The 71,173-nt window shown below is 52.6% G+C and overlaps 1 protein-coding gene across 1 annotated transcript; it reads left to right on the top strand.

The window, feature by feature from the left end:
• The first annotated feature begins 37,542 nt into the window (after positions 1–37,542).
• TNS4 (tensin 4) lies at positions 37,543–58,765 on the top strand. Its single transcript, XM_056128061.1, has 12 exons — positions 37,543–37,981; positions 47,368–47,791; positions 49,817–50,241; positions 52,927–53,013; positions 53,313–53,438; positions 55,170–55,262; positions 55,390–55,467; positions 56,581–56,652; positions 57,490–57,658; positions 57,807–57,875; positions 58,056–58,082; positions 58,610–58,765. Exons 1-12 carry the CDS (start codon positions 37,543–37,545, stop codon positions 58,749–58,751), a joined length of 2,151 nt encoding a protein of 716 aa, XP_055984036.1. The 3' UTR covers positions 58,752–58,765.
• The last annotated feature ends 12,408 nt before the right edge of the window (positions 58,766–71,173 follow it).

Raw genomic sequence — 71,173 nt, 5'->3', positions numbered from 1 at the left:
GAGCGGTAGCACAGTGGGTAGGGAGTTTGCCTTGCACGTGGCAGACCCAGGTTCTATTCCCAGAATCCCATATGGTGCCCTGAGCACTGCCAGGGGTAATTCCTGAGTACAGAGCCAGGAGTAACCCTTGCACATCACCGGGTGAGACCCAAAAAGAAAAAAAAAGTGTTCTCATTGAAAGGGGGGGGGAAATTAAAGCAAGATGCTTTTATATGACAAGAAAACATGCTACAATTCTCTTCTTGATCTTAAAAGAGAACTCCATGGGCCGGCCTGAGCAATAGGACAGCAGGTACAGAGCTTGCCTTGCACATGGAGGACCCGACTTTGATCCCCAGCATGCCAGATGGTCTCCCAAGACCTGAGCCCCACCAGGAGCAATCCCCAAATGCAGAGTCAGGAGGAGGCCTTGAGCTTTGCCAGGTGTGGCCCCCAAACAAAATAAAACAAAAAAGATCTCTATGTGCAGGGGTGAATGTGGAAGGTCCCACTCCTACCCTCTGAGATCCGACCTTTAAGTATGCACCTTGCTGGAAGGAGCCTTGTCTGCCACTGTCCCTGTTTCTAAGGGAGCCCGTAGGATGGAGGGAAAGATATGAGCTTTCTTCATTTATTTTTTTCACATGTCACTCAAACTGTGAGAGCAAGCATGGATTTCATTTGTCAGATGTTTGGCTTGTTTTTCATCTGAAGGCCTCTGGGAGCGTCTTTGTTATGTCTTCCTGCGCCCAGTGGTCCTGGCGGAGCCGCCTAAGAGGCCGCCACCACCGTGGGTGGCTGAGGGACCCACCACCAGGCCTGGCTGAGAACCAGCAGGAATGCAGCACATAATCCAGTCGCTCCGTTATTAAATTCTCACTGATGAAAAGAGTGGAATACGGATCATAGCACACTTGTGTGTTTATTTGACGTCTGTCTCTCCAACTGGGTTCTGAACGCCAAGCAGGTGGGGCCGTATTCCTTGGCAATATACTGTCAAGCCAGTCTATAGCAACCCCCCATTCCACTCCCCATTGCCTCCCGCACCCCACTGCATCCTGCATTGCACTGAACTCAACCCAGACCAGGTGCTCCATTGTGTTGAGTGAATGAGGAAATAGCTAAGTTTAGGATGCCCCAACGATTCAGTCTGCTGGTTTAACCCATTCATTTCACAATGGATACAATTAAAACCCCCAAAAATCCAAACACTAAGTAGACTAGTAATAGCCAAAGTCAGAAGAACCTCATCTCTCAATTCAAGCTCTGACCTTGAAAAAAATTACACATATATTATAATTAGATCAAAAATATAACCAACTGAGTAGAGATTAAGTAGAGATACATACTAATAATTTTTATTTTTTGGGGGGGTTTTTTAGGGTCACAACTGACCGTGCTTAGGGCTTACTCCTGGCTCTCAGCTCAGCAATTCCCGGGGTACCAGGGATCAAACCCAGGTCAGCCATGTGCTAGGCAAATGCCCTACCCACTGCACTATCTCTCCAGAAAAAAATCGAAACTATTCATTAATTTTCAGTTAACCATAATTTCCCCCCATAGGAGCTAAATATTAGAAAGGTAATGGATTTGATGGGTGCTGGTTAATCAACCCTCATTCCCCTAAGTTCTGACCCAACTGAAAAATAGTTACAGGAGACAACGTGTGAATTTAAAATGTGAGCTTTGGTCCAGGAGAGATCGTACAGGGACTTGCCTCGTATTTGGTCAATCCCTGGTTTGATCCCTGACACCACATGTAGTCCCCTGAGCACCACTGGGAGAAACCCCCAAGCCCAGAGCTGGGAGCAGCCTGAGTAACCTCCAGGTGTGGCTCAAAAACGAACCAAAAAAGGCAACTTTAGTGCTGGTGCAGGTGGATTGAGGACGTGACTTAGACCCAAGGCCCACACAAGTTTTTGCTATCTCGGACTTGACCTTGCCCACCTCCTCACAGCACAGCAGCAGCTGGAGTATGGAAGCCACCCAGGCAGGGGCCTGGCCTGCCGTCCACTCAGCCCCAGCGAAGGCAGGAGCACAGAGCACATTGCTGCTTGCATTAGGTCAGGCCCAGAGAGAGAGTCAGGAACGGGTCAAGCAAACACCCTGGACAGCTTCCCCCAGCTCTCCAGTCCAGAGTCACTCCTCTCTATGAAGAATCGGTGAAGGTGCCAAGGAAATAGAGAGGCTTCTTCCCCAGACTTCTCCTAGATGGATCATATTTAGCAGATTATTCATAGCAAGCAATACAAAATAAATTATTTAGGACCTGTTTTGGGGGCACGCTTGGATCGTGGTGGGAAAATTTGTAATAATGGTGGTAGGAAGGTGTAATGGTGGTGGGATTGGTGTTGGAATATTGAATGTAATAAATTATTGTGAACAAAAGAATATGGCCTCACTGATATGACATATTAGACAAGCATCAAAATATTAATTAGAGTTGATGGTTTCTGATGCAGGAATAGGCAATTCCCCAACTTCAGTAACTTTGTGAAGAATGAAGTTCGGTTGTTCATTTGTGATTATAAATGTATGCTCTTTTTTCTAAATAAGTTTCAATAAAAACTTTCTTGCTTCACATACACACACACTCACACAAACTTACTTCTTGGTTATAATGGGCCATTTACCTAAAACAATATATAGATTAAATGTGATCCCCATCAAAATTCCCATATAATTTTTCAAGGAAATATAACAAACAATTATAAAGTTTATTGGATGCATATATCTCGCAAAATAGCCAGAATAATGGATGTATATAAACATATGTATGTATTTATAAAGAAGTATTCACGAGTTAAAAAAAAAGTATACTCTTTTTTTAAAAAAAAAGTCTTCTCCAAGAGCTATTTTGTGTGTGTGTGTGTGTGTGTGTGTGTGTGGTTTGGCCATACCCAGTAGTGCTCAGACTTTATTCCTGGCTCTGTGCTCAGAAGTGACGTGCCAGGGATTTGAACCAGAGTTGTGGCTGCCGAAGCCACATGAAGGGCAAGTACCTTCCTCCCAGTACCTTCTAACACTGAGATTCCTATTTATGGGCAAATATGAGAATGGGGAGATAAAAGAAAGATCCTCCTGAAGAGCAGCCAGGCTTCAATCGATTTGATGCCCTTCCACAGACGCCCGAGCCCTCTGTGTTCCAGGAAGCAGCTCTGAGGTGAAAGCTGTGTCAATGGAAGGTAAATCTGATGCCAAACCATGAACAAACAAAACACCAGGAAATCAAACAATTGGCAACGTCAGCTAACAAGGCACCTATTTTTCTATGGAACAGGAAATCAGGGGAAGGCCAGGACGCCCCCTGTCTTCCTGTTGCGCAGGTGGCTTTTGTCCTCATGTGCTCAATGTTGCGTCTCCGTTTCTAGCTCTCTACATTGCAAGCAAGAGGAAAGGAGAAGGTCAAAGGGCCAGCTAAGTTCTGTCCTTTTTCATCAGGAAAATAATTGTTTTCTTGGATCCTCCATCAGTCCACATGTTTTTATCTCATTGGCCACAAAAGTGTCACTTGCCTCATCTCCCTGCAGGGAAGCCATGAAATTTAATTTTTAACTTGGCACTACTAGATTCTTTCAAATTAAGGATGAATAAGAATAAATATATGGGGTCAGGGAGACGGTTAGAGCACATGCTTTGCATACAGGAGCCCCAAATCCCATCCCCAACACCCGTGGATCCCCAGTACCACCAAGAGGAACCCCTGACCACAAGGTCATGCAGGGGATGGGTTAAAACCCAAAACAAAAAAAAGAAAAGGGGAGAATGAATATTGTCAAACAGAATGACCTATCACAAATATCACATAACAAGGACGAACACAAACAAAAATCATTGTCCAAAAATTTCTTTTTAAAATAGAGCTAAGAGTTTGTTTCATTTTTTTCTGGTAAATGTTCAAGAAAGAGGTTATTCCTTGCAAAAAATATTTTCAGATCACAGAAAAACAGAAAATCTGTTTCATTGTATAGAGCTACCTTGCACCTAAACCTAACACAGAGAAAACACATACTAGATAATCAAATTCATTACTTAAAACTCAATACAAGGGTCAAAGAGACAATACAAGAGTAAGGTACTTGCCTTGCATGAGCTGATCCTAGTTCTACCCCTGACACTGCATAGTCCGCAGAGCACAGATCTGAGAGTAGTCTCCAAATTCCACTAGGTCCCAAAACCCACACCCAATAAGTAATACTAAATAAAACTACACATCAAGCTAATTTTCAAGCAGACAAAAATGTGTGTGTGTCCTTATTCCTGGAGCACGTGGCTGCAACATCTTATACCCCATACCACTGATGTACCAAGAATAGCACACGTTGGATAAGATGTAAGGTAGAAGGCAACCAATCTCAACTAAAAAATATATATTAGCACCAATACCAAAAGGAAACAAAGACACCACAAGAAAAAAAAACTACAGGCCGATATCCCTGATGAACACGAATGTGAAGATTCTCAACAAAATACTAGCAAATAGAATTCAACAACTCATCAAAAAGATCATACATCACGACCAAGTGGGATTCCTCCCAGACATGCAAGGATGGTTTAATATTTGGAAATCAATCATATCAACAAAATAAAAGAAAAAACCATATGATCATATCAATAGATGCAGAGAAAGCATTTGACAAGATCCAGCACCCATTTATGATGAAAACCCTCGCCAAAATGGGCAAGAGGGCACTTTCCTCAATATAGTTAAAGCCATCTACCACAAGCCTACAGCAAGCATCATTCGCAATGGGGAAAAACTGAGAGCCTTTCCACTAAGACCAAGGATGAGAAAAGGATTCCCACTCTCTCCACTGATGTCCAATATAGTACTGGAATTACTTGCAATAGTGATTAGGCAAGAAAAAGATATTAAAGCCATCCAGGTAGGAAAGGAAGAAATCAAGCTCTCACTATTCGCAGATGATATGATACTATACTTAGAGAATCCTAAAACCTCTACCAAGAAACTCCTAGAAACAATAGACTTGTATAGTAAAGTTGCAGGCTATAAAATCAACACCCAAAAAGTCCATGGCTTTCTTATATGCAAATAGTGAGAGAGAAGAAAGTGACATAAAAAAAATCCCAGGGCTGGAGAGATAGCACAGCGGGTAGGTCGTTTGCCTTGCACGCGGCCAACCCGGATTCGATTCCCAACATCCCATACTCCTGAGCACCGCCAGGAGTAACTCCTGAGTGCAGAGCCAGGAGTAAACCCTGTGCATCACCAGATGTGACCCAAAAAGCAAAAAAAAAAAAAAAATCCTGTTCACAATTGTGCCGCAAATAATCAACTCCCTAGGAATTAGCTTAACTAAGGAAGTAAATGACCTGTACAAAGAAAACTACAAAATGCTACTTCAGGAAATAAAAGAGGACATGAGAAAATGGAAAGATATCTCCTGCTCATGGATTGAGAGAATTAACATTGTCAAAATGGCAATACTTCCCAAAGCACTGTATAAATTCAGTGTGATCCCTATAACGATACCCAGGACATTCTTCAAAGAATGGAGCAAACACTCTTGAAATTTATATGGAACAATAAGCCCCCACGAATAGCTAAAGCAATTCTTGGGAAAAAGAAAATGGGAGGAATCAACCTCCCTAACTTCAAACTATACTACAAAGCAGTAATAATTAAAACAGCATGGTACTGGAACAAAGGCAGAGCTGCAGACAATGGAACAGGGTTGAATACACTGACATCTCCCCCCAAACATATGATCATCTAATCTTTGATAAAGGAACAAGAAATGTGAAGTGGAGCAAGGAAAGTCTCTTTAACAAATTGTGCTAGCAAAACTGGACAGCTACATGCAAAAAACTGGGTTCAGATCTCTGCCTAACACCATGTACAAAAGTAAGATCAAAAAGAATTAAAGAACTCAACATCAGACCGGAATCCATAAGGTACTTTGAAGACAAAGTTGGCAAAACCCTCCATGACATTGAAGCTAATGGTATCTTCAAAGATGTCACACACCACTGGCCAAGCAAGTGAAAACAGAGATAGACAAATGGGACTATCTTAAACTAAGAAGCTTCTGCACCTCAAAAGAAACAGTGACCAAAATACTAAGACAGTCTACAAAATGGGAAAGGATATTCACCCAATATACATCTGACAAGGGGTTGATATCAAGGATATACAAAGTACTGGTTGAACTCCACAAGAAGAAAACATCCAACCCCATAAAAAATGGGGCAATGAAATGAACAGAAACTTTCTCAAAGAAGAAATCCGAATGGCTAAAAGGCACATGAGAAAATGCTCTACATCATTAATCATCAGGGAGATGCAGATCAAAACAACAATGAGATATCATTTCATACCACAGAGACTGGCCCACATCCAAAAAAACAAAAGCAACCAGTGTTGGCACGGATGTGGTGAGAAAGGAACTCTCCTTCATTGTTGGTGTGAATGCTGAATGGTTCAGCCCTTTTGGAAAACAGTATGGACGATTCTCAAAAAATTAGAAATTGAGCTCCCATTTGACTCAGCAATACCACTCCTGGAAATATATCCCAGAGAGGCAAAAAAGTATAGTCGAAGTGACATCTGCACTTGTTTGTTCATTGCAGCACTCTTTATAATAGCTAGAATCTGGAAAAACCTGAGTGCCCGAGAACAGATGACTGGTTAAAGAAACTTTGGTACATCTACACAATGGGGAACTATGTAGCTGTTAGAAAAGATGAAGTCATGAAATTTACATACAAGTGGTCACTGTCACTGTCACTGTCCTCCCATTGTTCATCAATTTGCTCGAGCGGGCCCAGTAACATCTCCATTGGAGACTTTGTTGTTCCTGTGTTTGGCATATCAAATACATCATGGGTATCTTGCTGTGCAGGCGAGATACTCTCGGTAGCTTGCCGGGCTCTCCGAGAGGGGCAGAGGAATCGAACTCGGGTCGGCCATGTTGGCTGTGTGCAAGGCAAATGCCCTACCACTGTGCTATCGCTCCACACATACAAGTGATACTACATGGAAAGTATCATGCTAAGCGAAATGAGTCAGAAAGAGAGGGACAGACATAGAAACATAGCATTCATCTGGGGAACATAAAGTAACAAAATAGGAGACTAACACCCAAGAATAGCCGAGATAAGTACCAGGAGATTTACTCCATGGCTTGGAGGCCAGCCACACACGCTGGGGGAAAAGGCAGCTCAGATAGAGAAGGGAGCACCAAATAAAGGGTGTTGGGAGGATACTCCCGGGATGGGAGAAGCATGCTAAAAGTAGACTATTGACTGAACATGATTGCCACTCAACGCCTCTTTTGGAAACCACAACACCAAAAAGGAGAGAATAAAATGGAATGCCCTGCCACAGAGGCAGAGTGGGATGGAGGGGATGGGGGGTGGGGGATACTGGGATCAGTGGTGGTGGAGAACGGGCACTGGTGGAGGGATGGATACTCAATCATTGTATAACTGAAACCCAAGCACAAAAATGTGTAAGTCTACAATTGTACCTCATGCTGGAGCAATAGCACAGTGGTAGGGCGTTTGCCTTGCACGTGGCCTGCCTGGCCAAGCAGGGTTCGATTCCTCCGCCCTGCTCAAAGAGCCCTGCAAGCTACTGAAAGTATCTCGCTCACACGGCAAGGCCTGGCAAGCTACTTGTGACGTGTTCAATATGCCAAACACAGTAACAACAAGTCTCACAATGGAGACTTTACTGGGCCCGCTCAAGCAAATTAATGAACAATGGGAGGACAGGGACAGTGACAGTGACGGTGACAACTGTACCTCATGGTGTTTCGCTAATAAAAATTTTTTAAAATATATGTATTAGCACCCAAATCTCAACCCACAACAATTTGTCAGTAATCTCTTATGCAAGGTTCAATGGCCAGTGAGATACAACAATCTTCACACACTTCCTTCTAAGGAAACCTTTTTTTATCATTTTTAGAGAATTATTCATAACAAGCAATACAAAATAAATTATTTAGGGTCTGCTATTGTTGCAGGCTTGGACGGTGGTTGGAAAAATTCAAAATAATGGTGGTAGATGAAGTATAATGGTGGTGGGATTTGTATTGGAATATTGAATGTAATAAATTATTGTAAAAAAACTTATAAAAATAAAAATAACTTAAAAATAAAAAATAAATGCATGTGTATATTTGTCAGGGCAGAAGGTGCTAGGATAAACCCAAGTCTCATGCATGCAAGGTATATATACTTTGTCACTCAGACACATCCCAGTCCCTAAAAATCCCATTTCCCCACTTTCTTATTTCTCCCTTGTTTTATTGCAGTATGTCTTCAGAGAATCTCCCCAAAACAATGCATAAGATGTACATATTTAGGTGTTGGGTATATGTATGTAAACTTTCTCAGTTCTTGTTTGTTTGTTTGTTTATTTGATTTGGGGGCTACATTCAGCTGTGCTCAGGCCTGACTCCTGGCTCTGAACTCAGGGATCACTCCTTAGAGGGGGCTCAGGGGACAATAAGGGGTGTGAGGGATTGAATACGGGTTAGCCGTGCACAAGGCACACACCCTACCCACTATATAAATCACCCCAGACCCTCTGTCTTAGCTCTTGTGTCTGTAAGCGGTGTCATTGACCCCCCCCCCTTACCAATAGACAATTTAGCTAGGTATTGATTGAACTGAAAGCCTTTTTCCTTCCTACCTTCACCCTTCTCCCCCCCACTTGTTGCTGCTGTTGCAGTGGGTGAAGTCTGCATGTTTGGTCATGGTGCTCCCCAGGCCATATGCTTTAGAAGTTCGTGCACCTGGGAGAAGTGGGACACTGATAGATCACACACCCTGTTACAACACTACCGACTGACAGCAGAGCCACTGGGGCCTTGCCCAGTGCATGCAGGTGGCACCAGGAATTAAACCCGAGGCTTCACACTTGCAAGGCAGGAGCATTTTGCCACTGGGACCCTCCCTCAAATGTTGAAGATATTGTTCCATTGCTGTTTGGCATTCAGTGGCGTGGGTCATAAAGGTGGTATGGGGCTGGAGCGATACTAAAGCAAGTAGGGAACTTGCCTTGCATGCAGTCTGCCCGGGTTCAGTCCCCAACATCACATATGGTCTCCCAAGCCTCTCCAGAAATGAATTCTGAGCAGAGCCTGGAGGATATCCTTAGCATGGCTGGCTGTGCCCTCTGCTTCCACACACCCTTGCTGCCCCCCCACAAAAAAAAAAGAAAGAGAGGAAGGAAGGAAGGAAGGAAGGAAGGAAGGAAGGAAGGAAGGAAGGAAGGAAGGAAGACCGGCGACATCGTTTGATTCTTGTGACCAGCTGTAGAAAACAAATTATTTCACAATGCCTTTTCAGCATGTCTGATTTGGGGGTGCAAACTCTAAATAATAATAGTGCATCTTTTGTCAGAACAATGAATCTAGTCAAAGTAGATAGTGTTAACTAGAATTCATCTGCCTCACATGCATTGGGAGGGTTGGGAGGGGGAGGGGCGTTTATTGGGGTTCTTCATGGTGAAAAATAAGTATTGGTAAAGGGAAATGTGTTTGATATTTGCATGACCGAGACTTAAACCTGAAAGCTTTGTAACTTTTCCCACAGGGATTCAAGAAAGAAAGAAAGAAAGAAAGAAAGAAAGAAAGAAAGAAAGAAAGAAAGAAAGAAAGAAAGAAAGAAAGAGCATCTTTATGGTTTCCTTTTCTTTGTAGGTGACTTCTTTTTCCACTTTAGGATCTTGTCAGGCTCTTCTACTCCTCGGTCTTTGGAAATAAGAAAGTCTTCTTGTCTATGCTAGAGTCATATGAACTCTGTTGGTCTGAAAATATTGTCCTTTTAATTTGAGAAATTGTGTTCAATTCTTTACTTGAATATTCTGCACTTTCTCTCTTCTCTCTGAAAATTAATCAAACACTAATGTCCTCATTGTTGCTTTTTATGCCTCTTATCTTTCGCTAATAAAATTTTAATGTTGCTTCTTTCCTCTTGTTTTCTTTGCTGAGAGGTTAACTTGACCTTAACTTTCAACACATCAGCTCGAATTTTATTTATGTTCCTTATGGCCAGGGACCTTTTCTGTCTCCTAGTGTTTTTGTTTTCATCACCCTGACCGTTTTATAGACACAGCATCTTCTTGAATTATCTTCCTACATTTTCTTCTACCTAGGAGTGGTTGGGGTTGCCTCCCAGGGCTGACTCTGAATGTTATCTCAGTCTCTGTAAAGCATGTTTCAGAGCTCCTCAGATAACTTCTGACTCCTGGTTTCCCATTCAGATTTCAGAGAGAAGCTGTGGAAAAGCTTCCTGGAAGGTCTGTGTATACAGATAAGGGAAGAATGGCAGGCTTTGTGGCCCCATGAGCTGGAGTCGTTGAAATGTCAACCTGCCTTTTGCTTTGTTTTCCGGTGCTACCATAAAACTCAGCACTCTAGTCATCCTGAGAGCCTTTCATTGCATGAAGAAGACCCTTCTGGGGCAGAGGATAATCACAGTGAGGCAGGTGTTTGCCTTGCAGGCAGCATACCAGGATTTAAAGCCAGTGATAGCACAGCGGGTAGGGTAGGGCATTTTCCTTGCACACAGCCAACCCGGGTTCGATTCCCAGCATCCCAATGTGGTCCCCTGAGCACCACCAGGAGTAATTCCTGAGTGCAGAGCCAGGAGCCAGGTGTAACCCCTGTGCATTGCCAGGTGTGACGCAAAAAAATAAATAAATAAATAAAAGACAAAAATTAAATAAAGCCCAGCACTGTATCTGGTTCCCTGAGTCCCACCAGGAGTGATCCCTGAGCACAGAGCCAAGAATAACATCTGAGCACAGATAGAAGTGGCCCAATATCTACCACCACCAATACCATCACCCCAAATCACCCCCCCCCCAAAAAAAGAAGACCCTTCACTTTAGGGAAGAGGATCAATGTGGGAGAGAGGAGCAATCAACCCCTGACCGAATCCCCCGTGGACAAGGTTTTGGAAGCTTCATCTCCTACTCATGGACTTTCCACCAAACCTCACTCCCAACTCCACACCTTCTTCCCACCCTCATCTCCAGAACACAGATAGATCCCAGCTCAAGGGCCACTTCCCCTGTCCTGTCTTCTCCCATCGACCCTCCACCCTACCCCCCCTCCAAGAATCTTGTCCACAGAGACTAGACCCTCCCCTGCCAACTCCTTTCTTCGGAAAGATGTCTCTCTGGGGGCTGGCGCAATAGCACAGTGGGTAGGGCATTTGTCTTGCACGCTGCCGACTCGGGTTCGATTCCCAGCATCCCATATGGTCCCCTGAGCACCTCCAGGAGTAATTCCTGAGTGCAGAGCCAGGAGCAACCCCTGAGCATCGCTGGGAGTGAGGCCAAAAAAAAAAGAAAAGATGTCTCTGTTTATTTGTTTGTTTGGAGGCCACACCCAACTTCTCAGGGGTCACTCCTGATGGTGCTCAGACAGGAACATATGGGATGCTGGGGACCAAACCTGGGTCAGCTGCGTGCAAAGCAAGAGTCCTGCCCCCTGTACTATCTCTTCGGCCCAAACTGCCTGCGGAGGGAGAGGAGACATTGTACTTTGACTGGGCCATCCGGAACTGAAACTGTTCCCCAGTCCCTCTTGGCAAGGCAAAGCAGGAGACCTGGGGGGGCAAGTTCTTCTCTCCAGTCCTGCGCAGAGAGACCTAAGCAGGCCGCACCGTCTTTTTAATCAATGACACATTTACAGGAAATTCAAAAATAGGCAGGGAGATGGAAAGAAAACATCTTTTTCTATTACATAACACATCTCAGCATGTTGATTTTTTAAAATGCATTTTAAATATGAAACTAAAATCAGACATGTCCCTAAAGTACCTCCTCCTTGTAATCCCAAGCGTCTCCTAGAATTTGCTTCGGGAAACCACTGGCCTAGTAAAAAAGGGCATGGAATTTGGAGTCAGACAAACCTGATTCAGATCCTGGCATGAGCCTCCGCTGCCTCCTAAAATTAATGCCACTTCAGTACCTGTGTCCTTAGATCACTGTGAGCAAGACAGAGGGTCGTTCAATGTAGGTCAGATTCCTTGCACCAAGCCTGCTGGTTAATAGGTGCTCAGTACATACTGATGTTAATCCCCAACCCCCAACCCCCCGCCCCTGTTGCACCAACCAAGTGACCAGCTCCCCCACCCCAGTTCATCTTTTGTTTATTTTGTTCAGGGGCCACAACCAAAGATGCTCAGAGCTTATTCCTGGCTCTGTGCTCAGGGATCACTCCTGGTGGGGTTCAGAGGACCATGGGGGGGGGTGCCATGGTCCAAATCCAGGTTGGCGTGTGCACAGCAAGCACCCTACCCACTGTATTATCTCTCCAGCCCTCACCCCACGCCAGTTCATACTATTTCTACACCCATCAGGAGTTCCTGGTCAATCTGCAACGTTCCTAGAGCAGACGTTTCTACAGCGTCAAAGTCCTCTGCTGGCTTCCAGAAGATGCCTTCTTGTCTCCTCCGTGTCTGCCCACACCTGTCCCCACCTGTCCTGAAACTCCAGTCTCCGCAACCGAAATGCATAAAGAGGGGCCCTCACTCCAGAGAATCCTCAAAGACAGCTCTCTGGCCTTGTTTCAAAGGCACAGTCGGTCTGCGGCTCCATTGTCGTAGGCCCACCATAAAGGGCAGGATCTAATTGCATAGCCACCAACAATGCTGGAAGACAGAGTGCCTTAGCCAGCCGCTGGCTGAGATGCAAGAGCCAGGCTAGGACACAGACGGAACGGATCCCAACTTGTCCACCCCGCAAACACCTTGTTCCTATCCTGCAGGTATTTCTGAGCTGTTGTCATCGTGACCTCCACCCCCAGGCCCGCCGCTCTGCCAAACGGGTAAACACACTCACTCGAGACAGAACCTTGGTCTGGCTGAGCCCGGGTCCCGCCCCATGAGACAGAATCAGAAGGGCCAGACCCAGCTCGTCTACATTTATGGGAACCCACTGGGTGGGGAGAGGGTTTTTTATTTTTTTCACTCTCCTGAAGGGCACATTTCGCTCTGGGGCTGGGCAGAGGCAGGATGCTTTCCCTCTGATTCTTCTCTTGACCTTTTTGGGTGGCAAGAAAAGAGAAAACAACAGTCAGAACCCAGATATTACACCTCCTTTCCACAACCCAGATAGGTCACATCGGATCACCTGGGTTAAAATCCTATCAGTTCCGGGGTAGAAGAACCCTTCCGAAGCCAGAGTCACGGATCTAACAAAGAGTGGGTGTCCCCTCCCCAAGAACTCCTTGGGGTTCGAGTGAGAAAGCAGGGAGCAAGAGAGACCACCTTGGGCACCCTCCCCCAAAGTCAGAACAGCACTCAGGGTACCCCAAGTCTAATATGGGGGCCAGGGGACAGCACATGTGCCCCAAAGTGTGACCCCAAATTTGAGAGGATGCCCCTCCTGGGGCCTTCTGTGTCCCCACTGTGTGCTGAGTCTCTGATAAAAGCACCACTGACAAGGTCCTCACCCAAGCGGTGAGGCTCCAGAGATGTGAGCCTCAAAAATGGCACCAAAATACAGAATCAGGGGGACGGAAAAGTAGTACAGTGGGGAAAGCGTTTGCTCGGCACGCGGCTGACCCGAGTTCGATCCCCAGCTTCTTATATGGTCTCCCAAGAACCATCAGGAGTGATCCCTGAGCACCACTGGGTGTGACCCGAAAACAAAAGAAATTTTTTTAAAAAAGTATCAGGGCTCAGGGGCTAACGTGGTGCTTCAGGAAGGTAACAGAAGCTGTGAGACCTGGAGCCACATTCCGCACCCCTCACATGAATTCCTCAACCCTCACCAAAGGGATCTGGAGACGTCAACAGAGCTGCCTCCATCTCCCCACACCGGCCATGATACAATACCCTTTCGATCAGCGGCTGCTCAAAGCTCCTCATTGAGCCCTTCCCATAATGGAACCCGTCCCCCTCCGCCTCCTCCCAATCCCGCGTCACATTCACCTAAGGACAGAGGAACGCCAAGGCTGAGTGTCCCTCAGCCAGGCTCCTCGGGACCACCTGGTCCTTCCCGCAGCAGCCTGGGGACGCCCCACCGCTGCTTGTTTTGTTTTGTTTTGTTTTGTTTTTTTGCTTTTTGGGTCACACCCGGCATTGTACAGGGGTTACTCCTGTACTCCTGCACTCAGGAATCACTCCTGAGGGTGTTCGGGACACCATATGGGATGCTGGGAATCGAACCTGGGTCGGCCGCTGTGCTAGTGCTCCAACACCTCCACTGCTGCTTGTCATGAGCTGCCTCCTCCAGACCCAAATTCAGCACTCAGCCTGCCACCGGGATGGCGGGACGAGGACCTGTGCCCAGACCCAGGGCCTGTGGACAGGACAAGGCCCGCCAGGAGAAGCCGCATCCCGAGCTGAGGAGCTGAGTGACTCAGGCTTTGAGGGGAGGCTTGTGGGGCTCATCCCCAGGGTGTGGCAAATTCCTCCTCCATTCCTCAGTTTGAGGACATGTCTGGGCAGTGGGCAAGGTGGCCACCAGGAGTTTTCCCTGGGCCACGGCTCACCTCCTCCACCCCACAGTAGAGAGGGCATTCCACATGGAGCCCCTCAGCCCAGGCTCTCTGGGGGCCGCCCCTGGGGAGGTGTCCAGGCCCTCTCTCTCGGACACTAGGCTGAAGGCAGACGCCACTCACACTGCTTGTTCTAGAATGTGGGGATCCTGTCATTGGATCCGGAAGGGCAGAGAAAGTGGCCCACCACTTCTTGATACCCTCAAGAAGTTCCACAGCCAGGGATGGAGCAATAGTACAGCGAGTAGGGCACTTGCCTTGCATGCAGCTGACCCGGGTTCAATTCCCAGCATCGCAGATGGTCTCCCGAGCACCTCCAGGAGTAATTCCTGAGGACAAAACCAGGAGTAACTCCTGTGCATCGCCGGGTGTGACCTAAAAAAAAGAAAATAAAAAGTTCCAAAGCCAATTCCACATTCAGAAGGGGCCCAGATAGATTCCCCTGACTTTTGCTTGGTTTTTTTATTTGTTTATTTTTTTGGTTTTCAGGTCATACCTGGCAATGCCTAAGGTTGACTTCTGGCTCTGTGCTCGGGGATCTTTCCAGGAGGACCAGATATGATATCAGGGATAGAACCCAGGCTGACTGCATGCAGGGCGATCAGTACCTGCTGCACGATCTCTCCAGCACCTTCTGCTTACTTCTTGTTGCTTTGATTTTGGGTCACACCCGGGCAAGGCCCCCTCAGTGCTTGCTCCCAGCTCAAGTGATCAGAGGACCATGAGGTATCAGGCATAAAACCCAGGTGTCTAGGACCAGAGCAATAATAGTACAGTGGGTACGGCATTTGCCTTACACGTCGCTGACCTAGGTTCGAACCCTAGCATCCCATATGGTCCCCCAAGCTCCCTAAGCACTGCCAGGTGTGGACCCAAAATAAAAACAAAGAAACAAAATAAAGAATCCCCCTGCACAGCCTAGATTCAGTCTGTTGAGTATCTTCTCTGCCTCCACCTACTCCTAACCCCCACTGCTGGCCCCTGGGCCTGACCCCCACTGGACGGTGGAGCCAACAGGCTGTCAGGGAGGAATGGGCACATCCGTGTCCCACTTCTGCATCCCCAGCCCACCCCTGAGGCCTCAGCTGTGGCTGTGTTACTTCTCCTGTCTTTTCTGGGCTCACACTACACATAGCTGTCCTGGGGCTCCCCAGGTGACCACAGGGGGACCATCAGCAGTGACTGGACAGACGATAAGGGAAGGGGCATCATCCAGGGGCCCCCTTCCTGCTTGTTTTTTTTGTTTGTTTTGTTTTGTTTTGTTTTTTGTTTGTTTTGTTTTGTTTGGGTTTTTTGGGGTTTTTTTTTTTTTTTTGCTTTTTGGGTCACACCTGGCGATGCTCAGGGGGCTTTGCACTCAGAAATCATTTCTGGCAGTGCTCAAGGGACCATATGGGATGCCGGGGATCAAACCTAGGTCAGCCGTGTGCAAGGCAAATGCCCCACCCCTACCCATTGTACTATCACTCCGCCTCCCTCCCCATTCCTGCTTGACCTCACACTCTTCCTGGGGCTCCCTCTGCCACGGCTATGGAGCAGAAGATACACCTCCGGGGGCAGAGAGGGGGTGTTTCCCTGTTCCTCCGTGCCTAGCCCCCTGCATGGGCTCACCACGTCCACACATAAACTGCAAGCTCCGGTTTAGAGCCGGCATCTTGGCCCCTTCCGAGGCAAAGTAGGGCTATTCTCTCCCTGCCAGTCTGTGCGGCAACCAGATCTGAGCCTCCAGCACACTCAGCAGGTCCTGGGCTCGGGGGCAGGCGAAGCTCCTTCCCTGCCAAGGCTCTGGACTTGGGAAGTATTAAAAAGATTGCTTCTCTTAGAGGCCTCCTCCACTGGATCCCTGCTAAGTCAGCAGCAGCCCCAACTGAAACTCCACTCCCTTCCACCCCTTACCACTTCCCCCCTCCACTGTGGCCCTGCCTGTGTCTCCCCAGGGGCTTCTGTCCCTCCTTCTAGAAGGACTTCATGTGGACATTCGCATCTGTGCCATCTCATTTCCCACGGCCCCGTGTGCATTCATGGCCTTTTACTTCCTTGGGGCCTGGCACTGACTTCCGGTGTCCCCTCTGGTGGAAGGTCCCTCTGGGTGCCCGCTGCAGTGAGCACATTTTTCTCTCCTCTCTGTCCCCTCCATGAAGGTTCATGGGTCGACGCTGCTCCCACCAGCCAACACCCTGGGCTGGAGGTGCTGGGAGGAGATTCTGTTCTCCCGACAGCATCAAGTGGACATTGAAGGGCAGCGAGGCCAGTGAAGGCCTCAAGGTAGCTTCAGTCCCCAGCTTACCCAGCAGAGACCCCTTCCCGGGCAGGAAGGCAGGGGTTGGAGGGGGCCAAACTCTCAGCCCTTGCGACCAAGGTGGGAAGTGGGGAGCCCCCACAAAGCCCCCTGCACTGCTCAGCAGACCCCCTGCTTCCCTTAACGTGCTAGAAGGCAGCTCTCCCCTCCCTGGGCAGGGCTGGTCTGAGGCTAAGCTGTCTGCACCCCAAGACCACCTCCGGACCCCCTTCCCAGAGCTCCAGGATTGCCCCTCACCCCTTCCCCAGTCAGAGCAGAGGGAGAGGCCCTGGGACTTTGGGGGGGATGTGGTAGAGCATGGAGGGGACACCAAAGAGGGCCAGACCCAGGGCCTACCCCTGTGGGGCCAGGGGGTTATGTGGAGGCCAACAACACAGCCCCTCGGCTCCACCCGCCACTCCCCAGCCCACAGGCCAGGGTCCCCGCAGTCGTCTGAGTCCTGTTGGTGGGGTGGAGATGATAGTGACCAGACCTCTGGTAGTGACCAGAATATGGCCCAAGGCCTTGTAGGAACCCAGCTACAACATCCCTGCCCTCAGGGGCTGATCTCCTAGGTGGAGTGCAGGTCAGGCTTGCTCCTGAGACACCTCAGGCTCCTCCAGGACTACCCTTCTGGGGAAGGGTGAGGCCAGGGGTGAGTAAGCAGTGCCACAAAGGCCGCTTCTGAGTAACTTGACTCAGAGGCCAGAAGAAGGAGGGAAAACTCAGGCTGGACACCTGCCGCACCTGACCGGGGATTCTGCTGCCCAGGCAGGCGGCGCAGGGGGACCCTCAGGAATTCTTCTCTCCAGCAGCGCCCTCTGACTTCCAGGGTGGCACCTCGTAATGTGGCATTGCCTCCAGCTGGTCCTCCAGGCACTGTAAGCTGCCTGCAGGGAAGCCCAGCCTGCTCTGTTCCGCAGGGCACTTAGCACGACACCTACACCTACACACACACACACACACACACACACACACACACACACACACACACGGTCCTGAAGTGTGGAGAAAGCAATGTAAGGCCTGTGCACTGTCCCTGAGTCCCATCCCAGCCCTGGCCAGTGCCTGCTGCTTCTCCACTTCCACCCAGCCCCTTACCACAGCCACCCACCCCCCACCCCGCAAAGTTCCTCTTACTTGAAGTTGGCACAGCCAACTCCACACAGCTGCCCGCCCCCAATCCCACTGAACCACACTGTCACCAAAGGATCTTTCAGACCCACGACAGGTTGCTTCTGCAAACTTTGCTGCTCTCCACTGCTTTGGGGAGAAATGCAAAGCCTCTGAACTGGTTTCCAGGGGCTGGCTCCTGGTTACCCCTCCAGCCCCATCATTCTTTCTTTATATGAGAGCCCCTTCCAGCAAAGTTCAGGGAGCCACTAGAGCTACATGGGTGTTCTTGAGGTGGGGAGGTACGGGGAGTACAGGGTTGGAAATGGAACCCGGGACCTCACACTTGCCAGGCATCTGCCACTTGAGCCATACCCTGGCCCTAAGCCCCTATGACATGGAGTTCTCTTTGGCCTTTCCAGCAGGACTTCTCGTTCCTGTCCCAGGACCTTTGTACATGTGGCTTCCTCCACCTGTTAGCTCTTCCCTCTCCACCCTCTTTGCTTGACTTGCCCAAAAACAAACGAACAAAAAAAGGACTGCCTCAGCTTTCCCTAGTGGCATTTTCCACTGTTTGTCATAGTACACCTGCATAGTGGTTTCCTTGACATTGGCCCCCTTTGCCCTTCCCCCTCCTGCCCCAGAGCCCATCCATGGGATGTAGTTGACTGGTAGGTCTTGTTTTGATTTTTTTAATATTATGTTATCTATTTTTTTTTGTTTGGGGGCCACACGTGGTAATGCTCAGGTTTTACTCCTGTCTCTACACTCAGGAACTATTCCTGCCAGCGCTCAGGGGACCATACAGGATGCTGGGATCAAACGTGGGTCAACGACGGCATGCAAGGCAAGCACCCTCCCTGCTATACTATTGCTCCCGCCCTTTGACTGGTGGTTTTTGACCTTTTTACAGACTGGCACTGGTCCACGGACCAGTGGTTGAAAACCATAGGTGTATGTTATTGCAAGCCATAATGCATAGAAGGAAAAGGAGAGAGAGAGCAAGAAGAAAAGTGCCTCCCATAGAGGGAGGCTGGGAATAGGGGGTGGGGGGCTGGGGGATGGTGGTGAAGAAATGGGGAATATTGGTGGTGGGAAATGTACACTGGTGGAGGGATGGGTGCTAGATCATTATATGACTGGAACTCAATTATGAACAGCTTTGTAATGGTCTACCTCACTACCTCAGCTAGTCCGAAAGTAGTGAGTGGTCGCAAGGTCAACCTAAAGTCAACCTCATGAATATCCAATTTAAAAAAAATTTTTTTAAAAAGTAATGTGGAGTTCGGGCTGGAGCGATAGCACAGTGGTAGGGCATTTGCCTTGCATGCAGCCAACATGGCCGACCCGAGTTCGATTCCTCCGCCCCTCTCAGAGAGCCCGGCAAGCTACCGAGAGTATCTCGCCCACACGGCAGAGCCTGACAAGCCACCCGTGATGTATTCGATATGCCAGACACAGTAACAACAAAATATCCAATGGAGACGTTACTGGGCCCCGCTCGAGCAAATCGATGAACAACGGGAGGGCCTTTACCTTTTTTAATGTGGAGTTCATTCCCAGTTCAATCAGCTTAATCAATAGCTAAACTAATAGCAGAACTCCTACATTAAAAAAAAAAAGAGGGACTGAAGCAATAGCACAGTAGGTAGGGAGTTTGCCTTGCATGCGGCCGTCCCGGGTTCGATTCCCAGCATCCCATATGGTCCTCCTGACCACCACCAGGAGTAATTCCTGAGTGCATGAGCCAGGAGTAACTCCTGTGCATCACCGGCTGTGAGCCAAAAACCAAAAGTAATAATAATAATAAAATTAAAATTAAAAAAGAAGAAAAAAAACCACAGGTTGTAGACTAACCCTCAGTCCCACCCAAGAGATGCCCTGACCCCACTATGCCCTGCACCCTAGAAAGTTAAGGTCTGGAAAGTGCTGGGCCCAAAAAACACTGCCAGCCTGTGTCAACAGTGTGGGTGAGAGGGACGGGGCCAAGCAGTGCCCAGAAAGGGAAAGCTGGGCCTCTTGCCCCCCCCCCACCCCAGCAGGAAATGAGCTGCAGGCCGTTGGCTGAGGCAGACGGGCTGTGCCTCGTGGAGGCTGTAGCTCTAAACCACAGGAAGTGGGCTGGTTTTTCAGTAACGGAAGAATCTGATCAAAGCCACACTTTCCAATCTGGGTGGGGTAGGCAGTTCGTTCACTTATTCATGCCTCTCTGTATGTTATCACAGAGTCATTCAACAACCTTCACGGTGTACCAGCTCAGTATTGTGCCCAGGGGTGTGTGTGGGGGGGGGGGGCGGTCAGCAACGGGGTGATATGACCCCTGAGACCTCAGGCCTGTAGCTTAATGTCCGGCCCGGTTTTCCAACTGAGTCCGAGGTCCTGTGAGTGAGCCACCACCATGTCTTTGAAACCGGGACCGGAATCCGGCGTTGGCTCTGACTCAGTGAGGCACAGTTTCCCCTCTCCCTACCCCAACCTGATCCCCATCACCACAACAGGGTTGGATCTCTGGGACACCACAAGCCAGTGTGTGTGATCCCCAACCCCCCAACCTCAAAGCACTGGCCTCAGTCTGGGCACCCCAACCAGGCATGTGGGCCCCTTGCCCTGTCATCACAACATATGAAAGTAAAGAGGGTAAACAAGTAAAATAAGAAATTGGATCCATGGCTCAGAGGGTAGAGCATTTGTCTTACATTCCTTGTGGTCCCTTCCATCCTGTCAGGAGTAAGCACTGAACACAACTAGGTGTGACACCTCCCGCCTCCCCCCCCCCAAAAAAAAACACAAACAGGTGAAATATGAAGTAATTTTTTGTTTTGTTTTGTTTTGTTTGGAGGTCACACCCACTGATGCTCAGGTTTTACTCCTGACTCTGTGCTCAGGGACCACATGCAGTGCTAGAGATTCAATCCCGGTTGGCTGCAAACCAGGCAAATGCCAGGCACACTGTACTGTTTGTTGGGCCCCAACAAGTGAAATACAGCAAACAATGGAACAGAATGAGACAGACAGGAAAATACTAGTGCACGCCACATAGGAAGGAAAAATAGCAGTTTGGTTAAGTATCTGTTTTTTTTTTTTTTCCTTTTGGGTCACACCTGGTGATGCACAGGGGCACTCAGAAATTACTCCTAGCAGTGCTCAGGGGACCATATGGGATGCTGGGAATCGAACCTGGGTAGGCCACATGCAAGGCAAACACCCTACCGGCTCTGCTATCGCTCCAGCCCCAAGGTTACATATCTATTATGTGAACTGGATCCCAGCAGAAGACTTATTTGGGGGAAGAGAGATTGGAGCACCCCCAGCGGTGCTCAGGGCTCACTCCTGGCTCTGTGCACAGTGATCACTCTTGGCAGGGCTCAGGGGATCCTCTGGACTGCTGGGGATGGAACCTGGGTCAGCCGCGTGCCAGGCCAGCGCCTTAATCCTTGTGCCATCTCTCTGAACCCCTTCTGCTTCATCTGCCTGACCGAGAGCCTGTCTGTTCCTGACACAGCCTGGTCTCCTCAAAACGCCCCTCCTCCCATCCCCATGTAGCCACACCATAAACTAAAACAAAGAACCGCGAGGGGAAATGCAGCCAGTTACGTCAAGAGCCTGGGGCTGTCTGTGCCAGGGAAACAGGAGCCATAATCCATCTGCTCCCCCCTGCTGCTGTCCCTTGGACTCCCTGCAGAGCCTAGAACATTCTACCTTCACTCCCCTCCTCCCTCCTGTCCTGCACCTCAGTCCCCAGGGGTAGCTGGGCGCACAAGGTCAGCTGAGAGTGCAGCCCGTAATCCTGTCACCCACTGGCTGGACCCCAGGGGATGCTGGCTGACGGCTCACTCTGTCCCCAGGAGGCCTCCCGGCATTCCAGTGGCTGAGGCCTGCAGACGTGGCAGCTGCCCCCGACGTCTTGGCACCTCTCGCCAGGCGGTGGGGAGGGGGCTCTGATCTTTGAATCAGATCCCCGTGGTTTCCTCCACAGAGGCCTCTGTGGCAAAGACAGCAAACCATGTGCAACGGAGTTTCTCCAGAGCACAGGCTCGGGGAGGGCGCCACACTCTCAGCATCCCTTTGGGTGTGGGGCTGGTGAACCACGAGCCCCGCTGGACCCCAATGCCTCCTCAGCTGGGCAGCTCCACAACCCCAGGTCCAGAGGTCATGTGGCCCTGCCCCAGCATCCAGTGCCCTTGGTGACCTCAGCACGGTCAGCAGAGAAGGGACCCCTCTTCCATCAGACTTAGGGAAGACGCTCTGACCAAAAACCGCTGGGAACCCCCCAAAAGGAGCACCTTCTAGGGGGTCCACGCCCACTGCCAACACCACAGGCAGGATCTGGGACCAGAATGACCATCTCTCTCTGTGTCCCCAGGCCTCAGGACACATTCGAAAGAGAGCTTGCAGGATCCAAACTACACCAAGGGGAAAGGGACAAAGATATGAAGATTCAGAGGGGCCAGCAGGTTCCCCCTCTCCCCAAGGGGGCAGGAGGGTCCCTGCAGCTGGGAAAACACTCCCAGAGCTCCTGCTGCTGCACCTGGAGGAACCTCAAGCCAGAACCAGCATGGAGATCAATCATGCACTGCTGCCTGCGGGAGCTCGGCATGGGACAGACCAAGAGGTAGCGGGAAACGTTCCGGAACTAGAGAGAGGAGGTAGGGGGCTGGAGCTATAGTACAGCAGGTAGGGCATTTGCCTTGCACGCGGCCAACCCAGGTTCGATTCCCAGCATCCCATATGGTCCCCTGAGCACCGCCAGGAGTAATTCCTGAGTGCAGAACCAGGAGTAACTTCTGTGCATTGCCAGGTGTGACCCAAAAAGTCGAATAAATAAATAAATAGAAAGAGGAGGTGGTCACCCAACAGGAGAAGCTGCTCATTGTCACCAGCAGGAACTTTTCACTTTATATGTCTTTGACCATATTCCAAGAACAAAAGTCTCTTGCCCTGGGGACTCAGCTCCAGGGAACCCCACCATTGGCTACCTGGGGGCATGAGGAGTTCCAACCCCTGTGTCTAAAGACGGTGCCCCACCTAAGCCACTGCGTCCCTTCTAGACATGCTGGGCACAACAAGGACTGCTGTGGTCCCTCTCAAACGAGCTCTCCGGGGACCAGAGGCAGAACACTGGTGTAAGGTGTCTGCTCTGCAAGTCCCCTACCCAGGCTTGGAGCCCTAGAACCGTGCATGGTCCCTGAGCACTACCAGGGGTCACTCCTAAGCACAGGGTTAGAAATAGCCCCTGAACAACTCCACCCAAAAAAAAGTACAATAATAACAATAATAAATCAAAGAATTAAACACTCGGGGCCCGAGCAATAGTACAGTGGGTAGGGTGTTTGCTTTGCACATAGCCAACTTGGGCTAGATTCCTGGCATCCTATATGGTCCCCTGAGCACTGCCAGGAATAATTCTTGAGTGCAGAGCCAGGAGTAAATCCTGAGCATAAGCATTGCTGAGTGTGGCCCAAAAAGCCAAAAGCAAACAAAAGAAAGAAAGAAAAACAGAAAGAAAGGAAGGAAGGAAGGAAGGAAGGAAGGAAGGAAGGAAGGAAGGAAGGAAGGAGAAAGAAAGAAAGAAAGAAAGAAAGAAAGAAAGAAAGAAAGAAAAGAAAATAGCTCTTGGACTTCTGGACTCCCTTTTTTTGTTTTGTTTTGTTTTGTTTTTGAGCCACACCCAGCAATGCTCAGGGGTTACTCTTGCTCTGCTGGGGCACCATAGGGGATGTCAGGGATGGAACTTGGGTCAGCCACGTGCAAGACAAATGCCCTACCCACTCTGCTATCTCTCTGGCCCCTCTTCCGGTTTCCTTATCCACAGACACACCACTCTGTGGATCCAAGGGGCCGACAAGAGGCGGGGAAGTTGGTAACCTGGACTGTCTGTCCATCCTTCTGATAACATGGAGCCAGGAATGAGAAAGGGAAGGGCAGAGCAGAGGGCAGCCCTTTCCAGCAGCTCCTTGCTGGGCCCTAATTCCAAGTCATCGGAGAGCTATAAACATGACCAGAGCCCTCCAAGGCCCGTGAGCAAGGCATATGAACAAGACACGTGGAGTGAAACATTTAATGAGCAGTTGACAAACTTGACAGGGAGCCTTTGAATAGCTAGACTCGTGGTGATTGTCTGAACGTAGCTTCTGCTGCTGTGTAGCAAATGGGGACGTGGGGGCAGCAGAGAGACTGGGCAGGCTTAAGGCACTTGCCTCCTTGCACACTGCTGGTCTTGATTCCATCCCAGCAACACATGTGGTTCCCTGAACACCGTCAGGGGCCCCAGAGCAGCCAGCATGATCCAGGTAATCTCCAGCACCACCAGGCCCAAACAGTACTGCACCCAGCCTGGTTTGTCAAGCATCCCTGAGACGGGACGTCCAGGCCTCCTGAGCACTGCTGGGAGGGCGTCGTTATCATCATCACCCCCGTCATTTCCACCACCGCCAGCATAAGAACTGACCCACGGTTGTAAACCATACCCATCTCTTAAACTCACAGCTGTCTGCTCAGAAGTCCGGGCAGCCTGGACAGGGTGCTCTGCTCCCATAAAACCAAAATTAAGATGTCAGTTGGGGCTGGGCTGTGAGCTGGAGATTCTGGAGCACAACCCGCTCCAGACTGCTGGGGCCATGGGCAGAGTTCCCACGTTCCTCAGGACCCATTTCCAGTCAGCAGAGAGATGCTTATGACTCAAAACCTTCTCTGTCTTCTGATCCAACGCCTGCAGCCAGATCAGAGAAAATACCTCTTTCAAAGGCTTCACCAGATGTAAAGAGAAGGGAGGGCAGGAGAGGGAGGATGAAGGGCAGAGGAAGGGAAGAGAACAGAGAAGCGAAGCAGGGGAGGAAAGAGAGGAGAGGGGAAGGGGAAACAATGGCCTAAAATGATTTCTGTAGAAATTTGCAAGAACCGTTAGGGAGGGCGTTTGCCTTGCATGTGGCCAACCCAGGTTCGATTCCCAGCAACCATATGGTTCCCCGAGCACCGCCAAGAGTGATTCCTGATTGCAGAGCCAGGAGTTAGCCCTGAATAACATCAGGTGTGACCCCAAAAAGGGAAAAAGTAAAAAAAAAATAGTAAGGCTCTGTCAGCAGCTCCCCCTAATGCAAGGAGGCGATCTTGTTTCTGGGGGGTGTGGGAGAAGCACCATCCAGCGCTGCACAGGGCCTGGGGGTGGGAGATGCACACAGAATCCTCCCTCAGCCCAGTGAGCCTCTCTCCAGTACGTGATCTCATGTCATATTTCATCAAGAAGAAGCAAGGATCACCCATGGAATGCTGCAGAAGAAATTTTCAACAATAAAATCTCATGCCTTTCTTTTTGGTTTTTGTTTCATTTTTGTTTACTTTTTAGGCCACATCTGGTGATGGTCAGGGGTTACTCCTGGCTCTGCATTCAGGGATCACTCCTGGTGGGGCTCAGGGAACCATATGGGATGCCGGGGATCGAACCCAGGTCGGCCATGTGCAAGGCAAGCCATCCTTCCCACTGTACTATCACTCTAATCCCATGAAATCTTTTCATCAGGGAAAAGGTAAAGTTTAAATGGTCATTGAGGACATAACTTTTTTGGAAGTAGAACAGTACGATTTAGAAATAAAGTTCGAACGTGTCCTCATCAGTTATTTGATTTTGTGGCTGAAAACCTTGTGAGTTCCCAAGATCTTCCATTGTTATCCTACCCCCTTCAAAAAAATTATAATAAAATAAAACACATTTAACTTGCTTTAAAATCTTCCAAACGAAGGCTTTGTGTGGGTTTAAAATCCATTTGCTGAAAGAATTAAAATGCAACACCCTCCAATTTCTTTGCAAGAACAACTGATTGACAGAAGAGAAGATGCAAATTTGAAAGTCAGTTCTGAACAAAACCTTTGCATCGTTGGTGGATGGCACTGGAAAGCGAACAGTGAATGATGGCGATTTAATGAGTCGGAGCACAGCGAGCCTCAGCCTTCCCCAGCGAGGGTCTTCCTGGGACCTCCTGCCCTGGGAGGCAGCCTCGAGCATGGAATAAATCAAACTGAATTCCAGACAGACAAGTGACTGTCCCACAACATGTTAAAGCAGAATTTTCCAAAATTAGCCTATTCAGACAGAGGCCAGGGAGGTAGTACAGTGGGCAAGCTACTGCCTTGCACAGAACAGACCTGAGTTCAATCTCCGGCACTCTGTAAGGTCCCCTGAGCCCACCAGGAATGATCCCTGAGCACAGAGCCAGGAGTAATCCCTGAGCACAGCTCAGTTGGGTGTGGCCCAGAAAAAAAAAAAAGAATCCTGTTCAATCACATCCTTACCCTGGTTCGATCCTTGGCACCACACAGGGGCTCCTGAGCACCACCAGGGCTCATTCCTGAGCACAGTGCTAGAAACAGCTCCCTAGCCCCCTGAACATTGCCAGATGTGGCCCCAAACTCACCACCACCACCACCACCACCACCACCAAAAAAGGAGGGTTGTTTCTGGACCTCATTTGTCCTGCAAGTAGAGTTTCATGCATGCCCATTTTATTTTGGAAGGATTGCAGGTTGCGGGGGCACACCTGGCACTGCACAGGGATCACTCCTGACAGAGCTCAGGGGATCATATGCAGTGCCAGGGATGAAATTGGGACCAGCCATGTGCAAGGCAAGCATATCACCCCCTGTCCTAGTTCTCTGGCCCCAAGCACGCTGGTTTTGTAGGTGGAGGCAGAGAAAAGTAAGATCAGAACCAGCTCCATTCCCCATAGGGAACCCCCGTCACACAAAGAAGGGTGCCCTCTCCTGGGGTAACAGAGACCTCACTTGTCTCCTCACCCCTCTCCTTAGCAGGAAGGAAAAGTAGACTTTCCTCATGCACAGAGGGAGCCCAGGATCCCCAAGAGGGCGGCTGCCTTACCTGGGACAGTCCAGCAAATCAACAAGAGGCCAGGGGTGATCTCAGATCTCACATCATCAGTTTGGTATCTGCTCTGGACTAGTTTTAGTTACCAATTTGTTCAGGATGGTCCTCCCTGGGGAGCTCCTCCCGCAGTTAACTTCCACCCTGAAGGCTGTCAGTAAAGGTAAAGGTAAAGGTAAAGGCCCTCCCGTTGATCGTCGATTTGCTCGAGCGGGCCCAGTAACATCTCCATTGGAGACTTTGTTGTTACTGTGTCTGGCATATCAAATACTCTCGGTAGCTTGCCGGGCTCTCCGAGAGGGGCGGAGGAATCGAACTCGGGTCGGCCATGTTGGCCGCTTGTAAGGCGAACGCCCTACCCGCTGTGCTATCGCTCTGTCAGTAAATCCTGGAATATTCAAGAGGTTCTAGGGGTTGGAGCGAATGCACAGCAGGTAGGGTGTTTGCCTCGCATGCGGCCAACCCAGGTTCGATTCCCAGCATCCCATATGGTGCCCCGAGCACCACCAGGAGTAATTCCTGAGTGCATGAGTCAGGAGTAACCCCTGTGCATCATCGGGTGTGACCCAAAGAGAGAGAGAGAGAGAAAGAGAGAGATTCTATCAGTGTTTTGCTCCTTTGTAGCAAAGAACTTCCCTTCACAATATTCTTCAGGGGCTTTGGAGGGAGAGGGGGTTTGGAGTCACATCTGACAGTGCTCAGGGCTTACTCCTGGCCCCGTGCTCAGGGATCACTCCTGGCTGTGCTTGAGGGATCTTATGCGGTGCCGGCAATTGAACCCAAGTGGGCCATGTGCAGGGTAGGCAACTTAGCTCCATACTGTCTCTCCGGCCTCCCTCACAATTTTTAGCATCTGTCTGAGCCCCAAGAGCAGGCTCCAGGGAAAGGAATGGAGGCTTCCCCACACTCCCTGTGGGGGAGAGGGCAGCTCAGCACCGAGAGCAAAACCAGCTTCCTATGGCACCAATATGTATATATCATTCACCTGGCCCCCACGCTGCTAAGAAGACTCCCCTACATCAGGCGGAGGATCGAGCTCAGTGGAAGAGCGCAAGTCTGACCTGCAGGGTTTGATCCAGATCATGGCATTGGGGGGGGGGGGGGGCGCGGGTGTGGCACGGGGCTTCCCTGTGTCCCCACTGCCTGTCCCAGGAAAGCAAGGCAACTTCTGCCAACCTACATACCGTTCCCCTGCGCTTACCTACATCAGTCACCGCCGGAAGCAGAAACCACACTAGCTAATATCAGCAGAAAGGAATTTCGTACCGGTAATTCCATGCGTATAGAATCATCTCAGGGAACCAGGCTCCACCTGTGGGAATGGTTTCCGGAAAACCATTCCAAAACCTAGAACACCCCTACCCCGCCCACCTTCCCCACTTCCCCACCCCCAGCCTTTATCAACTGACTCCCTGGCACCATCGGTAAGGTGCAAAAGCATGGAGCTGGAGAGATAGCACAGCTGGTAGGGCATTTGCCTCACATATGGCCAACTCAGGTTTGATCCCTGGCACCCTCTATGGTCATGTGAGCCTGCCAGGAGTGACACCTGAGAACAGAGCCAGGAGTAATCCTTAGAGTACAGAGAGAGAGAGAGAGAGAGAGAGAGAGAGAGAGAGAGAGAGAGAGAAGAGGAAAGAGGAGAGGGAAGGAAGGGGAGAGAAGGAGAGTACAAAAGCAGACTGACTTCAAGAACTCAGGATCCAAAGAGATAGACCAGTGGTTATGGAGCTTGCTTGGCATGCAACTGACCCAAATACCAATCCCCAGCACCACATATGGGTTGTCAAGCGCCGCCTTGAGTGATGCCTCAGTTCAGAGGGATAATCCTGAGCATAACCGGTGTGGGAAAAAGAAAAAATCATATGAGGCAGAACCTGAGAGGGTGCTCAGTGGCACAGCACTTGCCTTGCATATGGGAGCCCTGGGCTCTGGTATCTCTCTCTCTCTCTCTCTCATACACACACACACACACACACACACACACACACACACACTTCAAAAAGAACTGCTATTTGAGTAAGGACCATGTAACTGGCCCCTTGGTACTAGAGAGCTGCTGCCCGCCCCCCCCCCCCAAACCCAGCATCCCTACAAGCATGTCCACTGGCCAACGACTAGTCATATCCCCAAGTTCATCCCACTGGCCTCTAGCAGAAGTCAGATCGAGCAATGCAGTGATCCCGGCATCTCTGCTGCAGGGGGCTCAGTTGCCGGGAGAGGAGCAGGCACCCTCAGCACAGCCTCCAGTTCCCATTCCCCATCTACCTGCCACCACCAAGGTCCTGGGAACACCCAGGCTCTTCCGCTCTCCAATCTTGCCCTGCGTGGTCACGGCTGCCTCCTGGAAGGACTTGTTGGGACCTAAGATGCCTCCGTGACTCCTCCTACTACAGAGTGAGACCATCTAGTATTTGTCCTTTTCCTTCTAACTTATCTGACCTAACGCCCTCCAGTTCCATCCAAGGTGCAACAAACTGCATGCTTTCATCTTAGAGTTGTAGATGAACAGACCTCGGGTTCTTGAGCCACTCCTCAGTTGTTGGACATTTGGGTTATTTTTATATCTTAGCTATAGTATTTAGTGCTACCATGAGCATAGGTGTGTACAGATCCATCTCCTCCAATTGATGTTTTTGTGTTCTAGGGGGTAGATGCCAAGAAGTGAGTGGACTTGCCAGGTCGTGTGGAAGCTCTATAGTCCCTTTGTTGAAGAATCTCCAGGCTGTTTTCCATGAAGGCTGAGCCAGATCATACCCCACCAACAGTAAATGAGAGCTCCTTTTTCCCCCCCGCAGCCCCGCCCACATTGGTTGTTTCCGGTCTTTTTTGAACACAGTCTCACTGGTGTGAGATGATATTATCATTTTGATTTGTATTTCTTTTTTTGGGGGGGAAGGGTCACACCCGGCAATGCACAGGTGTGATTCCTGGCTCATGCACTCAGGAATTACTCCTGGCAGTCCTCAGGGGACCATATAGGATGCTGGGGATCAAACCCGGGTCTGCCACTTGCAAGGCAAATGCCCTAGCGGCTGTGCTATTGCTCCAGCTCCTTGATTTGAATTTCCTGATAACAAATGACAACGAATATGCCTACTGGCAATCTGTAAGTCTTCTTTGGGAAGTGTCTGTTCATTTCCTCTCCCCATTTTTGGAAGAGGTTATTGGTTTTTCTCTTGTTCTGTTCTATGAGGAATTTCCATATCTTGCCTATTAGCCCTTCATCTGACATATGGGGCGCAAGTATTTCCTCCCATTCAGCAGGATGTCTTCATCTTGATCATCATATATTTAGCCCAATAACCACAAAATATTATCCTTTAACCATGTAGTCAGTATTTTTAAATTGTTGCCAGATTTTACTTTCTTCTTTGTGTTTTGTTTTGAGGACCACACCAAGCATTGCTGAGGGTTTGCTCCTGACTCTGCACTCAGGGGGACCTTAAGGGGTGGCAGGAAATGAACCTAGCTCTGCACTCAAGGATAACTCCTGTCACTGTCACTGTCCTCTCCTTGTTCATCGATTTGCTCAAGGGGGCCCAGTAACATCTCCATTGGAGACTTTGTTGTTACTGTGTTTGGCATATTGAATACATCACGGGTAGCTTGCCAGGCTCTGCCGTGCGGGCGAGATACTCTCGGTAGCTTGCCGGGTTCTCCGAGAGGGGCGGAGGAATCGAACTCGGGTTGGCCATGTTGGCTGCGTGCAAGGCAAATGCCCTACCACTGTGCTATCACTCCGCTCAGGATAACTCCTGACGGGGCTAAAGGGACCATAGGGGGTGACAAGAATCAAACCCTGGTCAGCCACAAGCAAGGCAAGCACCCTCCCCGCTGTACTACAGTTCCAGCCCCCACAAGATTCCACATTCTTTCCTTCACACTACATCTTGGAAATGCAAATTGGATTTCACACCTATGACACACCTCAATGGGGACTAGCCATGTTTCCAGGGCTCAGTGCCCATGACCCAGGGCCACCAGGAAGAAAGGTGCCGCTCTCACCCGATTCACTGAGACCGCTAGGCGTGCCAGTCCTGGAGTACAGGCACCTTATGGTCCAGCGTGAGTCATCCTCACCCCCAGAGTGTGCACCTTGCCACAGCGTAGGAAGCACGATCCATTCATCTCCCTACCTCAGAGCCTAAACAGAGGGGTGCTCAATCTACAGTATTTTTTTTTTTGCTTTTTGGGTCACACCCAACAATGCACAGGGGTCACTCCTGGCTCTGCACTCAGGAATTCCCCCTGGTGGTGCCCAGAGGACCATATGGGATGCTGGGAATCGAACCCGGGTCGGCCATGTGCAAGGCAAATGCCCTACCCACTGTGCTATCGCTCCAGCCCCCTACAGTGGGTTTTTTATGTGAAAAAAAAAAAATCCCTGCCAGAAACTGCATTTCTTTTTTTTTTTTTCTTTATTGAATCACCATGAGAACAGTTACAAAGCTTTTGTGTTTGAGTCTCGGTCATACAATGATCAAACACCCATCCCTTCACCAGTGCATACTTTTCACCACTAAAAACCCCAGTATACCCCCCAACCCACCCCTACACCTACCTGTGTGGCAGATAATTTCCACATTACTCTCCCTCTACTTTGCTTACATTCAATATTTCGACACCAGTCCCACCATTATTGTTTGGAATTTTCCCCCAACACTCAGACCTACCAAAAAGGCAACATTAGCCAATTTGCTTTCTATGGCTGATTATGAATAGCATATGATGTCGTGCAGCCACGAGAGCAGCCATGTGATCTTGCAATTCTAAAATTTTAATATTTAGGTCTGGAGAGATTTCTGCCAAGAGCCGCTCAGTTCCAAGATTCGTTTGTGTGTCTCTGGGATCATGACCATTACGGAGATTCATAAGTGAGGGGGGGGTGTTCGTGGGTGGCACCTTAGGGTCCCATTGGGGCAGGGGAGGAGAAAGACTGGCTCCTCCTCTCCAGAAACTGCATTTCATTCATTTCTTTTTTTTTCCTTTTGGGTCAAGCCTGCGATGCTCAGGGGTCACTCCTGGCTCTAAACTCAGGAATTACTCCTTGGTTGTGCTCAGATTATCATATGGGATGCTAGGGATCGAACCCAGGTTGGAAGTGTGGAAAGCAAACGCCCTATCCACTGTCCTATTGCTCTGACCCTCATTCGTTTTCTCTTCTTTAAGAAGATGAGCAGAACACAGCCAAACATGGGGCTGGGTTTTTTAATGCAGTCACAGGGAATCGGGGACCTAGCTCTGCAGGTGTAGCACATGCTTTGCAGGTCAGAGTCCTAAATTTGACCTCTGGCACTGCCTCATTCCCTGAATATTGTCAAAAGCAATCCCAGAGCAAAGCTAGGAGTAGCCCCTGAGTACCACACCAGGCAGGCTGGGAAGATGGATGAAAGAACCAGAGCACAAAGTATAGAGGAAGCTTGGGTTCAATTCCTAGCATCACTGGGTCCCAGGGCACTCCTAGGAACAACCCCTAGAACCACACCCACCACCAAGAGTCGCCTCTGAACATCATTGGCTGTGAGCCAAACTCCACATTAATTAATTCATTGAAATATTGACTAAGTCCTCACTGAACTTCCTTCTCTTGTTGAGCAAGGCACCTCTCAGTCAGAGAAACACTGTATTTTGAGGTTGGAGGAAAAAGGTGTAGATAAGCCTTCATCTAGTAAAGAAGTTAAATCAGTAATGTATTTGATAATTAAGCATTCCAAAATAGGGAAGCACCAGCCAAGATGAGCTGACTGGTTCGTTCTCCCCAACATTTCAGGTAGAATTTAAACCAATGGCCCACAGCCTTCTTCAGGCAAAGAAAGAGAGCTCAACGGGCTTAGCATAGGCATTGCACGCAAGAGCCCTGGTTCTATTCTCAGTACCACATGGTTCCCTGAGCACCACCAGGAATGAACCTCAAATACAGATCCAGGAGTCCCATGTGTGGCCCCAAAATAAAAATATTTTTTGTTTGTTTGTTTGTTTCAGAACCACATGCAGCAGTGCTCAGAGGTTATTCCTGGCCTATACTCAAGGATCACTCCCGGTGGTGCTCAGGGGACCATATGGAATTCCAGGGATCGAATCCAGGTCAACCATGTACAAGGCAAGGTGGGTGGCCTGGGAAATTCCCGGTCCCTCGGGGCCCAGGCAGCATCAAATCTCCAGGCTGCTGCCTTGAACCACCGGCCTAACTGGCTGAGAATCCCCCAGAGAAGTCCCCAGGCCTCCAGAGCTCCCCTCAATGCCTGTGGGGTGCACCCAGAGAGACCTTTGTGTGCCACCAACAGAAGGAATGTCCTTGTCCAAGCTCAGAGAAGCCACAGCACATCTGAGGGAACTCGATAACTGACATCTGAAAATGGAGGCCAGAGACCTCCCAGATGGAGGCCGGCCACCACCTGAGGCTGGCGACTGCGGGGATCCCCTTGAAGCCCTCACTTCAGGTCAGCCTGCCCAGGTGGCTCGGCTCTGCCCCCAGTGACCCCCCAAGGCTTCCCCCACACACAATATTCTAGACCCCTGGCATACATCAGCCTAGAAAAGGTGGTATCCAGATTTTTAAGCTTCCTGCCATCATCCCTACTCCTACCTTGGGGCTCAGGGGGGTGCAAAAGGCCAGCCCTGGTGGGATGAGTAAAGTGAAGAAAGTGTGCAATGACCCCCGCAGCTGCCCTGGAGTCAGGAGACCAGTTCCCAGGCAAGTGAGGAGAAGGGAGGGAGGGGGGGAAGCAAGTGGGGGAAAGGAGAGAGGCAGGACAGAGAAGGACATGGAGGAGATGGAAAAGGAGAGGAAAGATAGGAAAAAGAACAGGTGGGAGAGAAGTAGGAGGAGAAAGTGTATGAGGAGGAGATGGAGGAGGAGTGGGAGGAGTGGGAGGAGAAGGAGGAGGAGGAGGAGGAGGAAGAGAAGGAAGAGGAGGAGGAAGAGGGAGGAAGGGAGAGAAGAATGCAGATGTGTGCCAACCAGCTCTAAAGGCCCTACTCTAGGGGTTGGAGTGATAGCACAGCGGGTAGGACGTTTGCCTTGCACACGGCCGACTCGGGTTCGATTCCCAGCATCCCATATGGTCCCCCAAGCACCGCCAGGAGTAATTCCTGAGTGCAGAGTCAGGATTAACCCCTGTGCATCGGTGCATTGCCGGGTGTGACCTAAAAAGCAAAAAAATAAATAGCACTGTAGCACTGTCCTCCCGTTGTTCATCGATTTGCTCGAGCGGGCACCAGTAACGTCTCCTATTGTGAGACTTGTTACTGTTTTTGGCATATAGAATACGCCATGGGGAGCTTGCCAGGCTCTGCCGTGCAGGCAGGATACTCTCAGTAGCTTGCCAGGCTCTCCGAGAGGGACAGAGGAATCGGAATCGATGGAGCCGGGCGGAGGAATGGAAGCCCGGTGGGCCACATGCAAGGCAAATGCCCTACCCACTGTGGCTATAAAGGCCCTACTCTAGGCCTGCCCCAGTGACCCAGCAGCAGGGGAGGGAACTGTGGGAAAAGCCCTCCCCACCGCCCCCACCCCACCACATCCCCCCACCCCGGACCCCCTACAGTCCAAGGTGGAGCCTCAGGGACTGGCCCTGTCCACACCACATAGCTTCCTCTGTGTCTGCTCCCAGCGCTCCCAGCGCTCACCCGCGTCTGGGTTCCCTGGGGGGGGTAGGGGGGCGCCCGGAGAAGGGGATGCCAGGACCGCCCCCACCCCTCAACCCCACCCCCACCTACACACACACACACACACACACACACACACACACACACACACACCACTTACTTCTCCCCTTCTCTGCCCGCCCACCTGCCCCACCTGCGAGCGGGGCGGTGCTGTTGGGGCGGAGACGGGGCGGGCGGCCGGCGCTCTTAAGGCGGCCGTGCAGGTGAGGGCGCCTCTGCCCGCTGCACCTGGCCCAGAAAGCGCCGCCGCCCGCCAGGTAGGAGCCGAGCCGCTCCGGGAGAAGAGGGCGCGGGGCTGCGGGGGGGTCTTTGTCCTCAGCGCCCCCAACCTTCCTGGGGCTCGGAATGAAGGTGCAGAAACACGGGGAGGGGGCCGGAGAGAGAGAGAGAGCGCGTGCTGCGGGGTTCCATCCCACCCCCGGCACCGCAGAGGGGCCCCTGAGCCCTGCCAGGACTAAGCCCTGCGCACCTACAGGTGTGACCCCAAAACCCGGGAAAGAAATCCAGGAAGAACTCCAGACTGGGGAGTCCAGCACTTGTGGGAACCAAGGCTGCATCCCTTGGCTCCCGGGGAAGCAGAGGCTGGGGACCAGCAGGTACCCTACTCCCAGAGCTGGTAGCCTGACCCCAGCCCAGGAATTGGGGGTGGGGTGGGCTGTAGGGTGCCACCTGCTGTCCCAGGTCCTGTTCCCTGAGCTGGGAGTCGGGGTGCGCCAGGATCCTGCCCCCAACCGAGGGCACTTGGAATCTGGAAGGAAGTCACGGGGGGAGGGGGAGGCTCAGTCCCTTGCTTGGGCTTTACCCTCCCCCTTAGGCTTCACCCTCCCCCTGGCTTCTCCCTCAGGAGACCCTGGCTTGCAGAGAGGTGGGAGCAAGCCAGGAGGGCCGTTTAGCGATGAAAGAGAGAAGGGAACTTGCCCAGGTTTGAGGATATCCCCTTCCTCCGCCCTGCCCACCCTGCCCGTTGGGACCAAGATAATAAATCTCAGTCGGATCTGCAAGGGGAGGGTGAAAGGCCCCCATCGATATGGACACACAGACACAGACACACTCTTCAGCTTGCCCCAGGGCATGAGGGGGATCAAACCCAGGTCAGCAGCACACAAGGCAAATGCCTTCCCCGCTGTAGGATCCCCCTCTGTGCGATCACTCAGGCCCCTCTTCCTCAGTAGTATTTAGAAGAGATCAGCTGCTTATTTGTTTGTTTGTTTGTTTGTTTGTTTTGGTTTGGAGGGGTCACACTCAGAGATGCCTGGGGGACTATATGGGATCGAACCCAGGTCAGCCACATGCAAGGCAAGCACCCTTCCCACTGCACAATCACTCTGGCCCCTGACCTGGAATTTTAAACCAAATTTTCAGATCCCAATGTTTGCATTCATTTTGCATGCAGCCTTTTCCAGGTCTGCAGGGTGGACTCTAAATCTGGGTGTGATGGAGGCATCTTGGAGTTGGAGAGTATTGCAGGGGTGGAGGTGGGGAGCTTATACTGAGCTCAGGGCAGGCAGTGTATATAGGATGACAAGCCTGCCCCAGCCCCTACAACTCTTAGCAGCCTCCGGGCCCCTGAACCCGGTGCTTCCCTACCCCTGTCCTGGAACCTTCAGGGTAGGTCCTGGAAAGAATTTCCCACTGGGACGGAAATGAACAAATGGGAGGATCATTCTCCTGGGGGAGCCCCTGGGGAGTGACTATCAGATGACTTCTCTCCCTCCTAATACTGTTCTGTGATTCCCCAGAGAGTTTGAGCCAACCTGCAGGAAGTGGCAGCTTTCCTCTTTCCTCCTCACCACCTTCATATCACCCCAACCTTTGATCTTTTTTTTTTTTTTTGGCTTTTTGGGTCACACCCAGCGATGCTCAGGGATTACTCCTGGCTCTGCACTCAGGAATCACTCCTGGCAGTGCTCAGGGGACCATACGGGATGCCGAGGATTGAACCCGGGTCAACTGTGTGCAAGGCAGATGCCCTACCCGCTATACTATCTTTTCGCCCCCCCCTTGACCCTTTATACTTACTAGGCGCTCTCTGTTTCCCCTCAATGTCTCCCTCCTAATCTTCAACACCTATCTGCCTCTTCACACCTACCTGCCTTTCCACCTCATTTCTATTTCCCCTTCTCATTTCCCTTTCTATACCCCTTCCTCCAGGAAATCCTCCCTGATGCTCCGATAGTACCTACCGATAGTACCTACCGAGTTCCATCTACTTCCTCCTTCTCTCCTGTTAACTGAGCATGGTGTAGTTTCAAAGTGCAAGGGTCCCTGAGACATCTGCCAGCTACATGACACTGGGCAAATTGCTTTCCTCCCTACGTCTCAGACCTTGAATTATAAAGTGGGATAATGTAGCACCTACCTCACAAGGTTGTTATGGGGATTTCTAGAGGCTTCCTGTGTAAATGCCAGTGTCTACGTGCGTAATAGTTGCTCAGTAAATATTAGCCAGTATTTACTAGACAAATTTTCCTGGGATATAGTAGATACTCAGTAAACTTCTATAAAAGTTGCCTAAGCATCACTTGCTTAATGTCTATTATCTGCCAGAGGCTGTTCTCAGCATGTTATAAATATTATATATGTAACTGTGTGTATACCGCCGCCAGGAGTAATTCCTGAGTGCAGAGCCAGAACTAACCCCTGAGCATTGCTGGGTGTGACTCAAAAAGAAAAAAAAACTGTGTATATTATTTATGAAACTTATATCTAAGGAAACGAAGGCCCAGAAAAGTTAATGAGGGGGCATTAACTTTTGCTTGCATGCAGCTGTGCCCACAAGACTGGCTTGAATCCTGCTCCCCAAAAACCACTACCAGGTGTGACCCCGAGCACCTCCAACCCATCAAACAGGGAAACAGGAAAAGTGAATGAGTTTTTCCGGTGTCATACCTATGGTCAAGCGGCAGGGCCGGGGTACAGCCAGGCAGGCAGCTCCAGCCTCAGGGTTTAAGCTAAAGGAGTGAATATGGCTGGGGGTGCAGTGGGAGGAGAGCAGGGGCTTGTCTACCAAAGTCATTCACTCCCCACATCCCACGCCCCTCTTTTTCAGGTCCCGGGAGTTCCTGCTTGGCTCGTGACATCCTTGGGCTGCCAGAGAGGCTGTTTGGAAGTGGGGTCCCCCACGGGTCCCCAAGCCCAGCATGTCACAGGTGATGCCCAGCTCCCTCCTGGCAGGAGGCCCCACTGTTGGCCTGGCCCCCTGCGAGGAGCCCGGGAAAGGCCTCCATGCAGCCCCCCGGCCCAGCTTGCCGGCCCAGTGCCCCTACTACACCACGGAAGGCTGGGGGGCTCAGGTTCTGATGGCCCCCGCCCCCAGCAAGGGGCCCCCGGGCAGACTCCAGCAGGTTCCACAGGCTGGAGCCAAAACCAATGGCTTGGTGCGGCCCCCTGGGGACCAGGCCTCAGGGGCGCTAGAGGACCTCGACTCCTACCTCGACTTCTCCCTGGACGCGCTCAAGCACATGATGCTGGAACTGGACCCCAACTTCCAGCTGCTCCCCTCCGTCGCAGGTGGGCCCTGCCCCGAGCCCACCCAGAGCACCACCTGCAGGGCAAAGAAGGAGGAGCCTGAAGTCTTGGGTAAGAACCGGTCCCGTGCCAGGAGCGGGGATGGGGGACCTGACTTTTTGTTTGTTTTGATTTGTTTTAGTTGAATCACCATGAGAAACACAGTTACAAAGTTGTTCGTGATTAGGTTTCAGTCATACAGGATTCCAACACCCATCTCTTCACCAGTGTACATTTACCACCACCAGTGTCCCCAGTTTCCCTCCTGCCAACCAGCCCCCCTTTACCACCACCAGTGTCCCCAGTTTCCCTCCTGCCAACCAGCCCCCCTCTCTGCCCCCTCCAGCCTGCCCTCCACCCCTCTTAGGTATGATGGTTTGCAATAATGTTACTGAAAGTTTCCTGTGTACCTCACTTTACCTCCTTTCAGCAGTCGGCTCTTGTCCAGTGATCATTTCCCATTATCACTGTCATAGTGAGAGACCCGACTTCTTGAGGAAGAAGGAGTTTCCTATTTACTCAAAGAAGTGAAGAACTATGTCCTAATAGGGGGGTGCTGTGCAACCCTAAACAAATTACTTCAGCTCTCTGTTTTCCCTGCTGTTCAAAAAGAACTCTGGGCTAGAAAGGTAGTACAGATGTTAGGGTGCTCGGCTTGCACACAGCAGCTTCCTCCGACCCCAGATATGGTTCCCCATTGTCACTAGGAGTGAACTCTGAGGACAGAGCCAAAAGGAAGTCCTGAGCACTGCTCGCCACTCTGTCTTCCCTTGTCCCCCAAGAAGAACTAAATACAAATTTCACTTACTATCCAATTCTACTTGGTTCCTGACTTTGGGATGTGATATGATGGGTATGTATTTACTTAAGAGAATTTAAATAAGCCCACCTACAGTATGTAAGGTCAAAGCAGTAATACAGCATGTAGGGCATTTGCCTGGGATGCAGCTGACCTGGGTTTAGATTCCCAACATCCCAGATTACTCCCCTGAGAACTGCCAGGATTAATTCCTGAGAGCAGAGCCAGAAGTAACCCCTGAGCACTACCACGTGTGGCCCAAGAGAAAGAGAGAGAGAGAGATAGAGAGAGAATTTTGGGGCCAGGGAGATAATACAGCAGGCAAAGCAACTGACCTGGGTTCTGTTTGGCACCACATATATGGTCCCCAGACCCCACATAGAGTGATTCCTGAGCACAGAGCTGCAGAGCCTGAGAACTTGATATGCATGAGAATTTAGTAATGCAGAGTAATGCCCGTCTCTGTTCTATGACATTGTCTTATTTGAAGTTTTGTTTTTGGTTTTTGGGTACACAGTGATGTTGGAGCTTACTCCTGGCTTTGCACTCAGGGACCAGTCCTGGTGCGGTTCAGGCAATCATATGGGGTGCTGGGATTGGACTTGGGTCAGCCACATGCAAGGCAAGTGCCCGACCTGCTACACTATTGCTCCAAACCAACACTGGTCTTTATGTCCAACCCTGGTCGCTTGGGATGTTCGTAGGACCACTATGTGGCCCCATGTTTCTGTCTGGGGAGGCCCAAGCTGGGGGCAGAGGGTCCAAGAGGCAGAATTCGTTCTATTTAGGGAAGGATATGGGTTGTGTTTCAGCCATAGTGTGCTGTAAAGTGCTAAGTTGCAGGCTTCCTGCTGGGCAGCCCAGAATTAAAGTGTCTGCCAATGGCCATGGTGTGAATCTCCCACCACAGCCACTTCCTCACTGCCAACAGATGTCACGGAATGCAGCATCCAAGAGGGACAGAGAGTAGCAGTTTGCTACTTAATATTCTCTCGTCTGGGGCCAGAGATGGCTTGAGATGACTCAAGCTATAGAGCACCCGTCTGGCATGTTCAATCCAGGCTCTCTGAGTTCAACCACCCAAAACCATCAGGTATGGCCTGAACTACTGGGAGAGATCCTAGACCACCCTCCAGGGCCTTTGGGAGTGACCCTTATAAAATAATCTTCTCACCTTCCCAATTCAGCATGTATAAGTAACCTCAGGAGTCTGAGAAAAACAAAGTCATGAAATAATAGGAGGTGATTATTAAGTATTACTCTTGTTTGTATCCTGTGTTATTTCACTCTGTGTTTACGTAATTTACTTTTTGGGTTTGGGGTGAGGTTTTGTTTTTTTTTTTTCTTTTCAGGGGGTGGGGGGAGGTAGTTTAGCCGTACTCGGCAGCGCTCAAGGCTTACTTCTAGCTCTATGATCAGTGATCACTCCTAGTAGTGCTCAGGGGAACCAAACGGAGTGCCAGGAATTCAACCTAGGATCGCCTCATGCAAGGCAAGTGCCCTAACGACTGTACTATCACTCTAGCCCAAGGAGTAAACATTTTTCAGATTCTTTTTTGGGGGAGATGGGTGCTTAGGTCTACCAAGAGGAATTCGGGGGCTATTCCTGTCTGTACTCAGGGGTCACGCCTGTAAGTGCGGGGGAACCATTTACAGGCAAGGGATCAGAGCCCTTTGACCCCTGTCCTACCTCCCCAGCCTAGGGTGATCATTCCATCCCCCTGTTACTGACAGCAGGCGAAGGTGGGGGGTGTGGAGGTGGGGGGCTGGCGCCCAGAGGCTGCCTGACCGCAGGAGCTCAGCTGACCTCACCCACGCTCCACCGTCTCAGCCTCCTCGTCTGCAAAGCCCAGATGCCTTCTTACCTCAAAGGGTTTGCAGGGATTAGAAGAAAAAACATTTGTGGGGTGCTTCTCCCCAGGCCTGGCACTGGGTGAGTCACTAGCAGTGGTGGGTGTTTTCATGAAACACGGGATGGCATTGAGCACAAGCCTGGGGCAAGGTCCGGGCTAGGAGCTAAGCCCGCAGGTCCTGCTGGTTCCTGCCCCCCTGAGCTTGAGTCTGCTGCTCACGCACCACCCCAGCCTCCAGCCCCCCAGCTGTTAAAAAGAAGCACCTCCAGCCCTCCAGGGTCCTCCTGCTCCTCCAGCCGGCCACGGGCATGTCTCTACAGAGACAGGGAATTGGGGCCTAATTATCCTTGGCAACAGCAGCCCAGAGCTTGAACGTTACTGCCCCAGGCCAGGGCCAGCTGAGGCAAGACCAGGGTCTATGGCGTGTCCACAGGGAGAGGGAAGGGAGTGCATAGCCAGGCCCTCGCTCCAGGGGATGGATATACCTCCGTCTGGTACTCTGATGCCCTGGGCACCAGCTGCATCTCAAGGTTCAACAGACTCGGCCTCAGCAGTGGTCAGAGGCACCAGTTAAACTGCCAGGGCTCAGGGCTGGAGCGATAGCACAGCGAGTTGGGCATTTGCCTTGCACGCAGCCAACCCAGGTTCGATTCCCAGCATCCCATATGGTCTCCTGAGCATCACCAGGAGTAATTTCTGAGTGCATGAGCCAGGAGTAACCCCTGTGCATCGCTGGGTGTGACCCAAAAAGCACTGTAGCACTGTCCTTTCATTGTTCATTGATTTGCTTGAGCAGATACCAGTAACATCTCACAACAAATTGTGAGACTTGTAGTTACTGTTTTTGGCATAGTGAATACATCACGGGTAGCTTGCCAGGCTTTGCCATGCGGGTGAGATACTCTCGGTAGCTTGACAGGCTCTCCGAGAGGGGCGAAGGAATCGAACCCGGGTCGACCACATGCAAGGCAAACACCCTACCCACTGTGCTATCACTCCAGCCCAAAAAGCAAAATAAATAAATAAACTGCCAGAGCCCAGAGATAGTATAGCAGGCAAGGCACTTGCTTCACATGTGGCAGATGCAGGTTTGATGCTCAGCACCTCACGTGGCTCCCTCATGAGACTCACCAACCGCAAGCCCTTAGCAAAGAGCCTGGAGTAAGCCCTGAGCATCTCTGGGAGGGCCCCCAAACCAAAAACAAACCAAAAAAGGTCAACTAGCTCTGTCTTGGGTCTCCTTAAACTCTGCCTGGTCTGCAGTGCCTGGGGGCTCTCTGCCTCGGAACAGAGGCAACCCCCACCCCCCACAAGAGAGTTCTCTGTGATCAGTGAGAATAGCCAGCTAGAGCTGCGCCATTCTCCTGCACCTCCGCCTTCCAGAAACTTCTGCTTAGCCGGACTACTTGGAGCACCGATGCAGCCTGGCACCCGCCCTCTCCCCTCCAGCCTTTGGAGCTGGAGGTCTGGACTGCCTTCAGTAAATGATTTCAGTATATTGAGACAGTTTGAAGGGGAGAAAGTTCAGTCTTATCCAAGCTGGTCAGGACACACAGGAAAACTGCTTCTAGGACAGATTCTCATTTAGCAGATCAACCCACCCTAAAACAGATTTCCCTGGATGTGTTTCTCCTCTCGTTGTCCAACCAACATATAAGCATACATAATATAAATCATTTTGTATGGACACAGTAAGAAATACTTTGATCTCCCAGGGCCATCTCAATCTCAGACTGTAGTGCTCAGGCCAGATATCTCTTCTATTCTTAGCAGCAAGGTCCTAGTCTCGTCGTTACTTTTGGATCATGACAGCATTTGCCTATGATCAAACTCTTAACTTATAGTTAAGAATCGTGGCACCTTGGCCTGGCCCATCTCGATGCCAGGGTAGCACATAACTTACCGGCTTGCCCTGGTTCCATCCAGTCCCACGTCGGGACCCTGCTTTTGGGGTGCTAGGAAGTGAGGGCAACTAAGGCTTAAGTTGAGAAGGCAGATGCCCGGGAGTGAATAATATTCAAAGTCAATCAATTCCTAAGTTACAAAGCATAATATTAATTGTCTTCCTGTATCTATACAAAAAGGACATTGCATTAAACTATTCAAAAGACATAAGGAGAGGAGAAAGGCAATATTAACTTGCAGTACAAGTTCAGTGTCCTAGAAGGATGAGACCTTACAAATTGGTTGGGGAAGTAAGCACAAAGAAATGGTTACAGACAAATGTAGTAATGGGAGTGACTTGGGAGCACTGTGATGGGTGCAACCTGATAAACCTAAGCTCCGTGTACTCCAACACTCCACCATCTCGATGCTCTTTCTCTTTGTCCTGACCTAGTGATTCAGGAGTGAACGTTAGCCCTCCTGCCTCTCGACAGAAGTGCTCAGATGATGGGTGACCCCTGTATATACTTCAGGAAGGAAATCCCCATCACCCATCTACAAACAGATGAGAACACCAACCCCTGGGGAGGGGAGCGGAAGGGCAGGCCCTGGGTCACGTAGCTGACCTTGGGTGGGTCAGGCCTACCCCTGGTGCCAGCTTTAGCAGGCTGGTTCTTGCCACACTTGTGCCTTGAGCTAGCTGGCTTCACTGGGGCTTCCTGGAACAAACCTGCAGGGGTGGACCCCACCTTCCTGGCCTCAGAACCTGCCCCCTGCCAGACTATGCCCCTCCCTTTCTCCCCTTCCCTTACCCTCATGGGGACATCTCAGACTTTGCATCCTAGACTTTTAGAAGCAAACACCCTGTCCCTTTTCCATCACTGCCACCCCTGCCCAGCCCCCCAGCTCTGGAACAAGCCCCCGCATTTCATTCTCCAGCATGTCTGCCAGGCAAGGCTATTTGCCAATCCCAAGTGTTTAATAACTATCTCCCCGCCTCCCCTCCAGATGCCCCCCTCCTGCCTGGCGTGGTGCTGGCACTTACATCCACCCAGTGCTGCTCAAACTTGCCCCATGGACCTGTAAACAGTGGCTGCACCCTGGGGGGCAGGAGAGGGGGGTTCCCGCTCCCCCCCCCCCCCCCGACCAGGACAGCACCACCTCAGGACAGCAGAAATGACTCACAGCCCCTCCTGACACCAACACCACCCCCAGCCCAGTGTCCTGTGCCAAGCAAGGCCTGTGGCAGATAGGCAGCTGACCCTGCAAGCAGGGGCCCCCCAGCACCCTTCCCCAAAGCAGCTGAGCACTTCCTCACAGAGCCAGGCTTGGGAAATGGTCCTGAGATGCCCCTTCTCCAGGAAGAGACCCTCCCAAAAGACACAGCACAGGATTCTCCAGTTGTGGGGGTCAGTGATTCCTGTAAACTGGGCCCTGATTTTTTTCATCCATCGTATGAATTCAATATTTTTTCTTTTTTCTCTTTGTTTTGTTGATGTTGTTATTTTGTTCTGTGGTTTTGGCCCTACCCAGTGGTGCTCAGGGCTTACTTCTGGTCCTGTGTTCAGGGATCACTCCTGGCACCACATGCCGTGCTTGGAGTTGAACCCCATACAGGACACTTTCCCTACTCTACTCTCCCTCCAGGCCTGGAATCAGTAATTCTTTTTTTTTTTTTTGCCTTTGTTTTTGGGCCACGCCCAGCGACCCAGTCACGCTCAAGGTTTACTCCTGGCTCTGCACTCAGAAATCACTCCTGGTGAGACTCAAGGGACTATATAGGATGCTGGGAATCAAACTCAGGTCAGCCTGTGCAAGGCAAATGCCCTACCCACTATACTATACTATACTATCGCTCCAGCCCTTGGAATCAGTTATTTCTTTCTTTTTTTTTTTCTTGTTGGGTCACACCTGGTGATGCACAGGGGTTACTCCTGGCTCTGCACTCAGGAGTTACTCCTGGCGGCGCTCAGGGGACCATATGGGATGCTGGGAATCAAATCCAGGTCGGCCACGTGCAAGGCAAACGCCCTACCCGCTGTGCTATCTCTCCAGCCCCAGAATCAGTTATTTCTATCCCTGGCACCACAAAGTCCCCCAAGTACCCAGGAGTGGCCCCTGAGTACTGTTGGTTGTGACCCCAAATACCCAGCCTCAGTGGAACTGTTGCAAAGGGTAAGCAAGTAACAAGTTTGTAACTGAGTGGGCATATAGCAGTCCAGAAATGCCAGCCCTTCATTCTAAACTGTGCAGTACACGTGAGCTCCATGCCCTCACATCTCTGAGCCATGGTTTCCTCTTCTCCAGAGAAATGCCTGCCAGCACCAGGCAAAAGCACTTTGTGAGCCCGTAAAGTGTCAGCACTCAAAAGGTATCAAGATGGGAGCTGTGCTTGTCAACCTTCTAGAAGCTTCCATCCCATCTCAAGAACTTGACTTTTTCAGAGTCTGTCACACTTGCTGTCAAATATGCTCCTTTGGGGCTGGAGAGCTAGTACAGCTGATAGGGTGCTTACCTTGCACACAGCTGACCCAGGTTTGATCCAAAGCATCCCATGTGGTTCCCTGAACCTGCCAGGAGTGATCTCTGAGCACAGTGCCAGGAGTAAGCCCTGAGCACTGCTAGTCATGGCCCAAAAAATAAAGCTTCTTTTACCCTCAGCAATAGGACCCCATTCAACCAGGTAGTATTAGCTCCCTGGCCAGAACTGACCAGGTGGGAGGTGCCCCTGATGCCTCCCTGGGCCAAACTCAAGTACCCCCCACCGATGTAATTCAGGAAGTTGGGCCAGAGCAATGATACAATGGATAGGGCATTTGCCTTGCACGCGGCCAACCAGGTTCAATCACACCATCCCAGATGGTTCCCCAAGCCCCACCAGGAGTAATTCCTGAGTGCAGAGACAGGAGTCAGCCCTGAGCATCGCCAGGTATGATCCAAATAGCCAAAAATACATTTAAAAAATAATCATGAGGTTGAATGAAAGCCCTGCTTTGCAGGTGAGGAAACTGAAGTTCCAAAATAGGAAAGTGATCTGAAGCCTTGTAGGGAAAATGGCAAAGCCAAGACTCATATCCAGGTTTGGTTTGGTTTGGTTGGAGCCACACCTGACAGTGCTCAGCGGATGATCCTGGCTTGGTGCTCAGAGGACCATGATTAAATCCTGGGATTAAAACCCCAGGCTCCCGCCTTCAGTCTACCCTCCCTCTGTGCTCACTCCCCAGCCTGTACATCTGATGACAACCCCACCCCACCCTGCCCCGCAGGGCAGCAAACCCAGGTCAGCCTGCCAACCACCCGTGCTGACGCAATCCTCCCCCACCCCATGCTAGCGGGCTCAGACAGAGGCATTCAGCGGACCACGTCCTTACCCAGGAGCGTGCTGGGACAGGCAAGGACGCCAGGCATGGGGGTGGCGGTGAGGTAGGCAGGTGCCAGCCCACCAGAACTGTGAGAGCCATTTTCTGCCCACTTTGTGTCCCTGTGTCCACCCGCCTCAGCCCCCCCCCCCCATCCCATTTCCATCCTGGGAAGCCAGAGGCAGGACCCCTGTGCTCCAGAAGGGAAGAATGGAATAACCCCACCTTCTCTGTTACAGCTGAGGATAGCTCCGCCCCCACCCAGGAGGAGGGGTACTCATCCTCACCAAGGGGAGAACCGCGGGGTTCCCCACTCTTAGGAGAAAGCAGGACCCCTGGGCATCACACCGACAGACCCAGCATGAGCCAGCAGCCGGCGGGTGTGGGAACCAGATCAACTCAATGGCTCCTCCACACCCCCAGCTCACAAATGTGAAATTTTTTTTCTTTTCGTCAAACTTGGTTTTGGGGTGAGCGCTCCCCAGTGGTGCTAGTGGCCAGGGGTGCTAGGAGCCAGTGGGGGTGATGCCCAGCAGTGCTCAGGAGGCCCTGCAGGGGCTACAGGCATGCAAGTCAAGTGCTCCAGCCCCTCTCCTACCCTAGAGCGGTCTCTCCGGAACATTCTGGTCGTCCCCAGGCATGGGCACACCAGCAGCTCCCAGGAAAGGTGGGGAGGCTGGAGACACAGCGAAATTACCTAGGGAGCAAAACAAACTCTGAGGGCCCCCGATTCTTCCCCCACCATTCTGGTCTAATGGGCTCAGAGCAGTTTGGGTATTATGTCTACTCAGTGAGCACTGGAGCTAGAGAACCCACCGTGACCTTCACATTCCCCCTCCACCACCAGCACAGACACCAACACTGACTGGCACAGCTTCTCATCCCCTGCCCCACCCCCGCCAAGAGAAGGTTATTTCACTGACGGAGACGGTGCCCAGTTTTGTTTTATTTGGAGGCCACACCCAACCATGCTCGGGGGGCTGTGTGGTGAGGCGGGGAGTAGGGGGGTGCCCCAGCCCAGATACCCACGTGCCAACTGTGCTGCTCAGTCCTTTGAGCCACCTCCTTACCTCATAAGTCTCAGCCAGAGAGATAGAACAAAAGGGAGGGCACTTGCCTTGCACACAGCTGCCCTGGGTTCAAGCCCCAGCCTCCCATCGGGTCCCTCAGGTCCTGCCAGGAGTGATCCCAGAGCATCACCGGGTGTGGCCCAAAACACCGAACAAACAAAAATTTATAATAGTGCACAATGTACCAAGCCACCCACCCACCCACACGCATACACACCCCATTTCATCATTATGTAACACAGGGGTGGGGACAGATGCCCCGTATCACAGGTGCCGAAAGCGAGGTGCCACGTGACATGCCACTGGTGGAAAGCTGTCTGGTAGTTAGTGACAGCTGATGGCCTGGCTCACCCCACCCCCTCCAGTCCAGGGCAAGAGGCACCTTCCCATAAAGGGCCAGAGCTAATGCCAAATTACTGCTCTCCTCTGCCTCAGTTCCCCACTCTACAGGCAGCTCCAGTTTTCACCCTCACTTTGTTCTCTTCCCCCCAAGATATCAAGTACATCGAGGTGAGCTCCACCAGATCACGGTGCCACGAGGGCCCCCCACACAGCTTGAGCCCGACCGTCACCCCGCCCTTCAGCTCCGCCCACCCCGGAGGCCTGCTCCTTTCCAGAGATGTCCCCAGAGAGACCCGCAGCAGCAGCGAGAGCCTCATCTTCTCGGGGAATCAGGGAAGGGGGCACCAGCGCCTCCTGCCCCACTGCGGGGTTCCCTCTGGTCACTCCTCGGCCTCTTCCAGCATTGCCATCCCACCCCTGGGGCACAGGGCCTCGGGCCCCCATGACCTGGGCCTCACCTGGGGGACCTCTCCAAGTCTGGAGAAGGGGTTGGGCACTACAGCCCGTCAGCGGGGTAGCCGGGTCTCTGTACTGTCGGCCAGCCCAGCGTCTGACATCAGCTACGACTTCGGAAGGTAAGTTACTGGCATGAGATTGTCTCCGGTTACCTCTGCCACATGCATGTGTGTGCATGTGAGAACACTTGAGCACACACACGCACACGCACATGCACACACATGGTTTTCTATGCATCCCTGCCACCACATCGCCGTCTTTCCCTCAGCATTTAGATGAAGATTCAGAGGTCTGGGGTCGGAGTGATAATACAGCAGGGAGGGCACTTGCCTTTCACAGGGCCAACCCGGGTTCGATCCCTGGCATCCCATATGGTCCCACGAGCACTGCCAGGAGTAACTCCCGAGTGCAGAGCCAGGAGAAACACCTGAGCATCGCTGGGCATGACCCCAAAAAAGCTAAATAAATAAATAAAAAATAAAGCAAATGCATTAAAAAAAAAAAATTCAGGGTCTGGAGAGATAGTACAGAGGTGAGGCCAATATGAGTTCTATCCCTGGTACTACATAGGGTTTCCTTTGCACCCCCAGGTATGTCCCAAAAACATAGTTAAGGGACCAGAAGGGTACTTACTTGCCTTGCATGCAACCTAACCAGGTTTACTCCCCAGTACCACATATGGTCATCCCTGACCCCCAACAAGCACAGCCAAGAGTGATCCCAGAGAGCAGAGCCAGGAGGAAGCCCCGAGCACAGCTGGGTGTACCCTCCTCAAAAAACAAAAAAAAAGAATTAAGATTCAGGACGCATAGAGAGAACATACTGGGCTGAACATAAGTTTTATACACAGGAGGTCTCTGGGTTCAATCCCCAACACCACATGACTCTCCAAACACTGAACCAGGAGTAGCCCCTGAGCACTGTAGTGCTCAAACAAAAGAAAAGAAATTATGATTTAATATCCAAAAGTCTAGACTCATACAACCTCTTAGATCCAGAACCTTGTTAGTGGAACTTGCTGGGCCCCTCCCAGCTCACCTGGAAATTTCCTTGTTATTTTTTTAATCTCAAAACATAGGCATATAGGGGATGGAGCAATAGCACAGCGAGTAGGGCATTTGTCTTGCACACAACTGACCCGGGTTCAATTCCCAGCATCCCATGTGGTCCCCCAAGCACCACCAGCAGTAATGCCTGAGTGCAGAGCCAGGAGTAACCCCTGTGCAACGCCGGGTGTGCCCCAAAAACAAAAAACAAAAAAAACAGGTATACAGAGTCTGGAAGTCTGGTGGGGGACCTGTTTAGGAAAGAAAAGGTTCTTCCTCTTTGCTGTGGGCAAAGCCGAAGAGGAGGTGAGCCAGCATTCCTGAGTCACCCAGTCCTGCGACATGGTGGTGACAATGGGGCTGCCATACATGTCCTGCTCAGGAAGTCCAGCCCAGCGGGCCCCTCCCCCCACACCACTCCGAACCCACTATACCTATTTACAGCTCCTGGGTAGCACAGCCTGGCTTGGAGCGCCTCTGAGCTGGGGGGTCAGGCTGGCTGCAGAGCCCCCCCTCTCACTGGAGGGTTCCCTCTCCTGCCCTGGCCAGGGGACACCCTGGGCCACCTGCTGAGAGATGAGGGAGGATGGAGTTGGGGGACACCCAGACTACCTGCTACAGGATGAGAGGGGTGTAAACCATGGGGGCTCCCCTAGACCAGCCTGGCTGGGAAGACCCAGGGTTTCCAGCCCACACCCATATGGCCTGCTACTTAAAAGGGTGCAGACTCTGGATGGGGACATCTCTTGGACCCTTCAGCACCCCTTGCAGACTATGTGACATACCCTTTGCTCTGGTCTCTAAGAGTGGTACACGTACACACACACACACACACACACACACACACACACACTTTTCTATGCATCCCAGCCACCACATTGCCATCTTTCTGTCAGCATTTAGATTAAAATTCAGGGGTCTGGGGCCAGAGGGATAGTACAGTGGGGAGGGCATTTGCCTTGCACACGGCCAAGCCAGGATCTAGTTGACCAAAACCAAGCATACCCAGCTCACAACATTCCTGATTCTGGCCCCCAACTGCCCCTTCACCCGTCAACACCCCTTCTCCCACTAACTTCCTGCTGTTTCCCCCTGCAGTAGCCAGTCCCTGCCCCACTCCAGCGTCTGCAGCCATCGGTCATCCTGCAGATCCTCGGACAGCCCAGGCAACTCTTCCTCCAGCCTCCACAGCCTTGGACCAGGGTCCCCGTGTATAAGAGCCAGCGACCTCCAGGTCCCCAGCACCCCCACCCCAAGCCTGGGCTCTCCCGGAGCAACCCACTCCCCACCGCTGGCCAAGGAGCATGCCAGCAGCTGCCCCCCATCCATCACCAACTCCATGGTGGACATACCCATTGTGCTGATCAACGGCCGCCCAGAACCAGGATCTCCTCCATCCCAGAGAAACCTGGGACCCCAGGACCTTGTCCGATCCGGGGCTGCTTCTGCCAGCTCCCCAGGGCCAGCCATCAGAAGCCACAGCCAGACCCTGCCAGAGGCCTCGCCCACCGCATCCCTGGAGGGTATGTCACAACCGTACCTCAGCATTGCACATGGGCTTCTGCAAGGGCTAGCAAGCACCCTGCAGGAATAACTACTGTGTGGAAGCACTGTGTGCCAGGAGTGGGCTGCAGAGAGGGGCAAATTGAGGGAGAGAGACACAAACCCAAGGATGAGGGGCTAGAGAAATAGCACAGCAGGTAGGGTGTTTGCCTTGCACGTGGCTGACCCGGGTTCGATTCCCAGCATCCCATATGGTCCCCCAAGCACCGCCAGGAGTTATTCCTGAGTCTATGAGCCAGGACAAAAACAAGGATGAGCAGCTGTGGAGGTGCTTAAGGGGCTGGAGCACAGCCTTGGCATGCAGGAGCCCTGGGTTTCCTCCCTAGCACCACATGGTCCCCTGACCACAGTACACACACACACACACACACACACACACCAACACACACACACCAACACAGGCAAATACACGTGCTGAGACAGTGGTGTCTCCAGTTTTACATGAGTCCAAGGATGAGTGGTGAAATGTCCTGTTCTGATGACAGAACAAAGAATGACCCTTTGATCCCAGAGATCTGGAAGGAGCTTGAGCTGGATCTGGAAATTGGATCAAACAGTCTAGTCCGAGGCCGGAGCAATAGCACAGCAGGTAGGGCATTTGCCTTGCACATGGCTGACCCCGGTTCGATTCCCAGCATCCCATATGGTCCCCCAAGCACCACCAGGAGTAATTCCTGAGTGCATGAGCCAGGAGTAATCCCTGTGCATCGCCAGGTGTGACCCTCTCCAAAAAAAGAAAAAAAAAAAATGTCTGGCCCATGCAGGAAAAGGAGGGTATTTCCCATGAGAGATGGGCGAGTGCATGATCATAAAAATGTGGGCGTCCAAGGCGTGATTAGAAAGTGACTGCCAGGCTGGGTGCATGGTTAGATCATGGAGGGATATTTGGCGCCAGATTATGGAATGTCATGAACACCCATATAAAGAGGGTGTTTGACCCTGGACGCACAGCGTAGCTGAGGCATTACAAAGGTTCAGGTCTGGGGCCTGAGAGCAGCTTAACTTTGGCTCCATTTGCATTTCATCACAAATCAGCCCCCACAGGCCTTAATGGACCTGAGCCTGGGCCAGGGCTGGCGGGCGGAGCGAGGCCTGAGACCGTGGGGCTGTGGCACCAGTGGGCTCGATGACTAAGCCCAGAAAGTGTGTCCAGTGGCTGACGTGGGTGTGTGCGTGCTTGCAGGGATGACGACCCACAGAGGGGGTAGAAAACGCATTCCACGGCAGACAGCTAAAGCCCACAGACCTGCAGACACCCTCCTTCCCAGAAAGAAAGCGCCAAGCAGAACCCAAGGCGGGGACTAGGAGCTGAGCCTGAGCAGCCGGGAGACACACTAGGGGGGGGGAGCGGGGGAGGGGGGGCAGCTCAGCCTCACTCACTGGGCGGCAGGCGCCGGGGTGACTGGGGGGTGAGGTGGGGGAGCAGCGTTCCACCCACAGTCTTTCCAGCTTTCTCTCTTTCCCTCTCTCTCTCTCTCTCTCTCTCTCACACACACACACACACACACACACAAAGCCACAGCCAGAGAAACAGACTGAACAGCTAAGCCTTTGAATCTGCTGATTGGGTTCTGAGGAACATATTAGCCCCAGATTTTAGAATGTTTTTTTTTCTTTTTTCTTCTTGCGCTAGGGAGGTGGGGGGGGGGGGCGGTGCACACCTATCAGTGCTCCAGGTTCATGCCCTGCCTGGGATTAAACCCAGGGTCTCAAATATGCAAGGACTTTGCTCTGCCCCATGTGCCCCAGCCCAGCACCTGGACTCTCTCACACGGCCACGACACAGCTTCTCTGGAGGCCTGTGTGGAAAGCCGCTGCCCTACAGGGACCCTGCTTGAGGCATCCTGGCACCTCAGAGCATTTTAGGGGATAGTCCCATCCTGGTCAGTGGTGGCCCAGGATATCACTCTCCTGAGATCTTATCAACGCCTGCAGAGCGTTCTCGAGCTTTCCTTCCCTAATGGAAGACCAAGGCCCTAAGTGCTTTTCTAGTTTCCTCAGCGCCTTCTGGGCTCCGGGAGCAAGACAGTGGCCCGCCTCTGTGGAGAGGGGCTTGCATCCTCCGCCTTCCAAGCACTTCCTCCCCCCTCAGACCTGCTGTCTCCCTCCCTTCACCCGCCCTTCCATTTTCTTCTCCAAGTCATATATACAAGGAACTCATCAGGTTGTTAAGGACACTCCAAACAAAAGAGGCATCTCAGAATCCCTTCAGTTTGGGGGTTTTTCTTTTGGTGGGGGGGGATGTTGAGACACACCTGGCAATGCTCAGGGGACCATAGGCGGTGCCGGGGACTGACCCCAGATTGGCCTCATGCAGGGCGAGTGCCAAGTGCCTTATCCCCTGTCCTACCCCTCCAGGCCTCCGAGGCTCTTCTGGCTCCTGATTTCCCCACAGGCAATCTTAAGCTTGAGAAACTGTTTCTCATTACAGAAACATTTTTATTTACTTGTGGTTGGTTACTAAGGATACAAAGAAGACTCCTAAATTTGAGAAGTGACAAGTCCTAGAATTCTGGCTCCTTCCTTCATGGGCAACTGGAGATACAGTGGAGAGAAGGGGTTGGACTGGGTCTCTGGGCAGAGGAGGGGGTACCTCTCGGCTCCCCTCTGTCCAGCCTATAGGTGTCACTTCTGTCTGTCTCTAGGACCCACTAGGGACATGCAGCCCACCATGAAGTTTGTGATGGACACCTCTAAGTTCTGGTTTAAGCCAAACATCACCCGAGAGCAAGGTAACGGGAAGCTGAATTTAACGGTTGAGAGATGGGGGGATTAGGTTTGGGTCCTGCAACCCACACAGGCAGCCCACACAGGCCCCTGAGTCATGGGGGAGTGGATAGCAGGGGCTGGCAAATGATCTCAGGACCCCAAGAAGCAGAGACTAGCAGGAAAAGAGGTCAGAACCACAGAAAGCACTCCCGGGTCAAAAGGTGATTCTGAAGGTCTGCTCCAGGAAGACCCTCCTGGGTTGGGAGGCAGTGCTCGGGGGTGAGGGTGGCAGGTTGTGACTCTGATCCCAAGATTCTTCCAGCCATCGAGCTGCTAAGGAAGGAGGAGCCGGGGACATTCGTCGTGAGAGACAGCTCTTCCTACCGAGGCTCCTTCGGCCTGGCCTTAAAGGTGCAGGAATCCCTGGCACCTGCACAGAATCGACCAGGTAAGGCTCTATCCCAGACCCCACTCAAGAGCACCTGAAGGAAGGGGCTGGAGTGGTAGCACAACAGGTCAGGCATTTGCCTTGCATGCGGCCGACCCAGGTTCGATTCCCAGCATCCCATATGGTCCCCTGAGCACTGCCAGGAGCAATTCCTGAGTGCATGAGCCAGGAGTAACCCCTGAGCATCGCCCGGTGTGACCCCAAAAAGCTAAAAAAAAAAAGAGCACCTGGAGGGCCCAGGCAGCACTGGGTTCAAATCCTGCTCTGCTGCCAGGGGACAAGGTAACCCAGGGCCAGCTCCATCAGGACCCCCGGGAAGTCGATGTGCCAGGCCCTCCCAGCTGTCTCCAGGAGTGGGCCTGCCTTATACTCTAAGCCTGATCTGCCTCTGCTCTCCCCAGTTCCCAGCTTCGCTCTCTCTCATGGTCAGAAGAGGAAGACCCCAGCCCCTTCAAGGCTGCTCTCTTTTGGGGTGTCCTCCTCTGTCCCCCACAGGTTTCCAAGTCCAAATACATGTGTACTAAGTTACTGGTATGTGCTGTCTTATCCTGGACTTCCCCGTGGGGCCACCCTCACACACATCTGCTCTACACCCCACTTTGTGAGGCCCTGGGGGCCCCTCCTGGGCAGACAGATCAAATCAGATCATGACAATCCGAGGTACCTGGGAGATCCCTCCCACCACCCCAGAATCATTCTTTTCATATGAAGCTCTGGGACCAGGACCCAGAGAGATAGTACTGCAGGTAGGGTGCTTGCCTTCTACACAGTCAACTCCAGTTCAATACCCAACACCCCATATGGTCCCCTGAGCCTGTCTAGAGTGACCCCTGAGCGCAGAACCAGGAACAAGCCCTGAGTGCCACTGGTTGTGGAGTCCCCCCCCCCCCAATAAAAAATAAAAAACAAAGCATAACACATAAGGTTCTGAGTTAGCGACCCCTAGAGCAAGAAGATCGAGCATGCGAACTCAAGCCCGTGTTCTCTTCAGCTCATCTCTCTGATCCTGAGGGGCTGGAGAGAAAGCTGGTTGGGCTAAGCACACACAAAGCCCGCAGGAGGCTCAGGTTCAATTCCCCAGCATTGCAGCATCCCCTGAGCACTGCTGGAGGTGACACTCCAACTCAGAATCAGAAGTAGCACCTGACCACTAGTAAAAAACGAACAAGGAGCCCAAGGCCCGGCAGAAGGTACAAAGAGCTGGAATGCATGCTTTGCAAATTGGAGCCCCAGCTCCCAACCTCCATACCATACGGTCCCCAGCGGGCTGGTGAAAAGAGGCAGAGCAGCACTGTCTACCCCCCAGAGCCAGCAGGGACCTCCCAGTGGCGAACAGTAGCCCCTGAGGTGGTGGCTGGGGGAGAGATCGTGGTCTGCAGAACCAAAGTCTAATTTTTTGTTGTCGTTTTGGCTTTTTGGGCCATACCCAGTGATGATCAGGAATTACTCCTGGCTCTGCACTCAGGAATTAGTGCTAGTGGTGCTCAGGGGACCATAAGGGATGCCAGGTTGGCCATGTGCAAGGCAAACACCCTCCCCACTGTACTATCGCTCCGGACCCCACCCCCCCACCAGGGTGTGATCTAAACTGGCTCAGAATCATCCATCATAGCTCAAAGCCCAGAGAGACTCCAACAGGGACCATTTTAGGGGATAGCCCATAAGCAAAGCTGACACATTATTGACTCCCGGGGCTCCCCATCTCTCTGCTCTTCCTCCCCCGACCCCCAGGCCAAGACAGCAGTGACCTCATCCGCCACTTTCTCATTGAGTCTTCTGCCAAAGGAGTGCGCCTCAAAGGAGCAGACGAGGAACCCTACTTTGGTGAGCCTCTTCCCCACCCCCTACCACCTCCCCGAGTGGACCCCCACACCCCCAGCTTCTAGACCCTGGGCTGGGAGTGGAGGGATGGGGGCAGCCCCATCATGCCTAGTTGCTTGTTCTCCCCCAGGGAGCCTCTCTGCCTTCGTGTGCCAACACTCCATCATGGCGCTGGCCCTGCCCTGCAAGCTCACCATCCCACAGAAAGGTGTGTCTCGTGTACTGGGGGCAGAGTTTGGGGTCCCGGTGATAAGAACATGCTCTGGGGTCCCTCTCCAGCTCCGCTTCCCCGGTGCGGCTGGAAAAGGGTCACTGGTCACTGCTCCGTGACCTCAACTCAGTCTCCGCATCTGTGAAGAGGGTAGAGCCTGTGGGTGCCCGGGGCACTGCACGGTGCCTGGCTCAGCAGGAAGGCTTGGGTCAGTGCTAGTCTTCTCTGGGAGCCCCGAAGGAACGGAAACCTGCCTTGTTTCCGCTCTAGGCCCCACTTGCATTGGGCCCTTGCTTCGTTCACTCCACGCAGTTATTGCTGATCACCCCCATTTCACAGAGAAGAAAAAGAAGGTTCAGGACTAAGGGGGCACGCAGGGCACTAGAGCACAGACTCTGTGCGTGGGAGAGCCCAGGTCTGTGTCCCAGCACTGCATGGTCCCTCCACACCTTGGTGTGTAGCCCCCAAAGGAAACAACCCAAAGAGGGTTGGAGATGGGGCCAGAGCGACAGTCCAGTGGGCAGGGGACTTGTGCTGCACGCGGCCAACCTGGGTTGGATCCCCAGCATCCCGTATGGTCCTCCGAGCACGGCCAGGAAGAATTCCTGAACTCAGAGCCTGGAGTGAGTCCTGAGCATCGCCTAGTGTGGCCCCAAAACAAACCGAGGAATAGAAAGAGAGTTGGAGAAGTGAAGTCACTCTCTAAAGAGTGAAGTTTCCTCTGCAGCTCACAGCCTAGCCTCACCCCACAGTAAATCACCTCTGAGAGGAACCAGGGTGGCCCCCATGAAATGATGGGGAGCAGTTCCCTCCCTTCTCTCCCTACCCCTGCACAAAGTTCTGGCTTGAGGGATCCAGAGCCTGAGGTCTGGGGGAGGAGAGATCAAAGAGCCCGGGCTGGCTCCAGCTAGTCCTTTTGGGGAAACCAAAACCCCTTTTGCCTCATTACTGTAATCACACCTGGCTTCACAGCAGTCACTTCCGGAGCTGGGGGTGGAGGTGGGGGATGTTCAAAGGGAATGGGGGGGCGGAGGCGGTGCCTAAGGGAGCGGGCGCTGTTGTTCACTTGCCCCGCCCCCGCCTGGGGCCTGTTCCTTTGCTTTGGCACAGAATTAGGAGGTGGAGGCGGGACCTCCGACCCCTCCACAGATGGCCTGGCGTCCAGCCTGAAAAAAACTGCCGGTGAGTTGAGTGAGCAAAGGTGCAACAAGACCCTCCCCGGTTTGGCTGTGTCACCCCAGAGCCCAGAACGTGCGTGCGCGTGTACACGCACACACACACACACACACACACACACGCACACTCACACGCACGCATGCACAAACGCAGGTCCACACATGTTTCCCATCAGAACTGAATAGCTTCATCTTTAACAAGGTGCCACATTCCTCCCCTCCCATAAACAGGCAGCTGGAGAAAGACGTGCAGGCAGGGGGCTGGGGAGAGGGGGGCCTGGGAGGGGGAGGCAGACTTACACCCCAGTGTGCAGAGGATGGGACCACCCCTGGCCTCCAGATCTGGGATGCTCAGCAGGGGGTCAAATGCTGGACATCTCTGGACCCCAGACATCTCCCACTGGCCCCTAAGTGGAGGGGGGCCCTCTCCCCTTTCTCTTTTCTCTTCTCTCAACAATGAATGGAGGAGGGCCAAGCTGGTTAGAGACAGATGGAGCCAGCCAGGGTGTGGGCAGATGGAACGTTTGCCTGGAAGCATCCCCTACCCACAGGCCAGCATCTCTTCCAGTCCTGCCCTGGAGTAATGCAAAGCAAAAGGCACTCCAGAATCCTCTGGGCTGGGCCCCCAATTGTAGGCACACACACACACACATGCACACACAGATGCATGCACACACGGATGCACGCACACATGAACACATGCACTGCCCACAAAGAAATCACTCTCAGCTTTGAAAGGAATGTCTCCTCTTCCCTATTCCTGAAGGCGCCTGACCTGGGTAGAGGTAGGACAGGGGTCAGGGGTCACCACCCATCCCATGAATCCTTGCCCCCCACCCTACAGGCTGTCATGCGCTATACCTGAGTTCCGTGAGTGTGGAGACTCTGACCGGAGAGCTGGCCGTGCGCAAGGCCGTGTCCACCACCCTGGAGAGGGACGTCCTCCCCACACCCACCGTGGTCCACTTCAGAGTCACAGAGCAGGGCATCACCCTGACTGATGTCCAGCGGAAGTAAGGACCTCGCTGCTTCCTGAGGCCTGCTGGAGGGGAGGGAGGGCTGAGACTGAAGGAGCCTCTGGGTCTAAGTGGGGGACACTGAGGGGCCGCAAGACACCAGCATGGACACTCACCAGCTCCCCTCCACTCTGCCTCCTCTCAGGGTCTTCTTCCGACGCCATTACCCCCTTTCCACCCTGCGCTTCTGCGGCCTGGACCCTGAGCAACGCAAGTATGTCCAGGGGACATCTGGCTGACTCTGGAGCTGGGACCCCAGAGACAGTCTGTGAACAGAACCCACCGGGAGGGGACTTAGAAGGGGGGTGCGTGGGGGTGTACTCGCCCCTGCTAGGGAGGGAGATGGAACCCAGCCCCCATGCTCATCCCTGCCCTGAACCTTTCTCTCCTGCAGGTGGCAGAAGTACTGCAAGCCCTCCAGGTAAGGCCCTACTGGGATAGGCCAGGAGAAAGGATGCTGGGGATGGGGGGGGGGGGGGGGGGGGGGCTCTGATGAGGGGATACAGATGCAGGCCCTCAGGGATCCCCCACTGTGGTGGGGGAGTCTTGATCTCTGCAGATGCCCCAGTCAGACAATGGAGACCTGTCCTTGCCTTCAGGAAGTTTCCATGCTGACCTCTTGATCTTGGGGACCTCCAACTCAGATGGAGGGAAACCCAGACTGGGTTTTTTTAGGGGGGGTGTTGGTATGGGGTTCCCACCCAGTAGTGCTCAAGGGTTACTCCTGGCTCTGCACTCAGGAGTTACTCCTGGCTGGTGGGCCCAGGGGACAATATGGGAGACCATATGGGATGCTGGGGCTCAAACCCTGGTCGGCCATGTGCAAGGCAAGCACCCTCCCCACTACACCATGAAACCCTGCTCTTGAGTCCTGAGCCCTCCAACGGAGGAGGCCCAACTGACCCTCAGGGATTGGCCCCACTCACTCTAGCTGCCCTCTCCCTCCAGGATCTTTGGGTTTGTCGCCAAGAGTCAGACCGAGTCCCAGGAGAATGTGTGTCACCTCTTCACGGAGTACGACGCAGTGCAGCCAGCCGCACAGGTGCTGGGCCTTGTGGAAGCCCTGCTGCGGGGCCCGGAGAGGGCCTAAGCATGCCACCAGGGCCCGAGCACGCTCCTCGCCCCGGCCCCTTGAACAGGGGTGTGACCACCCCAGGGACCCTGTCTGCTGAATGGAGGAGAGACTGTTGTCCCTTCAGGGCTGACCTTCGTCAGGAAGACCCTCGCCCGGGCCTCAGTTTCCTCAAGCAAGCCCTAAAGGAGCAACTGTCCTGGACTCTGCTCGGCATCTTATGAAGCCCCTTGTCACTCTCAATCACATTCCCGTCTCAGGACGCACACACCCCGCAACATGGAAACCACTTCTGAGGTCCCCTGGCTGCCCTGGTCTGGATACTGCACCTGGCAGCCCCTGGGGGTCTGTCCCAGCCACGAGGGCACAGGCACGACTGAGGATGGTCCGGGACGTTCCCGCCACAGCTGCTTACCTGACAGCCCTTTGGAAAGCTTTCCCAGGACAAAGGTGCCTTGGCACAGCCTGCCTGCTAGGGACAGTTCTGCAGGAAGGAGATTGCTCTGGGGTCCAGGGGACCCACTTCCTCCCAGGCCGTGCCTAACCTCCTTCTTAGCAAAAGAATATCAGCCCCGTGTTTTCTTGGTAAGCAATAGTTCTCTGGTGGAATCACAGTTGCCTTCATTTTATTTCATACACCCCCTCCACACACACACACACACACACACCCCTCTACCCCCACCCCTCCGCTGTATGAATTAGTCTCCTGACCACACGGGGGCAGCAGAGAGTCAAGAATGCAAACAGGCTGCTAGGCCGCCCCAGGAGCCCCCAACCCCACTCCAGAAATTGCTCTGTCTTTCCCCGGCCACTGAGACTGGAGTCGCTTCTTCTGCAGACCTGGGCCCTCTCACGAGTGGCCCTGGTGGCCCCCAGAGGAAGCCGCTTTCCCAGTACAGGGCCCATGCCTGCCCTCTCCCACTGCCCGCCCTGCTGTGATCTGAAGCCAGAAAAGGAAACCAGGCTGAAGCAGCTCTGGCCTAGCAGGGCCTGCTGAGACCAGTCCACAGGATCTGGGGACTGGCACAGACTGCAAAATACAGATAGGCTTCTCAGGATCACAGAGGGGGCTAGCAGAAAGCCCCCTCCATACCAGGGGCCTGTGTAGCACAAAGAATAAAGTGTCTGGGCCAGAGTGCTTGCACACAGCCAGGCAGGGTTCAATCCCCGACACCCCAGATGGTCCCCCAAGCACCACCAGGAATGATTCCTCAGTGGAGAGCCAGGAGGAACTCCTGAGCATTGCCATGTGTGGCCCCCTCAAAACTGAAAAGAGTTTCTGTCTTCACACAAGGGTGTCCCTGAACAGAAGGCTTGGACATGGCAGGGTGTGGCTGTGTCCTGGCGGGACAACACCCCAGTGCCCCCACCCACAGCAGACAGCTTACTTGGGCACTGACCATAGCTGAAGCCTCCCCGAAATCCACCCTCACACTCCCTCCTCCCCCCCCACACACACAAGTCACTTGGCCCATAAGATGCCCTGCCTCTCACCTAAGAGGCAAGAGGAAAGGGGTGAAACTCTCTTCCTGAACCCATCGTGACCCCTTCTCTTCTTTTTTTTTTGCTTTTTGAGTTATACCCGGCAATGCTTAGGGGTTCCTCCTGGCTCTGCACTCAGGAATTACACCTGGCGGTGCTCGGGGGACCATATGGGACGCTGGGAATCGAATCCGGGTCGGTCGCATGCAAGGCAAACACCGTACCCGCTGTGCTATCGCTCCAGCCCGGCCCCTTCTCTTCACCCCAGGCCAAGGGAACAGAATTAGCAGCTGCTCCCAGATCCAGGACTGAAGAGACCCCCCCTTCTCCAGATCCAGCTGCAGCTGGGATTGAAGGTGGGGGTGCCATGAAGTAGAGAGCTCCAAGACCCCACATTCCCAGAGTCGTGGGAAGGGACCAAGGTGTCCCTGGCTTTGGACGAAGCTCTGAGGCCCAAGGCAGGACTGCAGGGGCAGATCTGAGAATGTGGAACTGAGTCCTTGAGGAACCTGGGGCAGCTGTCCCCCCTGTACACTCACCTGCAGTTCCAGAGGGTCCCGTATAGCCTGGGAGTCTGTGTCCATGCACATGGAAGAGGACATGTGCAGACGCCCAATTCAACCCACTACTGAATGCCATCCCGGCTGAGCACTACCAGGTGTTACCCTGAGGCCTCCGAGTACCACTGTGTTGGCCCTGGAAACTTTACCCAGCACTGGGGTGGCCCTGGTGGTCCCCAGGACTGCGGTGCCCAAGCACCCTCCAGCCCCTGCACTGAACCATCTATCAGTAGTAGTGAGCCTGAAGCCCTCTGAGCACTACTCGGGAGAACCAGGGGCCAGGGTGTGATAGTACAGTAGGGAGGGAATTTGGTACCTTGCACACGGCCAAACTAAATTCGCTCCCCAGCATCCTTTATGGTCCCCTGAGCACTGCCAGGAGTGATTCCTGAGCATAGAACCAGGAGTAACCCCTGAGCATTGCCAGGTGTGACTCAAAAAGCCAATAAAATAAAAAAACACGTTGAACCTAAGAAACGGTTACAGGGGTTAAGACACTTGTTTGGCATTCAGCCCATCCCACTTTGATCCCCAGCACTGCATGGTCCCACAACCATCAAGAGCAATTCCCCAGGTACAGAGCTGGGAGTCGTTCCTGAGCACAGCCCAGTGTGACCCAAGTCACAAAAAATAATATGGTACCCAAAGGAGAGGGTGAGAGAAGAAAGAGGCAGGAGTCGGGCCCTGGAGTCTGGGGTCCAAGCTAAGAGTCTCTGGGGGAATAAATGCTTCTTGGGTCCATAGAGGAATGAAGTGAGACTCAGGACCACTGTCCAACCACCCAGGTGGACACATGGCAGCCTGCCTGGGCTTCATCCCGCAGAGAACAAGGGAACACTCGGGAAATACTGGCAGTGTTTCAGCCTGGGACTTCCTGACAGATTTGGGGGGGTTTTGCTTTTTGGGTCACACCTGGTGATGCACAGGGGTTACTCCTGGCTCTGCACTCAGGAATTACTCCTGGCAATGCTCAGGGGACCATATGCAATGCTGGGAATTGAACCTGGGTTGGCTGCTTGCAAGGCAAATGCCCTACCTGCTGTGCTGTCTCTCCAGCCCCATTCCTGACAGATTTGTTGCTTTAGAACCATGGTTTTGGGGCAGAAATAGGAATGGGGAGAAAGGATGCTTGAGAGTTCAGATGAAATAAATGGCGGTCTAGAGAGATGGCCCAATGGGTTGGAGCATGTGTCTGCATGCCAGAGACCCGGGTCCCATCATCACAGCACAGATCCCATAAGCACCACCATGAGTGACTCCAGAGCACAGAGAAAGTAGCCCCTGAGGACTGCCACGTTTGGCCTCCAAATAAGCTAAAAAGTCTAGGAAGAAGAGCTCTCAAACCAAGACAGGCTGCAGCCAGAACCAACTGGGCCTGGGCCTTGAGCTTTGAAGGACTATGGCAAAGGACAGGATGGATCAGGACCCTCCCCCCACCCCCACTAGTCCTCTCAGATTACCATTAAAGAACTAATAATACCATAGACTTGGTGGGTTAACAACAGACATTTGTTTCCTCCAGCTCCGGAGCCTGGAAGTCTGCGAGGAGGATGCCAGCCTGGTTGGGTTCCGGTGAGGGCTCTGGATGGCCACCACCTCACCGTGTCCTCAGACGGCCTCTCCTCGGGGCATGCGCGAGATCTTTTACCCCTTCTTATAAGGTCACCCATCCCATTGAGTTGGAACCCCACACTGGGGACCTTCTTGCTTTCTAACAGTTCAGTCTTCAAATGCAGCCACACGGCGATCAGGGCTTCAGTGTGTGGACAAGGGGGTGAAAGTATATTCATAGCTCGCTTTCATGTAGGACCCTACCCCAAACGTGTACCTTGCCACCCCAGTCCTGGCCAGGCAGTGTCCCTCTGCCCCAGTAAAACCAGTCCTCTTCCCAGCCCAGTTCCCTGACAGCCAGCAGAGACTTATTTTACAACTGTTTCCTGGAAGGAGTTTCAGTCATGCTCCCTCTCCCCAGCCCAGGCTTGCCAAAAGGGAAATGTCGAGCAGGCCTGGGGAGGCAGGGCGGCCAGCCCAAGGAGGGAACCAAGGGAGGGGAATGAGACGAGGGTGGAGAAGGGAGAATGTCACTCATTCCTTCATTTATTCACTCATTCATTCAGCAAACTTGGGCTGAGTTCTCATGGAAACAGCACAGAACCCAGAGTACTGGAGTCTCAGATGGGAGAAAGTGTGTGTACCGAGAGATGTTATTTCCACAGCCTTCAGCTTTAACACCACGAACACACACACACACACACACTCACACAGACACACACATACACTCACACACATTCACATAAACACACATATATACACATACACACATACACTCCTACACATTCACATAAACACACACATACACATACACATATACCTTCATACACATTCATATAAACACATATGTACACATACATACATATACACTCATACACATACATACACACAACTCACACATTCACACACACATACACTCATACAGACACACACACACACACTCACTTTCCTCTTCTGAATCAAAAATTAGAAATCACAGAGCCACGGAGATGACTCAAAAGACTGGAACCCAGGCTTTGCATGGAGATGGCCCAGATTTGGTGCCCAACACCTCGCTGACCCTTGAGCACTGATGTGGGAGGAGCCCCCAAGCACTGCTGAGTATGGTCCAAAACCCAATGCAAAGAAAACAAAATTTAAAAGTCTGGATAGTCAGGACCCACTGGGTGGCAGCTGCCTCCGACAAGCGAGATTAGGGCAGCGGCCTTTCTGCAGGGACACTCAATTTCCCAGCCACAAAAGCAAGGCTGTGGGGAGCCTCAGGACCCAGAGGCCATGGAGGCAGCATGTGGCTGATGGCATCCATGTGTCCATTAGGAGACCAGGAGACCCTGACTTCCCAGAGTCAGACCAGCACCATGGGGGGAGGACTGGCTATGAAAAGACAATTTGTCTTGTTCACCCATGGCCCCAGAAATGGTGCCAGGCGCATGGCGGGCCCCTGCAGGGAGGTGTTGGAAGCCTTCCCAGATGGTATCTCCTGACTCCTGACCCCTGGGGACCCATGTAAGTGCCCTTATTAACCCTCTGTTGGGGCCTTGGAATGTGGATTAGGAGATGAAGTTAGCTGCCCCGCGACAGCCTTAGGAAGGGGCGCAGGGGACCTACCTACATGGTGACAGTGGTCACAGCCATCCACAGTTTGTGGGCCCGCTTCCCAGTGTCTGCTCCACTGTGCCCCTGATGCAATCTCTCTTCTCCCAGTGATTCTGTCTCAGTGCAAGCTCACACACACACACACACACACACACACACACACACACACACATGCACGCACCCCTCGCCCAGGCTGCTCTTCCTCTTTCTGGTCTTTCTGTTTGATTTTTGGGTTTGGAGGGTCATACCCAGGGATGCTGCACAAGCGCGGGCCTCCTGCCTACAAAGCCTGTGCTCAACTAGCTATGCTAGCATGCTAACGCTCTCACCTCCCTCCCTCATTCTGGAGGGCACACACCGCTCTTCCCCTCCCCATAATCTGCCACCCTGCCCTCCCATCGAGACCTTCTTCTTCTACTCACAAGATATCCCATTACTTAACCTCTTCCTGGTGCCTGAGGAGCCGCAGTCCATTCTGGGACTCAAAGATACCAGTCCCACCTCGCCCCTTCCCACCATGGGGAGGAGGTGCAAAAAGAACATTTGGTTTGAGTTCACTTCTGCCACCTCCTCATTTGTGCCTACAGTCAAACCACTCACCGATACCTTCCTGCCTCTGTTTCTATCTATGTAATTAAGGGGCACTGCTGAGTATGACTTCAATCCGAATCTTCACGCCCCGCCCCCTCTCCAGTCCCGCCCACTCTCCAACACAGTCCTGCCCACTCTCTAGCCCCGCCCCTCTTTCGCACAGCCCCGCCCACTCTCCGGTCCCGCCCACTCTCTAACCCAGCCCTGCCCATTCTACAGCTCCGCCCACTTTACAGCCCCGCCTCTCTCCCAGTCCCACCCCCTCTCCAGCACAACCGCTTCCACTCTCCAGCCCTGCCCACTCTCCAGCCCTGGCCACTCTCCAGCCCACCCCGCCCACCCCCAACCCTGCCCTGCCCACTCTCCAGCCCCGCCCCTCTTAGCACAGCCCCGCCCACTCTCCAGCCCACCCCCTCCCCCGGTCCCACCCACTCTCCAGCACAACCCCTCCCATTCTCCAGTCCCTCCCACTCTCCAGCCCACCCCGCCCACCCCAACCCTGCCCTACCCACTCTGCAGTCCCTCCCACCCCCAACCCAGCCCTGCCCACTCTCCAGTCCCAGTCACTATCCAACCCTGTCCACTCTTCAGCCCTGTCCGGCCCTACCCACTCCCTTGGGTGATCCAACTCTCCCTTTCCTTCTAACATTTAGCAGTCTCTGTTCATCCCCACCCCAGACTTCCCTCTACTTTTGCTTTGTTTTGTTTGGGGGCCACACCTGGCAGTTCTCAGGGCTTAGTCCTGGCTCTATGCTCAGAGAGCACTCCCGGCAGGCTCCTGGGTTCCATGGGACCACATGGAGTGCCTGGGGTGAAACTCGGGTCAGCCGTATGCAAGGCAAACGCCCTACCCCTGTACTGCCGCTCCAGCTCCCTACCTTCCATTTTGAATTGTACTGACTCTCCCTTTCTCTGCCAGTGCCCTGACTCCCCCAGAGACCACCAGAGTCCGGCTCCCAGTGACCACAATCTACATGGAACACAGCTGAAGACTAACCCCTGTTCTCCTTCCCTCCCCGATCCTTACAAGAAGGCCCCTTCCCAGCCCAGATTTGCGGGACCTTTTTCTCCTTTTGAAGACCGCTTCCACTCTCTCCACATAAGATCTTTCAAAACGGATCTTTAGGAGGGTTTTACTTATATAACCCTTCCAGGCCCAGGGTCTGGGCTATAGGAGTGCGTGCCTCTAAATGTCTGAATCTCTCTTTTTGGAAGCGGGGGTGGTCACAGGTCCTGGGAGCACAACTGGGGCTGGCCTGGTCTGACCCTGGCCGCCAGCGATCAGGCCAGGGTCACCCAGCAGTCACATGTCACTTTGAATGAGCGGTCTGGAACAGAGGCTGAGAAATGAAGTTGGGAAATGGCCCTGCCAAGGGGAATTAGACCGGAGGTTTTTTTCTTCTTTTTCTTCTTCTTTTTTTTTTTTTAGGGGAAGGGGGGGAAAAAAAGAAACTTCTATTGTCAGACTAACCTTCCATGATGCTGGAAAATAGAATTTATTTCCTGAGCAGTCAGATCCAATTTCCCCTGGGTAGAGACAAAGCTGCCTGCCCCTCCCTGCTGCCCCAACTTAGGAGCTCCTGGCCCCTTTCAGAGGAACTGGGAAAGGAGGCAGTGGGGAAGGGGTTGGGGGAGGTTGGGTGCCCCCCGGAAACCCGCAGCCCCCCTTTGCAGAGGGTCAGGTTTCCTTGTTGTCACTCAGCCACCTGGGTTGGAGCAGCTGTCTTCTGTTCCAAATCCCCCCACCCCCAGCCCCCCCCCCGCTCTGGTTCTCTATCCTGCCCCTGTCCTGGACCCCCCGCCCCCCCAAGGCTGCAGAGGCCTCTCGGAGGCCAGAGCATAGAGGTACAGCTGTAACGCATTTGCGCTGGCCGCCAGGCTGGCGGGAGAACCATCTGCAGCGGGGGAGCTGCCAGGCCTGAAATGACGGGAACCCTCCCACCCCAATCCCCCGGCTGGAAACTCTTTTTTACCCTGGGAGGACCAGGAAGGGGGAAAATTCTTAGGACCCTTGTGGGACAGGCCAAAGCAATAGGGCCGCGGGTGGGGCGCTGATCTGGGTCCTATCTTCAGCATCCTCTATGATCCCTCAAGCACCATCAGAAGTAATCCCTGAGTACAGAGCCAAGAGTAAGCCCTGAGTATAACCGGGTGTAGCCCCAAAAGGAGGGGGGGGGGGGAACGAGCCTTGCAGGAGCCTAGGGAATAGGTGTGGTCAGCCTGCAGCTGGGGCAGGGTGGGGTGCTTCTTCCAGAGGAGGTGGCCCACCCGGGCCCCAGTGAGAATTTGTTCTCAAGTGTCCATCCCATAGCACCCCCCCACAGGCTTAGAGAAAGGTGCCCAGGCCACTGGACTAGCACTGAAATTGGGGATTGTGAACCCCCTGTACAGAATATGTCACTGAATGTGGGGGTCCCAGAACCTTTGTAGTTTTTTGTTCGTTTTGGTTTTTTTGTTTTGTTTTGGTTTGTTTTTTGGGTCACACCAGCGATGCATAGGGGTTACTCCTGACTCTGCACTCAGGAATTACTCCTAGCGGTGCTCGGGGGACCATATGGGATACTGGGAATCGAACCCGGGTCGGCCGCGTGCAAGGCAAATCCCCTACCCGCTGTACTATCGATCTAGCCCTGGGTCCCAGAACCTTTGGCAACAGTAAAAGTTTTTGTAATGAACAATGACAAAAATTATTTCAAACTCAACCATGGCGTGAATCCGAGGTCCTCCTGGCTGCGCTGGCCCAGATTGTTTCTCGGGTATAAAGAGGTCGTGAGTGGAAAAACAAAAGAAACCCTTGAGAGTCAGGAGAAGAGAAAGAGGGTGTTTCTTGTGGCCCAGAACAGAGGAGCACCCTACTTCCCCTTCACATCTCTCCTCTCCTCTCCCAAGAGAGGGTGTCCTGGCCATCTCTCTGGTCTCCCAGGTAAGAGAAGGTACCCAGTGCCTCTCCTCCAGTGTGTGGACCTCCCCCAGCCCATGAGCCTGGATTTGGAGCCAGTTGCTGGAAGAAGAGGTGAGACAGGAAATGTTTAGGGCACACACCCTCCCAACCCCTGCCTGCCTCTTCCCACCCATGTGTCTAAGTCCCAGGCCCACATGGCAGCCGGGATGTGGTAGCCTTGAAGATGTGCTTAGACAGCCTGACTTCAGAGGAGAGAAGAGAAACAGCAGGGAAGGAAGGACCTGGAGAGAAGAGGCAGGACGGCAGTAAATACAGACTCTGTGCGCAGAAAGTTCTAGAATTCCCAGGTTCCTGCTGGATCTCATTACAAAAGGGGCATCAGGTCCTGGGAAGAAAGTTACTAGAAACACTGACTGCCGTGGGCCAGGCTCCATCAGGCATCCATCCTGCTGGGCAGGCTCTGCAGGAACTCTCTTAGCTAGGAATGGGGCACCCCCATAGGACAGAGGGAAAAACGGAGGTTCACAGGAGTGAAAGTCCAGCGGTTGGATCTCACTCAGGTATGTGGGATTGAGACTGGGTCCCCAATTGCTTCCAGAAGTCTGTGGCACTCTTTGCTCTCTCCATAGGTTGACCAGGAAGGTTCTATAGAATTCTACCCTCCCAGGCCCGGACTAGTTCTGATGCTCCTGCCCTCCTCCTCCTCCCTGGCCCTCAATGGCCAGGAGCCCTAGTCCTCATTGGGCTCTGCATAGCCTTGGCTTCCCCCTGGGAAAACGGAGCAATTGTCAGGGACTGGGCAGGACAGAGACTCCAGGATGCCCCAAGCCTCCGTTCCCACCACCTGGGCTTGGGTGGTCTTTAGGAAGAAGTTTGCGACCCCGGTTTCAGACCCTGGTTTCGGCATTCCGAGCTGGCTAGGGGGCCTAGAGAAGGAGGGAACCAGGTCAGCGTGGAAGCTGCTAATCTCCGTCTCTCCCTGGGGGGGGCCTCCAGTCCGCCTCCTCGAAAAGCAATTTGTCATGCCCTGAATTAAGCGATTCCAACCGGGCTCCATTTCAACGTAATGGCTCTGTTTTTATGTGTAATTAAATACCACTGCAGGGCGAAAAAATGTTGTTTGCACTTTAGAGACCTTCTCTGGGCCAGGGAAGCTAATCCCTCCAGGCTGAGACCCACCTCCTCAGCATCCTCCGCCAACCCCTCCCCAAGTCTGGCTGGAATTGTCTGGGCCTGGAGAAGGGGGCTTGGGACCTGGGAAGAGAGGGGTCCTGGAGGGGGCCGAGGGGGTCCTGGTGGCGCCAGCCAGCTCAGTGGATCATGTTGCTAATTATCTGCAGCACACACACACATGCCTGCCTGGCCTCCACTCCCGACCTCCACTCCCGACCCCCAGCCCCCAAGCCTGGGCCCCAGACCCAGCAAAGGCTGCTTCCTGGAACAGGGGGATCTAATTAGAACCTTGGCAGACCGGAGTAGGGGGGTGTCTCCCCTCCCCCACCCCGTGCCCTAAGGACTCCGCTTTGTCTCTTACTGTTCCCCTTCATTCCTGCCTCCCCCTTGAATCCCCCCCCTCCTCCTTCTCCTGACCACCCCCCATCACAGCTGCCAACCCCAGCCGGGCTGCAACCTCATTCCCCAGCTAGGTCAGAGGTCACGCTGCTGGAGGGGCCCGGGAATGCAGTGGGGAGTGGCTTGAACCAGGAATGCTTCAGGGTCTTAACCAACAGACATGACTCCCTCCCCACCCTCTGTAGTGGGGGCCATGAAGGCGCCCCAAGTCTGCCAAGGCCTTCACATTCCAGGAGCAGTGGAATGTGTCCCCAGGCCATCGGGACTGGGATCATTCTCTTCCTGGAAGGGGTGAAAAGGGTGGCAGGAGGAAGAGCCCCATTCCCCCCCAAACCCAGTCCCCTTCATCCAATCCTGGGGAGGAGGAGGAGAAGGTCTGAGTTTCCATTCCTTCCACCCCGCTCCCACCCTGCCAATTCCTGCCCTCGGCTCGCTGCCCTCAGGGTTGAAGCTGCAGAAAGGAGCCAAGAAATAGACATGGAGTGTCCACACCAGCAGGGCCCAGGGACGCTGGCAGGCTGACCCCCTGTACCAGCCCACAGTGGGCAGGGTGGGGGAAACAAGGTGAGACAGTGAGCACACGGTAGGAGGACTTACAATTTCTCTAGGTCTGAGGGCCCAAGCTTGGTCTCTACCCCCTCCTCTCGCTTCTCCGTCTTCCAGAACCCAGAACGCTGATGCCACATGCAACAGTGAGAAGAGGCCCCCAAGGCTGGTGGCCACAGCGGAAGGCCTTGAGGCCAGCAAGCCCTCTCTGGCACCTCGGTCTCCCCAGGGACACCCTTCCCCGGCCCGGCCAGTTCACTTTGCTGGTCTGACCTTGTAGAGCATGTCTGTGTGCCCCAGTGCAGCCTTGTTTCTTTGCCTTTTCCATGCACAGAACCTGCTTCCTAATCCTGGTGAGCAGGAGGTTGGCAAGAGGCAGTATGGGAGATGGGAGGTGCCTCCTTCCGTGGGGTACAGAATTCCAACCCTCCAAAGATGCACATGCTCTTGATCCTTTGCTGGTCTCCCCAATGCCTGCAACACGAGAGAGCAGCTCACTCAGCCACAGCAAACATGAAGGTCCTCTGCCAGTGTCTCATGGACTCTGTCCTTGGGTCCTTCATTATTTTTTTTTTTTAATGAGTTACACCCGGCGATGCATAAGGGTTACTCCTGGCTCATGCACTCAGGAATTACCCCTGACAGTGCTCAGGGGACCATATGGGATGCTGTCGAACCTGTGTCAGCCGAGTGCAAGGTAAATGCCCTACCCGCTGTGCTATCACTCCAGCCCCCATTATTCTTATTTTTATTCGGTTTTGGGGGCCACACCCACCTGTGCTCAGGGCTTATCTCCTGGCTCTGTGCTCAGGGATCACTCCTGGTGGGACCCAGGTGACTATATGTGGTACTGGGGATCGAACCTCAGTTTGTCACGTTCAAAGCAAGTATCTAACCCACTGTGCAGTGTCTCGGCCTCAACCCACCTCACACCTTCATGCTCGGGTTCACCACTCCTACATAGACACACCACACAGAGGAGAATCAGCCTTGGTGCCATATAGGTAGCCCTGCCCGCAGAAGCCATATAAGTGTCGCATGGTTGCATTCATACACAGATACGTGCACCCAGACATGCACGCACAAATGTGTGCCAACCACAAAGGCCCTGCCCGGCCCCTCCATGCAGCTGCTTCCCAGGCACATGTTGCTTTCTTTGGAGGCTCATGAAACGGCCCTCCCACCCCCAGGCCTAGAGTGCAAGGGTAGTGTACTGGGAAGGGGTGCCGGAGACTCAGGGGGATTTAAAGAGATCCTTGAGGGAGGCAGAGAGATAATGCAGGGGTTCAAGCATTCAACTGGGATTAGTTCCAGCACCACATGAGCCCCTGTGCACTCTGGGAGCGATCCCCAAATCCAGAGCCATAAATAGTTCCTGAGCACCACCAACTGTGGCCAGAATCCAAGAAAAGAAATAACTTAAAAGGGTCAGAATGATAGTACAGTGGGTAGGGCGTTTGCCTTGCACACAGCTGACCTGAGTTCGATTACCAGCATCCCATATGGTTCCCCAAGTGCCGCCAGGAGTAATTCCTGAGTACAAAGCCAGGAGTAAACCCTGAGTATCGCCAGGTGTGACCCCCAAAAGCAATAAATAAATAAATAAGTAAATATAACTAAAGAGAACCTGTTAGGGCTAC

Source organism: Sorex fumeus, unplaced genomic scaffold (genome assembly GCF_029834395.1).
Source record: "Sorex fumeus unplaced genomic scaffold, SorFum_2.1 ptg000063l, whole genome shotgun sequence".
NCBI lineage: Eukaryota > Metazoa > Chordata > Mammalia > Eulipotyphla > Soricidae > Sorex > Sorex fumeus.
Note: the sequence above shows the minus strand (reverse complement) of the source record. Positions and strands in the feature narration are given on the sequence as shown.

What these genes read in the sequence shown, in the direction of transcription:
- TNS4 (XM_056128061.1), top strand. Translation starts at nt 37,543, where the DNA reads ATGTCACAGGTGATGCCCAGCTCCCTCCTGGCAGGAGGCCCCACTGTT. An exon ending in CTGACTGATGTCCAGCGGAA is followed by an intron (nt 57,659 to 57,806) that starts GTAAGGACCTCG and finishes GCCTCCTCTCAG; the next exon opens with GGTCTTCTTCCGACGCCATT. An exon ending in AAGTACTGCAAGCCCTCCAG is followed by an intron (nt 58,083 to 58,609) that starts GTAAGGCCCTAC and finishes CTCTCCCTCCAG; the next exon opens with GATCTTTGGGTTTGTCGCCA.